Below are 72,089 nucleotides of genomic sequence, written 5' to 3'. Positions count from 1 at the left end.
AAACAAAAAAGGATCTGTCATAGGGGATTGTGGGTTTGGGGATGAGATAGAGTGGATCTGGAACTTCTAATGGAGGCGAGAATTATACCAATGGGAGATGGAATTAGTGGATCAATTGCATGAGGCTCTAAGCCTATTAAACTAGCATATGATAAGCAAGACATAGTTGTTTGGAAGTTCGACAAGGAAGGTATATTTTCAACGAACTCTTTTGTGCAGGTGATGCAGTCAGAAACTCTCCCGGAGGAAATAACCTGTTACAGCTTCACCATAATCATTTGGAAAGATTTGGTTCTACCACGAGTGGAGTTATTTATTTGGTTTACTTTGATAGGAAGAGTAAATACAAAAGAAAGACTACATAGGGTGGGCATTATTAGTCATGGTGATAACATATGTGTTTTGTGTAAAAAAGACGTTGAACATATTTACCACTTGTTTCTGGGCTGTGAGTTTACTTGGCAGGTGTGGTGTCAATGACTATCTGACTTTGGAAGATTGTGGTCTATTCCGGGTTCACTAAAAGAACACTTTAAGAGCTGGACATGTGTTGCTAACAGGAAGGGAGAGCGTAACAAGTGGCTCATATGTTTTTTTTTTCGGTTATTTGGAACGTTTGGCTAGAGAGGAACGGGCGAATTTTCAACAACAAGGAAGGGGGTGCAGAGGAGGTGTTCCAGAAATCTTTAATCAGTTATAGAGAGTGAAGTAGTTTAAACCCCTTTTGTTGTTGATAGCAATGTTGGAGATGACAGTAGAAATAATTTTCTGTTTTTGGTTTTACATGTTTGTTGGTTTTTTTGTCGCTCCACTGGGTTGTGTTGAACTCCATTATTCAAAAAAAAAATTTATTTACTATCGTAGAAGACCTAATTAGTGTTTTTTTTTTTATTCAAAGACTAATTAGTCTTAGATTGAAATTCTCGAAGATCTAATTGTCACTTTCTTCTTTACTTTATTTTAGGCAAATCCATAATTGCCCCTATTTTACATGAAATGATCTAATTGTCACTTTCTTCTTTACTTTATTTTAGGCAAATCCATAATTGCCCCTATTTTACATGAAATGATAGGGGTCCTCCTTTCCCGTCTGCATTATATTATTGGATCATCGTGTACCATTTGTTGGAAGCAAGTTTTATTTGCAGCTACAATCATACAAGTGTCATTGCAGTGGCAGTAGTAAACGGAAGGGTATGATAGTCCCAGCGAAGTATAGAGGAGAAAAGGAAGACGCATATGGTATCGTCTGGAATGGAAAATGCCCCAACAAAAGGCTTCCATACAGCGACTACCTTCATTCATCAACCGCTGATTACGGTGACTTTGATTTTGATTATTACAGTACCTATTAATCAAAGAATATGCAAAATTAGTGTACAACAATGATTTTCGCGCCCCTTCTCCAGTACAGTCCAGTCCTGTCCTTTTCTTTTCATTTCATTTCATTTTTTTTACCTCTTGAACAGACTTGTTTAATTTAATGAAGCTTGTTGCTAACGCCTCCACCGCCACGGTACCGTTGGTCTATTGAGTTGCGCTCTTTCCAATGCGCATCGGAAACCCCAACCAAATTATTTAAGATTTGCAACGCCTGCTAAAAGGCCTGATCTGGATTGTGGCTTTGACCGTGAAGTACGCAGACACCAGAAACAGCCATCATTCAGGTTCAACAAGTCACAAACTTGTAGACGGTGAAAGATTGCATGACCTCCAGCTCCAACAATTTATAAACTCAAAAATTGATAGTAAAGGAGTCAAGGCAGGCTGCTGCCCACATCTTTCTAAAACCACCAATGCCCATAGCCCCATACCCTAGTTCTAGTTGTGGCTCATTTTAGCAACTTATTTGTCAGTTAATTTACAAAATGGAAATTAAATTACAGAATGGAATCATTGAAATTTGAGTGAAGAGCTCGTCTCAAGTCGATGGACACTTAAAAAACTATAGCAAGAGACATTTCAGTAAGCAAAATGCCACAACACAATCTGCCACTTGACACTATCTTAGGCTCAAGGGCGATCCTTAGGTTCCAGAGCGGCAATTTCCTTCATAACTTGTGCTTTGTCAGCTTCAAACTGTTCGTCCTCTGCACAAAATTCCAATAAATGTGATAATGGGAACATGATTCAGTAAAAACAAGTGCTGTAAATTCCCTACTATACCTTTATCGAGTTTTAAGTCACCCAATAACCTCAGAAGCTTGCTTCTGTTTGTAACAAGTATGCCCACGATGTCAGCTGGTTTCTTTTGATTTGCAACAAATAGCTGTTACAACAATGGCACATCAATACAAAGAAGAGAAACTTGGCAAGAATATGGTTACAAATAAACATTTAAAAACGTGTGCCTTTGTATAATTATAGTACCTTGAAAACATGAAATGCTTCTGTTTGTATGCTCTTGCTTGACTCCTACAGAAAGATATATAGCAATGGCCTATTAAATGCCTGTATCAAAATATATCTAAATTCAAAACTTTCTGTTCAGCGTTCAACTGACTAGAAAATAGTAATACTAGGCAAGGATGAATCGCCACAATAATTTGAAGGCCTAAAATATTTTGGCAAAACAGATACATCTTCCCGTGCAAAAACAGCAATTGAATAGTCCTACGTCAGCACATTATATGTAATTATATATTGAGGCTTGCATAATATCTTTTTTCTTTTGTTTTTACTGGAGAATGGAAAGGACACAGGCAAGGTAGTAGGAAAGCAGGACGAAGGTCACAGTATAAAGATTTACAAAAAGGATCATACTCTTAAAAGATTCATTAAAATCCTCAGGTTGTCTCTTGAGCTGACATATCGTGTCATTACAACTGAATTTGATCGATCAAGTAGCATATCTCCTAACAACTGTGAAAGAGAAAGAAACGCACTCAACAAACATATATATGCATCAATATAACAAGGAAAAATACAAGATATACAGAAATACAGGGAATTGCAATCATTAGATACGAAAAAACAGTGATTGCACCAGAACTTTTTATCATACCTTCACAGCTTGACGCCTTGTAATATAGTTGGAAGATTCCAACAGCTTGGAGTTATATTCAGCGAAAAACTGAAAACAGATAATGCAATGGTTAGTAAAAGAACATATTCAGGAAGACAGATATAAAATAAAGCGCATCAAGATATAATAGGCAACAACAGCCACAATAAAGCATATAGAAACAAGAAAGTGTCAAGAAAACACACACAGACACACCGAAAATTTCTTCTTAATATGAGAGTGGCAGGGGAACCTACCCAACCGTAATTCTTGTTAAGGAACTCAGCTACAGTAGATTTATGTCTTGTCAAGAGTTCCTGCAGCAAAATGACATAAAATATTATTTATATTTGTTTAAAGAAGCTCATGGGAGCAAATAATAAAATTTACCTTAAAAGTTGCTGCTGCGTCTGCAGCTACGTCAAAATTTGGCAGTTGAATGTAGTCAAAGAACTTCTTCATATTTGGCGAATCCAAAACATATCTGAGATAAAACAAAGAAGAATTGTAGCAGAAGTACAAATGAAAGGATCTGTGCTGAACTATCACTACATAGATCATTTTTTATAAGTAATAATAAAAAATTAAAAACTAGATAAATCTACTTGTATTCTTCAGCTATTTATGAGCTTCCAACACAATACCCTTCTTATTTGGGACTAAACATAAAACTCTGAGATGCAATTTTATGTAAAAAAATCCAGGAACCAAAAGCACCCAGGTACTTCAAGCCATCAGACTACTCAAACATAGATTACAACCCCTAACCAAAATGATTGAGTTTCCAGTTGTCACATTTAATTACCTTAAGCTTGAAAGTTACACACACACATGCACAAATGAACCCATGGTGGGATGAAAAGAAAAAATAAATAAATAAAATTAACTCCTTTCCTTACCTTGCAACAACCTGGTGTCTTATGCACTCCCTTAACATTGCACCATAGTGTAAGGCCATGTCTGTGTTTTCATAGCTAAAAAGAAATTACTATTAGTGAATAGCACATTAATTTCACAAGAAGCACGTTAAGAAACAGAACAAGTCAAATACATATAATGGTTACAACACATGGCCAACTTTCACTTAGAACAAATAAAATATGGCAAGTATGTGATTGTTTCACCAAGTCTATTTTACCAAAACTAAATTCAATTGTTAAAATGGCAGTACAGCACACGGTATCCAACAATGTACAGCTGGTGGAGGGCCAAAATTATGCTTTCCTCTTTGAATGGAAAGAGCAGCTATTACTGTGACTATAGCTTGTGACCACCCAGTTACCAGCGGTAACCTTACCATTTATCACAGTTAGCTGTTGTTATCGTTAAGACTTAAGACTTATAAACCCATATTTCAGTTTATTTTGCCAATCTGGGCATGGGGAATCCACGCATAGACTAGAAAGAAATCTACAACAAATATTACCAAACCAAAGTATTCATCCAACAGTGCCATACCCAGATATCAGACTATCCATAAGATCCAAGTTTTTCTCCAAGTAATCAGACGCAATCAACTTAGATTGAACCTGTTGCCTCTGTAAATTTGCAACCACCTGAGTTGCATCTTTTCTAGCCTGCAAAAGCCCACAGTATGAAGATAGATCAACATTGTTACGTTAAATAACCCCAGCATAGCATCCTGATAATTGTTTGTGTCCGGATTTAACCAATCATGCAAGCATTAAAAATGGCGAACATATGAATAATGGACGGTGCTAACAATCTAAAGAATTAGTTTACCAAACTGCAAATATCAGGAATCCGGAGCCCTATCATGACATTGCGACTTTACCTCCAAGTTTAATTTTGGGAGACACTTGATAAGTACTCGCAGAGTGTCTTCATTGAAGAATTCCTGAGTCAACTGCGCACAAGCTTCTGCCACAGGTTCAGATTCGCTGTCTCCATAAAGAATCGATTTCAGCTCCCTGATATTTTTAAATAACTCCGACATCTGCCGATAGAAGCATCACACATTAGAAGCCATTAAATCATATGATCGGTGACACTGCCAGGCATATTCAGCTAAAACGATCAAATATGTTACGCATAAACTGAACCTTAGTAGTATCAGAATTGAACTTCGATTTAGCAGAAGCAGTAGCAAAGTACCGAAGTAAAAGAACGAAAGCACATTGGCGAGATCACTAACCTTGTCATCACGCTTTGGATCACGTACATCGGGAGCGCGTTCGAGGGAGCGAAGAAGATCCCTAGTGTGGCGAACGATATCGGCGGGAGTGCGAGGCTTGTTCTTGAAGAGGCTCTTCATCTTCGGTGAATCCGGAGGTAGTGGCGGCGGCGGCGGCTCCGACCGAACCACCACCTCCGGCGAAGAGCCCCTTCGGGCCCCTTTGGGTTTTGAGACGCAGAGTCCTATTTTTGTATTTTTCCTTTTCCCCTGTTTCTAAATGAGTAAGTCGATTAGGGTTTGCGATTCCCAAATTGGATTCTCCTCTGCTATGACGCTAACATGCTTTCCACATTATGGACCTCACTCTGTTAATTGTGTTTTGTGCTTCTCTCCAGTTTGCTCCCAACTACTCTGCAGAATCGAGATGATCAAAGATACTTCGTTTTAATTTACACTTTTGCCCTCACACGTGTCTAGTTTCTCTCCCTTTTCTTCTCTTTTTTCGTTCCTTGGCCTACCCAAGTAGTCAAATAACCCCACCACCAAATCTCAATTAAAAGCCGAAAGGATATTCTTCCTGACTAACTTTATTTTGTTTATTTAAAGTTTTAAACTTCGTTTCTTTTATATAGAATTCATTGGAAGGGTAACTGACTACTTATTATAAGTTTATAAATTATAACTACCTGCTAAAGGGAAGGCCAAGGTTAGTTGATCTTTAATGGTCGAATTATTTCTTAAAAAAATAAATATTTTAAATTTATTAATTAAATCAGTTTTTTAAATATTATAAATTAATTATTTTTATTTTTTATTATTAATTAATAATTTTTATCAATAATTAATAATATAAAATATTAACTCATAATATACGTTAACTAATTGAACATTAAATAAATATATTTATATAAATTTATCAATTTAATTTATTTTTTAAATATATAAATTATAATTCTAATATAATTTAATAAAATTAAATTAATAAATTTTTATAAATATATTTATTTAATATTTAATTAAATATTAAATATTTTAAATATCATGTATGATATAAGTTAATATTTTATATTATTAATTATTGACAATAATTATTAATTAAATGACTAAAACACGAAAATAATTAATTTATAATTTTAAAAAGCTAATTTGATTAATAAAATTTTTTAAAAATAAATTTAAATAACAAATTATTTTTTAAAAACCAATTTAACTATTAATCTTTGATGTTATAGATTAATTTGTATAAAACGGAAAACTTCAAGCAAGGTATAAAATTAGAAATTTATATTACGATCTTTTCTCCTGGCTCTATTTAAATAATATTATTTATAACAATTGATTTTTCTTTAATCATGATAAGCTAATGATTATGTATTAATATTATCAAAATTATTGTAAAACGTTTTTCAATAATTTTTTTACGTGCAAAATTTTTTGACAATGTTAAAACTTCTAAATAATCTTAAAAAATAGAAAAAATAAGTAAATAAATTATGTTAATATATAAAAATAATAACTAAAATAATAGATAGTATTATATCATATATTTTATTTAAATTTATTAAATTATTTTACAATTTTCTATTATTGTTTTCACATGAAAATATAACCATCAGTCAATATTTATTTGTTGCAAAATGCTAATGCGGAAGAAGCTAAATTTCCTACAAAAGCTTTTAAATTTAAAAAAAAAACGAAGTTTTATTCTCAACAAGAATTATTTATTTTGTACAGCATAAGAACAAAAAGTTCTTATTAACTTAACCGCCGGGAGCCGGCGGGCGTCATCCACTAAAACAGAAAATTTAATTAGGGATTCTTTTTTTGACTTCACAAGTGATAAAAGATGTACTTTAAAAGTGGGCGTTTATTTTGAGAAATTTTATTTTATTTATGAATATTATTTATAAAAATATTTTATTTTTAATGTTTGTTTAACATTTTAGAATCTAATTCCTATATATAATTTATTACCTAAAATATGAAATTTTATTTTCATTTAATAAAATAAATATTTGATATTATATCATGCCAATAGAAAATAAAAATTAGGTGAATTCTATTTAATTTTCTTTAAAATAATATATAATTTATTTTTTATATGTATTAATTTTTAATTAAATATTATTTTAATCTGATAATTAACTATACTTATAAGTTATAACTTGAGCTACTTTAATTTAATTAGACTTTAATATCTTAATCATAATAGAATTATTTTGTAATTAAATTATTATTTAAAATAAATGACTATATAAATTCTTAAAATATTAATAAAGATTCTGGCACTGAATTTTGACTGTATTATGATTTGATATGTCATTTTTTGAAAAAGAGAAAAAATGAATTTGCTAAAGGAATTATTATAAACTTCTGATTTAAAGGTCATGAAAAGTAATGATTTTGTTAAAGGGATCATTATAAACTTGTCATTCAAAGGTTAAAGAAAGTGTAACAATTTCGATTTTTGAGTATGCGAGATCTTTTTTGAAGATACGGATTTTTTTAGAAGATCAGTAGAGAGAATATTTCTGATGTCTCATCAAGCATCTCAATCCTTATTGTCATTATGTCATCTTTAAGGTAAAACCTCTTTTGAAGCAAGCTCAATAACGCAATCACGAAGAACTTAGTTTTTAAACAGTATCGGTTAGGAGTTTTGATTTTAATTTTCGTAAATAGTCTCTGTTTAACGAATCGGACTTGATTCATGAGAGAAGAGAGATAATAGTATAATATTATCATTATATTAGTATTAGAAGATGCTTAGCTTGAATGATATTATAAGGTTACCTGGTCGGTTTTAGTTAAAAACAGGAAATCGGTTTAACCGAGTTCACAATTTACTGGTGCAGCTTAGCACCAACACTCTTTGATGACTTTAGCAATGCTAATACCTCATCATACATGTTCTATTCTCATATTAAATTTGTTACTAGTGTCATTTATGCTAGTAGCTCAGAAAAGAATTTTTAGAGATGTTTTTACGAGTGTTTCGATACATCTAGTTTTAGTAGTTATACACCTGAGATATTTTAATATTATTTTAATCCACCTCCAAACCAACCAATCACAACTCACCTTACACCCACAAGACCTCCAAGGCTATCTCATTTCTTCATTTTGGCCGAAAATTACAAGAGAGAAAAGAGAAACTTTCATGACACTTAAATCTTCAAAGCCTGATTTCTTCTGAACTAAAACTCAAATCAAAACTTTAATTACACCAAAATGACCCTCTCTTCTTTCTCTACATAACTATGTAACTTATCAAGACTGGAAATAAGGTTAGATGGATGTCCCTTTCCCCCCTTTGAATTCGGTTTTCAAGGAATCATGCTTAAAACATGTGTTTTCTTGATGTTCTTCCTTAGATCTCTTGCTTAACTTGACTTGTGAGCCAACAATCTTCAATTCCTAGCACATTTAAGGTGAGAAATCCATTCTTAACATGTTCATTAAGGTTTGGTCAGTTGAGGTTTTATGGATTCAAAGTTGTTCTTGATGTATTTTAGGAGGAAAAAGTGCAAAAATAACAACTAAAAGCATAACTGAATTTGAGGTAGCAAATCAATGTAGGATTTGGTAAAATTAATCTTGATTAATTGTGTTTGAGTTGTGTGATTATGATATGATTTGGTTATGCTTGAAATTGATTGTTTATATGAATGATTCTTGTTGAAATTTTGGTGAAAATTTGATGATATTCAATTTTGAATTTGTGTTCTTCATGGCTGCTGGAAAAACAAAAATCTAATCCTTAAATTGGGGTTGAATTTGTGTTGTAATTAAGAAAAAAATATGGGACTTTAGTGGTTGCAATTTTATTTTGAATTATGGTAAAAATCGGTTGCTGAAAAGATTGAAAAACGGGTAAAAATAGAGAAAGAATCTGAAGAATTTACGAAGAATACGAAGAACACTTTGAGTGTGGTGAAGAACAATGAAGAACACCTTTTTGATCCATAAAAGGGCAAGGAAGTAAATATTTTGGTGTTTGGGGGGTTATTTTGTAATTTCTAAAAGTTAGGGTGGTTAAAGTAGAAATATTAAAAGTTACAGGTGGTAAAAAGTGAATTTATATCACTTTTAGGGTAAGAAAGGGTAAATTTTGAAAATTTATTAATAAAATAATAAATAATAATATCTAATTAAAAATAATATTTTAATAAAAATATTAAAATAATGCGAAAAGGGTAGTTTTTCGTAAAAGTTTTAGAAAGACAACTTTAAGCCCAGAATCTCATAAATACCTTCATAAAACACTTAGGAAGTGGTAATAGTATTTTAGTGAGGCAAAGATAAAGGAAAAATAAAAAAGTTAAAGAAGAAATGAAAATCAAAGAAAAAGTCTGTGAAGTTTTAATGACAGAAACAAACAGAGATTAGTGAACGAACTATGGCAACATAGTTAGTTCTTGAGTTGCACCTAAGGTTATGTATAATATGAAAAGTTAAACTGTTTCAGTATAGACTTAATGAACCTATACTTGGGACAGGCTAACTATTCATATCGAAATTTACATAAGTTTTAAATACATATGTTTAACAGAGTAATCATAGTAGAGTTATAAGGAAACAAAGAGAAAAGAGTAATATAACAAAGAGATTAGAGGGAAAGAGTATAAAAATAAAAAGTTAAGCTTTGTGGCATGATATTCTGTTGTATGTTCATCTGCTGCTTTTTCGTTGACTTTAGAGGTCCTGTAGGCCCAAGTTCACCTACAGTAAGTTGTTATTCCTGCAGGCCGAAGTTCACCTACAGTGATATCAATTGTGTAGCTTAGGGTGTTGCTTCTGTAGGCCGAAGTTCACCTACAGAGAGTTGTGATTCCTGTAAGCCGAAGTTCACTTACAGGGGCGCCATTTCTGTAAGCCGAAGTTCACTTACAGGGGTGTCATTTCTGTAAGCTGAAGTTCACTTACAAGGGAGTCATTTCTGTAGGCCGAAGTTCACCTACAGAAAGTTGTTGTGTTGTGTTTAGACTATTCCTGTAAGCCGAAGTTCACTTACGGAAGTGCTATTTCTGTAGGCCAAAGTTCACCTACAGAGAATAAGCCATATCTAGGACTAGTTCCTAGGTAATGTCGGGCTGCAGGGTGTAAACTGACACGTGAGCTCATAGCCTGCATAGGACAGACATGCATCATACTTGGTTGTGCATTTTTTCTGTTATGATTGTTGTATGAATGTATGCTTTTCTTGTTTGTATTTTATTCTCTATGTCTGTGTTTTATTTTCTTGTATTTTTCTATTTGTGTTCTATTTTCTGTTTTTTCTATTTTTCTCAGTTTATTTGTACCTTCTGTTAACTGTTTATTCGTATTCTGCCGAGCAACACAAAGTTAATGAATTTAACTAATAACCCCGCCCCTACTAAGAACTCCCCAGTTCTTATCCCTTCTCTCTCCCTTCCCCTTCAAATGGAAGCATGGGGTACTCTTCCATAGTTCGTTGATGACGTTCTACCTGACCTGAGTTTTGAAAACTTAGAACATACTTTCCCTCGCTTTAGTAGTTTAGAGGGACTAGGTGAGTATAGAGTCTAGGCTAATCTGGACGCCAGCTTAGGGACTTCTTGAATAAGTCAGGGCCTGAAATGTTGTGTGTATATATATATATATATATATATATATATATATATATATATATATATATATATATATATATATATATATATATAGTTATTATCTAGTTCTATCTAGGGGTGTTTTAACTAAAAGTCTATACTCTAATAAAGGTCGAATCACCAAATGCTGTCAACTGCTTGTGATATATTTATGTATGGTTGTTTATAACTGTTTTATTTGTTATAATTTGTGAATTGATTATAAATAATTCTATTTATTAATCCAAATGTTTTAAAAAAAAGTACCTCGCAAAATAACTATACTTTTAACAACAAATCAGATTCATATAATAAATAATAGATAATAATTAAGAAGACAAGTTGATAATACTCATTTTTTAGTATCATCATGACGTAATAGAAATTGGGTCATTACAAAAAGTATTGTTTGTGATAAAATATCAAATTTTAATTACTGTGATTATATTTCATGACAAATATGAGATACTTATTACTCAGAAGTAACAAGAACTCATAAATATTATTTTAAGAGAGAATAATAATTTAAAAAATAAAATTTGGTTATTAATATTTTAAAAAATTATATAATCAATCATTTTAAATAATAACTTAATTACAAAATAATTTTATTATAGTTAAGATATTAACTCTAATTAAATTAGAATAACTCAAATTATAAGTATAGTTAGTTATCAAATTAAGATAACATTCAATTAAAAATTGATACATCATAAAAGATAAACTATATTATTTTAGGGAATCAATCTTGGAGAGATAGTTGGCATGCTTGAGAGTTGAGAGAAATTGTCCCGATGAAAGACAATAAAAGCATTCATGAAGAGAGAGGTAAAAAAATGGTAGATATTATAATAAAAATTTTATAATTGTTTTTATGTGAGTTTTTTATCTTTAAATAATAAATTATAAAATTAGATTTTAATAGTTATAAAAGTATGTTTTTATTTAAAATTTGACATAATAAATAAAATGTATTTTCTTATAAAATATCTTTATACAAAAAATATTTTTAACATCTTCATTCGAATAGCTCTTACAAAAAATTTAAAATTAGTTAATCATCGTACTTAACAAAATAGGTTAGTTACATATGGAAAAAATTGGGAAGTAATTAAATTTTTTGGTTAAAAACTTAAAATTGATGGAAAAATAGAGAAATGAATGTTTCTCAACACTAGCTATTGTCGTCTGCAAAAAAAGTCGTCTAAGAACTAGGGTTTTGACAGTGCTTAGCGGGCTTTTTTTACTTAAATAAATTAAACAAGTTTTAAAATTACTCAAATCTCCTAAAACAATTTTTGAAACGTAAATACCCTAATTCTAATAATATATAAATTATGTCAGCAGAATGTGATTTATATAATATGTTAACTACTACACCTGGTAATGATTTATGTATAAATGACTTCTGAGAAATAACACATAAATCGTCTTAAGATTGTCCGTTTTACCAATTGTATGTAAATTGTCATAGGCTGATAGGATTTAGTGGTTTCAGACAAAAGCATAAGATCCTGCCACGATTTATGTGTAAGTTATAACCCCTAACACCCTGCCACAATTTATGTTCGAGTAGCACACCCTAAGACCCAACCACGAGTTACTCACAACTTTTAATATTACACACAAAAATCTCTATTTTCACCCTATCTAAGCATTCAATGATAAAATTGGAAAAAAAAAAGAGCCGAACATCTAACATACAACAGTGAAAGAAATGGCATTAAGAATAACAAATTAATAAAAATAATACTAAAAGAGAATACTAAAAAATTATAATTAAAAAATACTAAAATTTAACACATAATTTTGGTTAATAATTTAAATTCTATTTGCTTTTTACTTAAATTTATATTACTCAAAAATATATAAATTTATATTAACCAAAATTATATTTTTTTCAACATTTTTTTCTTTCAATTAAAAGAATAAATTATATGTTAAAACTTAGTATTTTTTATTTAATTTGATCTTTTAATTGAAATAAGTAATTTATATTATAAACAAATGACAATAATAAGTAAAGTACATACTAATTTAAGAATATACAATGAAAATATACAAAACTAACTAAAAAAACAATTTTTTTATAAAAAAATATGTATAAAAATAATTAAAAAAATTATATAAAAAATGAGCATTAAAAATCCCATATTAAATTTTTTTTATGAATCCTAAACCATATACTCTCTCTTAATATTTCAATATTAAAAAAATTTTGATTTTATTTAATTTCAATACTTTCTTTTAACATTATTTTTATTTAATTTAATCTTTTTAATAAAATAAGTAATTTATATTATAAACAAATAACAATAGTAAGTAAAGTACATATTAATTTAAGAATATACCGTAAAAATATATAAAGTCAAATAAAATTTAATATATATGAATAAAAAATTTAAAAAAATTATATGAATAATGAATATTAAAAATTTTATATTAATTTTTTTATAAATTCTAAATCCTAAACTTTCTCTTAATATTTTAATATTAATAAAATTTTGATTTTATTTAATTTTAGTATTCTCTTTTAATATTATTTTTATTTAATTTGATATTCTCAGATCTCCTTCCTCCACTTATGTAGACCAAATGCGGTCACTCAATACTTCTTTTGCTACTGCGGTGGACTCTCTTTCTCTCCAACTTTTGTCGCGCTGAATGCTTAGATAGGATGAAAATGGAGATTTTTGTATGCTAGGGTTATAACTTACACATAAATCGTGACATGATCTCGTGTTTTCGCCTGAAACCATGTAAATCCTCTCGACCTTAGACGATTTACATATAATTGGTAAAGTTGGCAACTTTAGAACAATTTATGTGTTATTCCTCATAAATCCTTCATTATATAAAGGTTTAATTACTCTGTTGGTTCATATAATTTTGCAAAATTTTTAATTAGGTCTTTATATTTTTTTTCTTTTTAATTGAGTTCTTACATCAATTTTTTTTAATTGGTTCCTACACTTTTTTTTCTTTTTATTTAGGTCTCTATACCAATTTTTTTTTAGTTGGGTCCCTATAAAATTAAGCCAATTACTACTAAAAGGGACTTAATTAAAAAAATTAGTATAGGGACCCAATTAAAAAAAAAAAATATAGGAATCTAATTAAAAATTTTACAAAACTATAAAGACCAATAAAATAATTAAACCTTATATAAATCACATGTTTCTAGCACAATTTATATATTATTAGAATTAGGATATCCAAGTTTCAAAAAGTGCTTTAAGAGATTTGAGTAATTTTAAAACTTGTTTAATTTATTTAAGTAAAAAAACTGTACTTGGGGAGTCGCTACTCGCTAGCGCCTACTCTTTTCGCCGCCCAATTGCAGATTAATTTCGTTCCTGGGAGTGAGTGTTTGGCATCCCCGCCACTAGAGAGGCTGGATTTACTGCGACGAGCAGCGGCACCTCAGTTATTGATGGCATGGGATTAACACTGAGTAGATCATGGATTGTTGGAAGAAGATGCTTCGACTTAGCCAAAATCATCATCGTCGTCATCATCATCCAATAGCAAGAAGAAAGGCAACACTCATCAAACACTCCAAGAGAAGATGCAAATGTTCTTCTTCTACTACTGCTCCTCCTACTACTCATGATTTTTGAGTAATGGCTGCCGTGCAATCAACATGATTGGAAACCAATAATGTCGTTGGGAGGGACGACGATGAACTCAAAAGTGTCACCGTTGATGCTGGATTTAAGACTAACGAGCTTTTGTTAGAGCTGTATCAAATTGCTCATTTGGATTTTGGCCGAATTTCTTTGTCAGATCAACATAATCGGTGAATTATTCATAGTAATTATTATTGCAATTAGGTTGTTAGTTATTTCTTTCGAGCAATGTAATAATTATTATTGGTGGCTTATCCTGGTAGGCCTATGAAGAGTGGACTGAGAGCACTAAGCAATGACAATGAGTATGACGCTGGGACGTCGTTTGTCTCACCAATATTGGCGACGTTAGCAATCTTATTATGGTGAAAATAGTCATGAATCCATTTTGATTGGCTAAGCCAATGATGAACCCTTTTACTCTCAAAGAGCCTAGAGAAAAATAAGCATACAACTTATTTCATATTCAAATCAACTTCAACTTTATTTTATAAACAAATAGTACATGAGTTATTTATATTAGTGTGAAAAGAAAAAACCTTCATGATTTAAGTATTGTGGGACTAATAGATAACACAAAGTTCACTATCCTAAGTAATATGGGACTTGTATTCCCTTATTACAAGTAACTAATATAATTAACGTATTAATTATATTTGCTCCCGCGTCATTCTTTCTGATTTGGAAAGAACTCTTACGTGAAAATACTTGTGACAACAGATGATCTCATTGGTGAATTCACACCAAAAGATTCTATTGGTGACTCCACACCAAAGACTTGTACTCACAAATTAAATAAAATTTTACAGGACCTACGACAGTAGACAATCTCATTGACGAATCCACACCAAAAGATCACATTAGCAAATCCATGCCAAAAATATGCACCCACAGATCAAATAAAATTCTACTAAAGCAAGGTGACGACCGTGAGAATTGACTTTGCTTTGATACCAAACTGACACAGGAACGTCATTTTTCTTACCAATTTTGGCGAGGTTAGCAACCCTACTATAGTGAAAATAGCCATGAACCCACCTTGGTTGGATAAGCCAAGGATGTACTCCTTTACTTTCAAAGAGCCTAGAGAAAAATAAGCACATAACTTATTTCATATTCAAAATAAACTTCAACTTCATTTTATAAACAAATGGTACATGAGTTATTTATATGAGAAAAGGAAAAATCTTCATGACTTAAGCAATGTGGGACTAATAGATAACACAAAGTTCACTATCCTAAGCAATGAAACTTTTATTCCCTTATTACAACTAACTAATATAATTAACCTACTCATTCTATCTGCTTCGGCGTCATTCTCTCTATGTTGAAAAGAACTCTTGCGTGAAAAGACTTGTGACAACATATGATCTCATTGGTGAATCCACACCAAAAGATTCTATTGGTGACTCCACACCAAAGACTTGCACTCACAAATCAAATAAAATTTTATAAGACTTGTTACAACAGACGATCTCATTGACGATTCCACATCAAAAGATCCCATTAGCGAATTCACGCCAAAATCCTGCACCCACAAATTAAATAAAATTCTACTAAAATAAGGTGAAGCGTGCAAGGACTAACCTTGCTCTGATACCAAACTGACACCGGGTCGTCGTTTGTCTCACCAATTTTGGTGAAGTTAGCAACCCTACTATGGTGAAAATAGCCATGAACCCACCTTAGTTGGGCAAAGCCAAGGATGTACCCCTTTACTCTCAAAGAGTCTAGATAAAAATAAGCACATATCTTATTTCATATTCAAATCAACTTCAACTTCATTTTATAAACAAATGGTACATGAGTTATTTATACTAGTGAGAAAAGAAAAAACCTTCCTGACTTAAGCAATGTGAGACTAATAGATAACAAAAAGTTCACTATCCTAAACAATATGAGACTGGCATTCCTTTATTACAAGTAACTAATATAATTAACCTACTAATTCAATTTGCTCCCGCATGATTCTCCCTATGTTAGAAAGAACTCTTATGTGAAACGACTTGTGATAGTAGATTATCTCATTGGTGAATCCACACTAAAATATCCTATTGGTAACTCCACACCAAAGACTTGTACTCACAAATCAAATAAAACTTATAAGACCTGTGGCAGCACATGATCTCATTGACGAATCCACACCAAAAGATTCCATTAGCAAATCCACGCCAATAACCTGCACCCACAAATCAAATAAAATTTTACTAAAGCAAGGTGAAGACCGTAAGAACTGACCTTGCTCTGATGCCAAATTGACACCGAAACGTCGTTTGTCTCACCAATTTTAGCGAGATTAGCAACCCTACTTTAGTGAAAATAGTCATGAACCCACCTTGGTTGACTAAGCCAAGGATGTACTCCTTTACTTTCAAAGAGTCTAGAGGAAAATAAGCACATAGCTTATTTCATATTCAAATCAACTTCAACTTCAACTTCATTTTATAAACAAATGGTACATGAGTTATTTATACTAGTGAGAAAAGGAAAAATCTTCATGACTTAAGCAATGTGGGACTAATAGATAACACAAAGTTTACTATCCTAAACAATGTGAGACTTGCATTCCTTTATTACAAGTAACTAAAATAATTAACCTACTAATTCAGTTTGCTCCCGCATGATTCTCCCTATGTTGGAAAGAACTCTTGTGTGAAAAGACTTGTGACAATATATGATCTCATTGGTGAATCCACACTAAAAGATCCTATTGGTGACTCCATACCAAAGACTTGCACTGACAAATCAAATAAAATTTATAAGACATGTGGCAGCACACGATCTCATTGACGAATCCACACCAAAAGATTCCATTAGCAAATCCACGCCAATAACCTGCACCCACAAATCAAATAAAATTTTACTAAATCAAGATGAAGACCATAAGAACTGACCTTGCTTTGATACCAAATTGACACCGAAACGTCGTTTGTCTCAACAATTTTAGAAAGGTTAGCAACCCTACTTTAGTGAAAATAGTCATGAACCCACCTTGGTTGGTTAAGCCAAGGATGTACTCATTTACTTTCAAAGAGCCTAGAAGAAAATAAGCACATAGCTTATTTCATATTTAAATCAACTTCAACTTCAACTTCATTTTATAAACAAATGGTACATTAGTTATTTATACTAGTGAGAAAAGAAAAAATCTTCATGACTTAAGCAATGTGGGACTAATAGATAACACAAAGTTTACTATTCTAAGCAATGAGACTTGTATTCCCTTATTACAAGTAACTAATATAATTAACCTACTCATTCTATCTGCTCCTGCGTCATTCTCCCTATGATGGAAAGAACTCTTGCGTGAAAAAACTTGTGATAGTAGATGATCTCATTGGTGAATCCACACCAAAAGATCCTATTGGTGACTCTATACCAAAGACTTGCACTCACAAATCAAATAAAATTTTACAAGACCTGTGGCAGCAGATAATCTTATTAACGAATCCACATCAAAAGATCCCATTAGCGAATCCACGCCAAAATTCTGTACCCACAAATCAAATAAAATTATACTAAAGCAAAGTGAAGGGTGCGAGGACTAACATTGCTCTGATACCAAACTGACACTGGGAGGTTGTTTGTCTCACCAATCTTGGCAAAGTTAGCAATCCTACTATGGTGAAAATAGCCATGAACCCACCTTGGTTAGTCTAAGCCAATGATGTACCCTTTTACTCTCAAAGAGCCTAGAGAAAAATAAGCACATAGCTTATTTCATATTCAAATCAACTTCAACTTCATTTTATAAATAAATGGTACATGAGTTATTTATACTAGTGAGAAAAGAAAAGACCTTCATGACTTAAGCAATGTGGGACTAATAGATAACCCAAAATTCACTATCCTAAGCAATATGAGACTTGTATTCCTTTATTACAAGTAACTAATAAAATTAACCTACTAATTTTATTCGCTCCCGCGTCATTCTGCCTGTGTTGGAAAGAACTCTTGCATGAAAAGACTTGTAACAGCAGATGATATCATTGGTGACTCCACACCAAAGACTTGCACTTACAAATTAAATAAAATTTTACAAGACCTGTGGCAGCAAACGATTTCATTGATGAATCTACACCAAAAGATTTCATTAGCGAATCCACGTAAAAAATCTGTACCCACAAATCAAATAAAATTCTACTAAAGAAATTAGCCCACACCCAAATCAGCACCCAAGCCCAAGTCTACACCCAAATCAGCACCCAAGCTCAAGTTAACACCCAAATTAGCATTCAAGCCCACATCCAAACTAACACCCAAGTCCACACCTATTTCATCTAAACCCAAAACATCTAATCCCACATTATCTAAAGCCACTTCAAGCAAATCAACTCTTACTGCAACCAAGTCTTCTATTAGATTAAAAGGCAAATTAGTGAAAGTATAGGAAATTGGACTGGATGTCAACAGTGGCAGTGACTCCCATGACTCTTATGATTCTGCAGAAGATAGCCTATATAAGTCTAAACTACAAGACAACTCTACTGAATTAGATATTGAAGGTGGTCTATCTAGGGCAAGGTTAAGGAAAATGAAGTTTAAGCATGCTCCATGTGCTACTTGGAAGAAGGACAAGGAGAAAATAGTAGAGGAACATGATGGTCTTATTGTAGAGAATTCGATGAAGAAGTAAACTAGCTACAATTATTGGACAACAAAGGAAAACCAAGGAGTTTATGATGTATATGATCCAATACATAATGATTCTAATGGAAACGACTCTTGAAAATCTGAAGAATTAAAAACCCCCTAAATTCCAATGAGGAGTGGAGTGAAGATGATACTGATGATGTGTTTTCAATCTTCTCTGAGGGTGGCCTATTTGGAAGAGAACTAAAGTTTCAAGTTGGATTGAAGTTCAATACTAAGAAGGAATTCATACATGCTGTAAGGAAATTCATCATTCAGGAAGGTAGAGAGATTAAATATAGAAGGAATGAGAGCTATAGAGTCAGAGCTATATGCAAGTAGACAACCAAAAAAGATGAAGATATGGTTCGATGTCCATGGGTTGCTTATACATCTAGAGATTATGAGAAGACATGCTGAAAGTTGAAAACTTTTAATAATAAACACATATGTCCCAGGATAAGGGAAATAGGGCTGCCAACAGGAGGTGGTTTGCTGGAAAGTTGGTTAAGAAGTTGGGGAGGTATCTAAACCTGAAGCACAGTGAAGTTAAAGCATATTTCAAGAGAATATGTGATATGGACCTAAACAAATCATCACTCATCACCGGAGCTTTAACATACGCAAGACATATTGTCTATCATAATATTTGGGGGGTCTGTTTGAGCCACGATAATTTAATTTTGTGTTCTTAGTGCAAGGTTTGATCTCGGCAGTAAAGCAGCTCATGCCCAATGCACACCATAGATTTTGCGTCTGGCATCTATGGAGGAATTTTAACAAACAGTGAAAGGAGCACGAGTATAGAGGCCTCTTATGGGAGTGTGCTAGAAAAATTGCTCGCCATGGTTTTAAGCAGAAGATGGATAGGCTAAGGAGGCTTAATGAGCAAGCTTGGGCATACTTGAATAAGTGGCCTAGAGAAGCACAGACAAGGGCATTTTTCAACCACAATCCAAAGATTGACAATATTTATGACGCGAGGATCAAGGAGTACAGAGCTGAGCCAATAATTACCCTATTAGAGGAGGTTCGAATGTTTGCAATAAGGTCAATTACAAAATAAGGTGAAGTTATCCTATCATGTTGGTAAGCTCCCACCAATATAACACAATAGATTATAGAAAATTAAGAAAGAATCTCAAATATGGACACCAGTTTGGAGTGGAGATGAACATTATTAGAGATTTGAGATTCACGGTTGGCCTACTAACATGGTTATTCAGAAATATTTTTTCTTGATGATTGAATGTGTATCACGTTTTATTCAGCACATGAATGGTGTTTGGTTCAGTGGAGTTGGTCATTTTCGTTCACTTGATTGTTAGTGTCTTGCGTTGGGTCCTTTGACATGCAGAAATATTTTTCTTGATGATTAAATATTTATCACGTATTATTAATAACATGAATGGTGTTTTATTGGTTCTGATAAATAATTTGGTTTATTTGTGATTTAACTGAGATTCATTTTGTAGATGTTTACATTGGGAACCCATAGCAAGAAGTACATTGATCCAAAGACCAACAAGGCCTACCGGATGGATGTCGATCGATATGCACACTACTGCCAGTTTCTTAACAAAAGAAAACTCGCATCGCATCCATTTGTAAGTTGTGATTTTTAAAACTTCTTTGATAATTCTCTCGTTTGCTATCGTTTCGACTGAAATATTCTATCATTTTCCCAAATTTCAACTGTTTGTGCCGATTTGCAATGGAGGACACTGGTGATTGTGGATTGCCGATGTCCGAAAAAAGGCATTCTATGTGCTTGATCCTGTAAACAAGAACAAAAATGAAATACCCGATTTGAGAATTAAACTGAACAAATTTGTTATAAGGTATTTAAATGTTTCCCTTGCTTATTGAATGTTTATCATGTTTTATTCAAATCATGGATTGCTTATCTCATTTACTAAATATAAATCCTAACTAAGAACTAGACTAACAAACAATCAAGAAAAGAGCAACTATTCACATATAAACATATTCACACTAACCAATAATTTGGCAACATCGTCAAAAACTTGGCGCGAGATAAATGTCGGTTAGGAATTTTCCAAGGAATTTTTCAATTCAATGTCGCAAAGTATAGCCTAAACTGATAAATGATCCCGGGTCAAAGTTTAAAAGAATGTCACAATACTCAAATCAATAACTGGGCGTAGAATCCTGGGTCATTTTCTCTAAGAATTGCAACATGATGCACATCATTGGTTAGGAATTTTTAGGGGTTTTTGAGTTGAATATGCGAAAAGTAAAGTGACTAGAATTTAAAGAAAGGAATAACTAACAAGTAAATTGAAGCAACTAAGACTATTAATTAACAATTAATTAACTATCAAGCATGCAATAGAAAAATAGCAATAACAGTAACATATAACTAAATGCAAGTAATCAAGCTAAGAGAACTAAGGAATCAAAGTCACAAAAGAACAGTCAATCAATCAATATAAGAAACCTTGGCTAGGAGTGGGAATTAGAATTTCTATCCTCATTGCATTCCTCAATTTTGATGGTGAATGCCCATTGCTCTCACTTAGTTATCCTCTAACAATTGAAGAAAAGTCAGGTGAGCAAGATTAACTCTAGTCCACAAGTCCTAGTCAAGTCCTAGGGAAGGACTAGATTTAGTGGAGTTCAAGCTAACAAGCAATCTTCAATTACCAATCAACACTAAATTCTTACAATTCAAGAGTCTCTAATTACTCCACCCTAAGGCCAAGAAAGGAAATTTGCTCCATAGTCATAAGTGACATTTTCTCAAACACTTGGTGAGCAATAATAACAAGCATCATCAAATTGTGAAAACAATCTAAATTCAAGAAACCCAATAGCAACAATCAACAATAATGTGTTCTTGCTCCAGCATTCCGATATGTATTTTGGTGACACGTTATGTACTCGCTCGAAGTTTAGAACGCTCAGGGAATGGCAGCACAGTATGCCCCTTGACTTGAATTGTAGGCATTGGCACTTTACCTCTCATGATACTGCGTCATAGGTGACGAAAAACTTGTGAAATATGGAGTTGGAAACTTGCTCTATGACTTCATATGTTGTGAAACCTATGGTGGAATGCATTAATCTTGTGATGCAGTTCACCTTTCCTCTGAATTGTCCTTAAACTTCCCTAAACTTCTCGTGGGTATACACGTGTTGAAACTAGGCCTCTATTGCTAATTTTGTTGCGCATGGTATCACGGTGTAAAAATATACAGCATCAAATTCTCTCTCTTTGCTCTCTGCTTGTTAGGCAATTGTCGTATTGCTTCACGAATTGACTCAAGAAACTGTTGCGTGTGACGAACTTGTTGAAAAATGCGTGTGTGCTCTCGCTCCTTTGTTTTCTTCTCATCACAGCCCAAAAGTGGTGGCCCAGGTAAACTGAAATCCATATATGCTGATCTTTGTATAGCTCTGCAGAATGAACCGAAAACATGAGCTGGGATAGACCAAAATCTGTGCACGTTTTAACTGAAAAAGTAACGGCATGAAAATAATTCGAATTAAAACCTTGGTTACCTGAGAGCCACTTGTTGCCTCCGAGGCCGTACTTTGTGAGGAAATCATTCTAGTTTCTGTCAAATGCGTCTTTTGTGAACGAGGTCCAAACGACGTGGCTCATCTCTTGTTCGATTTCTTCGTGTCACTTGTAGTCGTTTAGTTTGTTTGGGATCTTCTTCATGATGTGCCAGATGCACCATCGGTAAATTGTTGTTAGCATGCACATCTCGATGGCCCTTTGCATCGATGCGCATTGGTCAGTGAGAATGCTTTTGGTGCCTTCCCTTCCATGTAACGGATCCAACACTCGAGTAGCCATTTGAATTATTGTATATTCTTGTTTTTCATCAGGGCGCATCCGAGAAGTGTCAATTGACCGTGGTGATTCACACCCACAAAAAAAACCAAAAATCAATTTGTACCTGCATAAATGGACACTCTCACAATGTGATGAACCAAAATGTGTAGATTTGGTGAACGTAAAGACTTAATTTGGGTGAACCGAATACCTGTTTGTGTTGTACGTGGTGTCGAATGAAACCACATCTCCTAAATACTCGCATGCAGCCCTGCTTCTTGCGTCAGCCCAGAATGAATTTTTGATGGAGTGATCACCTTCGAAGTTGAGCGCGAAAAAGAAAATTTTTTTCTTCTCTTTCATTCTTAGTAGGTACTTCCCGAATTCTTTGGCATTGTCTTGTTTGGAAACATTCCGTACTTCCCTTGTAATGTAATTTCTCATGTCTTTTTCTATAAAACTTAATTCCAGTGATTGCTGGCTGCTGCTATGAATGATTGGTAAGTTTTGCTCGGTCTGATTCTGGCTTTCTCATTAATTTTGATGGTGCACCGCATGAGCATGCTTAGCTCCCTGTGTTGTTTGAGCATCTCTGCTCGGTCTGGACAGCAGGGGTGTGAATGATTCAGAATGACTTTGGAAATTGTCCAGAGACCAACGTCCTTTAATATGTGTACGTAGATCTTAGCTAGGTAGTTTATGCCGGCTGAGGGATTTGTCTTTAGAGTAGGAGATATCTTGGATTTCCACTCCCTTCTCTGCTGCATACAATTAGTTGATTCTTAACCTCGTCTCCCTTCCGATCCATGTTCCTTATTTTGGTAGAAAAATCGACAAGTTTGGAATAATTTTTGTAGAATTTTTTAGCTTCTTCTAGTGTCTTAAAAATTATCCCAACCTTTGGGACAAATTGTTCATCCACAACACACCTAGTCTGCATAATGAACTGAACATATTATTATGGTGAAACAATTGTATAGTACTAAATGAATGGAACATTATCCATTATATAAATTCAAATTCGAACAGCTTTCTGCATAATGAACCGAACACGTCATTATGGTGAAACAATTGTATAGTACTAAATGAATGGAACATTATCTATTATATAAAATCAAATTCAAACAGCTTTCTGCATAATGAACTGAACATGTCATCATGGTAAAACATTTGTATAGTATAAAATAAACGGAACATTATCCATTATATAAAATCAAATTCAAAACAGCTTTCTGTATAATGAACCAAATAAGTTATTAAGGTAAAACAATTGTATAATACTAAATGAACGGAACATCATCCATTATATAAAATCAAATTCAAAACACTTGTGTCTACAATTTAGAGATTATCAATTCAATTCAGAACACTTGCATCCATTCAATTCAATTTAATTCAAATTATTAGCAATTGCATTCCATTCAATTTGATTCAAAATTGAATAATCCAAGCCTCGTCCACTTGATTCGTTTAAGAAGAATAATCCAAATTACTCTCATTCAAATGATTTGAAGTTGAATCATTCATTATTTCGATTGAGAAGTACATATCGAAGAAGAAAACGAAAAAGATAAATGCAACGTAAGCATATCGAAAAAAGAAAATGAAGAAGATGAGAAGAACGACGAAGCTTATTACGTTGAAGGCAATGCAGATCAATAAAGAAGAACGCGTGCAAAGAAAGAACTAAGAGAGCATAAGGTTTATGTTACAGCAGAAGGTTTACGTTGAGCAAAGGTTTAGGTTGCAGCAAAAAAGGTTTACATTATATGCAGCGCGTGTATCACAAACGAGTGGGAGGGGTGTTAGACGCGCTTCTAGCTTAATATGCTTGGATAACTTAGATGTATTTTTTACATGGATGTGGAACATTATTGTTAAAAATTATTAAATACATACGCACCCATGAGTCCGTGACTTTTCAAAAAAAAGCCAAATATTCAATCAGCTGGATCTATATTCTCACTCAATCAATGCAATTAAGTATTCATTTTAAAGAAATACTATGCCAGAAAAAAGCTCTGCTAGGGTTTCCATGCAGAAGGATGACCTAGTGCAAAGAAGCACTAAAAAGTCAAAACTTGGGAGGAAGTGGATCTCAATCAACCATCGAAAAAGATGGATATTATCCAAGATGATGAAAACATGCCTGGCCCTATGAAGGGAACCTATAGGGATACATTGTTGGCTAGTCATGGATTTGAGGAAGACCATAGCGCCTCATTAGACATGGATGACGATGATCCCAACCTTGAAGATAAGTGGTATAGAAACGATGATGATCACAAAAATGAGGAGAAACCCTTCAACCCTTGTCCCACAATTCCTGTATCTAAGGAGGAATTTGAAGAGTGGTGTAAACCATGGAAGAATGCCTTCATGGTCAAAGTGCTGGGTAAACGTATCACGTTTGCGTTTATGGAACAACGACTCCATAGAGACTGGAAAAAGAAAGGTAAGATTCATGTTATTGATATGAATCGTGACTACTTCATGGTTCATTTTGCAGATGAGGAGGACTATGCGCACGCGCTTATGGAAGGTCCCTGGATGATTGCTGGTCACTACCTCATAGTGCAGAGATGGAGGCCTTTTTTCCTAACCAGATCCACCGAGGTCAGAAAGATTGCCGCCTGGATTCGCACCCCAAATCTGCCGATTGAGCTTTATAACCATCGATTTCTTTGGAGGGTTGGCTCGGCCATTGGACATATGCTTAAGGTTGATCGCACTACCTCTATCCATTCGAGGAGAAAGTTCGCCCGGATATGTGTTGAGATCGACTTATCAAAACAACTAGTGCCACGTATTTCTGTTCTTGGCTGCGAGCTAAACCTAGAATATGAAGGTTTATACCAAATTTGTTTCTCCCGTGGCAAGTATGGCCATAGATCGGAGCAATGCATGGAAGGCAGTGCTAACAGCGGTGCCCATACGGAAGAAAATCGTGCTGCCGACACTCCGCAAGGTGGGACCCCATCTAACATTGATGCTGATGAAAATGGAAGGCCCGCAAACCAATAAAATCACTGTAACCATAGCAACGGGAATCCCAACCCTGATTTTGGGCCTTGGATGTTGGTGAAAAAATATAATAATAGAAAGAAATCCCAATTTGGACAGAAAAAATCCCACACCGACCAAGAAGCGACTAATTATATTAGCACTGATGAAGGAATCTCTCCAAAGGGGATTACTTCCAATTTGGGATCCAAATTTGGAATCCTACAGGAGGAGAATCTGGAAATGGTCCAGGGAAGTGAGATTGCTGTGGTAGTGGACCAGGACACAATAGGTAAGATTGGGCCTCAATTAACCCAAGCACAAAGAGTAACCGAGGAAATCCATCTGCAGAGACTGGTCATAAAGCCGGGGGCTGGGAAAAACCCGCAAGCCCAAAAGAAGTCTGCTCCCCCCCCCAAAATAAACGATAGAACTGGGTAGGAAAAAGATCAATGGAAAGAACAAAGCCAGAACCCCAGGGATCTCCACAACGAACCCTAAAGGGCCAGAAATCGCCATGAAGACAGCAAAAGGGAAGGAAAAAAACGCAGAGCTTGAAGGTATGGAGATGGTTGTTACCGAATACATGAGGAGGATGGAGCAGGACAGATGGGAAGCATTCAAGATTTCGAAAGGTAATCGAACAAACCTGGATGGGCATATGATAAGAGAGAACTTGCTCTTCAACCCAGATAAGCAGCAGCTCCCTCCGAATACAAGTGTGGGAACTACAGAGCACAGGGGCAATCAAGTGAAACTGCCAGACGTGACCATGTCCGATGCAGGTGGTGGAAGATTGGATGCCTCGTCCTCTCAGGACCATGGGGTCCGCAGGTGATCTTAGCCTTCAGGCTTCTCCTTCTTATCAAGTTCTGATGATGAGCATCATTAGCTGGAACTGCAGGGGAGTAGGCAGTAAAGCCTTTCCTTCTCTTATCCGTGATCTGAGACATGAATATGGAGCCAATATGTTCTTCCTCTTAGAAACCCATGTGAGTGGTGTCCGTGGTAACCAAATCAGAGACAAGATAGGGTTTGATACGTCATTTGTAGTGGATGCAGTGGGTCATGCTGGGGGAATTAGGTGTCTCTGGGATTCTTCTGTTTGGAGCGTGGATGTGCTGGAGCATGACAAGCAGTTTGTGCACCTAAACGTCTCTGGTAATAACTCCACGCCATAGCTCATCACTGCTGTTTATGGAAGCCCCCAATGGGTGACGAGAAGAACACTCTAGCAAGCCCTTAAATCATATGCTGCTAGGGTTAACCTTCCCTGGTGTCTGCTGGGAGACTTTAATGCTATGCTACACAACCATGAGAAGAGTGGTGGGTCGCTGAGTAACAGTCAGTGTGCCTGCAAGGAGTTTCAGGAGTGTATCTCAACTTGTGGCTTGATTGATTTGGGCTTTACTGGCTGGCCATACACTTGGAAGAGGGGCAATCTTGCAGAAAGGTTAGACAGGGGTTTAAGCAACCTGGACTGGCAGCTTGCTTTCCCAGAGGCTCTTGTTAAACATATGCCCATGTTGAAATCAGACTATTCTCCTATCTGCCTACAGCTGTCTCCCGCTAGCGTGCAGAATAGAGGCAAGCGACCGTTTCGATTCCTTGCGGCATGGATTACTCACTCTGATTTTGGGAATGCTGTTGATGCATCTTGGAATGTTCATGACTCCTGAGCTGAGGGCATTCTGAACTTCAAAAAAAAGGATAAAGGAGTGGAATAATTCAATTTTTGGAGATATCTTTAGACGAAAGCACAGAATCCTTAGAAGACTTCAAGGAATTAACTCTAGTCTGGGGCACTCCCATAACTACTTCCTTGATAAACTCCAAAAAGAGCTGTGGGTGGAATATGAACAGATTCTCCTCCAAAAAGAACTTCTTTGGTTCCAAAAAACAAGGAGTTATTGGATCAATTTCGGGGATTGTAACACCAAATTCTTCCATGGGTCCACTATGATCAGAAGACGAAGAAATAAAATTGATTCCCTCCAGAATGATATCGGTGACTGGATAACTAATAAGGCTATTCTTGAACATATGGCCACCTCCTTTTTTTCAAATCTTTATACAGATAACCAAAACCACACTCCCTTTATTCTGACAAACATGTTTCCTACTATGAGTAGCTCAGACATTAATACCATGGACAGGAACGTGTCAGATGAAGAGATCAAGGATGTGATGTTCAGCATTGGTAGTTGGAAGGCCCTCGGTAGAGACGGTCTTCAAGCTATTTTCTACCAGAGTCAGTGGAACAAAATTGGCAACGACGTATGCAACCTGACTAAAAATATCTTCCAGAATCCAGATAAGGTAAAAGAGGTAAATGAGACTCTTATCACTCTTATTCCAAAAATAGAACCTGTGTCACACCTTAAGCAGCTAAGACCCATCAGCCTCTGTAATGTTTCGTATAAGGTGATTACCAAAATCCTGGCTAACAGGTTGAAAAGTGTTATGAACAAATTGGTTATGCCTAATCAATGCAGCTTTGTACCTGGTAGACAGAGCTCTGATAACATCATCATCACGCAAGAAGTCATTCACTCCATGAGGAAAAAAAAGGGGGAAAAAGGTTGGATGGCCATTAAGATTGACCTGGAAAAAGCCTACGACAGGCTCAAATAGAGCTTTATCAAGGAGACCCTTATGGACATTGGGCTTCCTCAGAGCTTCATTAACCTGACCCTCTCATGTATCTCAACTGCCACAATGAGAGTGTTGTGGAATGGAGAGGAGCTGGAAGAATTCTCACCCACCAGAGGAATCAGAGAAAGAGACCCCATCTCTCCGTATATTTTTGTTCTCTGCATAGAAAAGCTCTCACAACTTATTAGTGTGGCAGTGGAGCACGATTTTTGGAAGCCTATTCGCCTAAAGAAAGAGGGGCCACCTATCTCTCACTTGTGCTTTGTGGACGATATTATTCTCTTTGCAGAAGCAAGCGTGGACCAGGCCAACATCATTAACAAGTGTCTTGATGCTTTCTGTAAGAGCTCTGGCCAGAATGTAAGCAAAGAGAAAACTAGAATCTTTTTCTCCAAAATGTGGGTCACACGGTGAGAACAGAGATTAGTAATGTCATGCAATTTACCATAACAGATGACTTGGGAAAGTACTTAGGTGTCCCTATCCTTCACTCTAAAGTAACAAAGCACACTTTTGAGGGTATCATCAACAGACTCTATGCCAGACTTAACTCTTGAAAAGCCTCCTCTCTCTCCTTGGCCGGAAGAACAACTCTGGTGAAATCTGTCCTTTCTTCTATGCCTTTATATAATATGCAGTCTGCCTTATTACCTACTGCTACCTGTAATTCTATTGATCGCATTTGCAGGAATTTTATTTGGGGTGACACAGACCAAAATAAAAAGGTCCACCTGCTCAATTGGAAGAAGATTTGTGAGCCAAAACAATCTGGAGGATTGGGCATTAGACATGCAGGACACATGAATCAAGCTTTTATGATGAAGGCCGGTTGGGAGCTTATAGCAAGAAAGGATGCCTTGTGGGCCAGAATCCTCCGATCAAAATATGGATGCGGAAACGACATTATGCCTAAAGTGACCAAAAGGCGAAGCAATTCCAATCTTTGGAAGGGTATTTGTGCCTCTTGGGATAAGGTGGAACGCAATTGCATTTGGAGAATTGGCGATGGTTCCCAAATCTATTTCTGGGATCACAACTGGGTTCCCGGAGTAGGCCGGCTAAGTGAATCAGCAACCCAGGTAAGCAATAATATTAATTTTTCTGAGATGCTGATGGACTTCCTTGATATTTCAGGGCAGTGGGATGTGGGAAAGCTTTAAAAGACACTGCCAGAGGAGATCATTAAGAAGATTGTTGCTATTTTCCCCCGTCCCCTTGGAAGGACACAGACCATCTTGCCTGGTGGCCTTCCTCGGACGGAGCATTCAGTACGAAGTCAGCCTACCAATTAACCATGGAGGACCAACATGCCCCCAAACAAGAACTTCCAGTTGGTGTGGAATTGGCAGGGCCCGGAGCGCATCAGGACCTTTCTTTGTTTGGTAACCCACAACATTATTCTTACGAACTCAGAGAAAAGACGAAGACACTTAACCAACGATGATGCTTGCCCAAGGTGCCGGTGCCATGAAGAATCAACCATTCATGTTCTTAGGGACTGCCCTATGCTGAAAGCATCTGGAAAAGCCTTATCCCCCCTAACGGAAGGAGCTCCTTTTTTAGAACCAAGCTCAATGATTGGTTGTATCAAAACCTGTCGGATAAGAAAAACTGGAATTGCCTATTTGGTGTTGCGATGTCGTCTATTTGGTACTTTTGGAATAAGCTTGTCTTCAATGGAGAATCAGTTCATGTGACCACAGCCGTTAACCAGATTAGAGTGAGATCGGAGGAGTTCCTTAGATTCACTAGAAGTACTTTAAAACCTCATAACATCCAAGCTGCAGGTGATTCCCTTATAAGCTGGTCTCGCCCTGAGGAAGGATGCGTGAAGGTAAATGTTGACGGTTCCTGGTTTGGTCATACAAATAATGCAGCTTGTGGCGGTGTCTTGAGAGATTCGGATGGGAGATTCTTAAAGGGATTCTCATGTAACCTGGGAAGCTGCTCTATTATGCATGCAGAATTATGGGCAGTGATCCATGGGCTGAATATTACAACTGCTAATGGCTACCAGTATCTTGTTGTTGAATCCGACTCCGCCGAGGCTATTAACTTCATCAATCGCGGATGCTGCCCCACTCACCCCTGTGCTCCACTGGTCCAGGATATCCGTGTCTTGGCAGCTAGAATCCAGAAAGTCACTTGGCTGCATTCCCTCTGTGAAGCAAATTCTGTGGCGGACCTCCTTGCTAAGAAGGGACAAGAACTCCCTATGGGCCTGCACCTCTTCGATCAACCCCTCCCCCCCCCCCTTTTATCAGTTACACTCTTCTTTGTGATGGCTTGGAGATCCTCAGGTTAAGGGGTCTTGAGTTTTTCTTTTCTTTTCTATTTTGTTGTTTGTTTCGTTCGTTTCTCTGGGTTCTTGACCCCCTAGTTCACCAAAAAAAGTATTCATTTTAATTAATTTGGGAGATTGTGTGTGAAACACTAAATTAATTACGAAATAATTAATAAATATTAAATAAAATAAATTTTGACTATTTTTTATTAATTTTTTTGAATTTTGTTAATTTGTCTTAAAAAAATAAATTAAGCATATTATAAATAATACTTTATAAAAGTTATTGTAAAAATTTTTTTTTATGTTTTTAAAACATTGAATACATTAAAAGTATTAAAAAAATTTATTATTATATTTTTAAAATATAACTTTAAGACATAAGTTAGTTAATTTTTTTTATTAAACATTTTCTTGATAAATTAAAAGAAAGCATAATCATAATCATATTATGAAATTTTAGTATATTGTCTTCTATTTATTTGTTCCCATACAGAAAGTATATATAAACTTTACATAACGAGAATATGATTATAGAATAGTAATAGTAGCAGATACCAAATCCATGATAGATGCATGCGTTAAGCATGAGCAGGGTTGAAGGAAGTAAGACTCCTGAAGTTCTGCCAAGGCTTCTCCCACACAATGGCCTCGTAGTTACTAGTGGCGAAACCGGAGGATGCCGAGAGGATGAGGCGGTAGTTTGTACCGGACACCACTTGAGTGTCACCCTTAATGATCTTCTCCAGCTTGAGAGAGGCACCAGATTGCTTGTTAAACTTTGTTATAGTGAATTGAGTAATGTCAAACATACACGTGAGGGTCGTTAACATTGCTAATTGGGGTCCAACCACCTATGAGTCCTCCTGAAGCTTCCTTCCGCGAAGCCACGGTGGTGATAATAACAAACAGAGCAAGGATGAGAGAGGAAACATGGCATTCAAGCCTCATCATGTTGATGCCTTGAAACCGGTAAAATATAACCATCTACTTTTTTTTTTTCTTCCTCAAAAGATATATCCAACTCGTGACTCGGGAACTTATTGTGACTTGTATACTAATAGAAACAATACCAACTTCCAATATATAGCAGAAGGAATACAAAGAATTACGCAGTAATGGAAGATTTGGGTTGTCAAATTTAGGTAATGTAGTGCATAAAAAATAAGATAGGTTTAGACCCCATGTGTAGCCAGGACATAAGATAAAATTATGTTTAGTTATTTTGTTGATTTTTATTATTTTATTAAATTTGTAATTAATTTTTTTTAATTGAGATTTTATATTATTTTTAATTTTATAATTATATTTTTTGTGTTAAAATATTAAAATTAAAAGAATATTTTTTAAAAAATATATGTAATTAAATATTTAATTAAATTTTTAATTATAAATATTTTTAATTTATAAAAAAATATTCTATTAATTCGAATATATTTTATACTAACAAATATATAATTGTATATTTAGTAAAATTATATAGACTAATCGAGTAAAAATTATTATTAATAAAAAATTTAAATATTTTATTTTAATAAATGCACAATAATTGTTGGATCTCCTTGAGAGGAGTTTCTGTGTGAACAGTAGATTGGATTCTCACATTCTTATCATCTATGATTTTAATTTCGCAAGGTTCCTTACAAATAGCGGCAATGTTTAGAAGTACTTTTACTCTTTCCAGTTTAAGAACACCCCCACCATTGAATGTTCGTACTTTTTGTTGAGGTTACGACTTACGAGCAAGGTTTTGAAAACCAATTTGAACCGACCAATTAGACCTATGAAACCGAAAATCACTAATTGCATCGGTTCGAATAATAGAAAAAATTGCCTATTTCAAAAATCGATCAAAAACCGTCAAACTAGTAAAAAACCGGTCGGCCAGTTTGACCGATTCCGGTCGGTTTTTGAAAATCATCCAAACATATTGTTTCATCAATTATTAAAAAAAACCCTAATGATTTTCCTTCATCTCTCTCTGGCTTTTGAACTCAATGCATGAACGCAGAGAAGAGAAGCGAGACATCAAAAATTGGAGGAAGCAGCCATCTATCTCGTCGCCATTTTCCAACGTCCAGTCATCGTCGCCCTCCATTCATCACTGTTCTTCAACGTCCAGTCATCGCCACCATCCTCACTTCTACAAAATCGTTGCAAGAAATTTGTTCCGCCCTTGCTCACCATGCTTTCGCCTCCTTTTCGGCCGAGCTTCCGCCTCTATTTCACCGTGATTCTGCAACTGTTTCGTCGAGGTTTTGTCGCTCTTCAGCCTTTGTTCCGCCAGGCTCCAGCTCTTGTCTCCAATTAGAGCTGCTTATCCCTCTGTTTCGCCATCTCTCCATTGCGTGTTGGAGCCTTTGTTCAGCCTCAGTTCCGCCGCTGTTCAACCCACGTTTAGCCTTCTCTGTCGCGTTTCAAAGCTTCAATTCCCTTTCACTGTTCTGTTCAAATCTCAGAACGTGCACCAACCTAAGGTGATTTCGTTTTCTTCTTCTTGTTCTTTTTTGTATTAATTATTCAGTTATTATTTTATTTGATTGTTGTTTTAACTTTTAATGATTTATTACAGTTTTTGTTTTTTTGTTGGTTTGCTGTATTTTAAAGTTGTTATTTGATTGTTGGTTTATTGTATTTTGAAGTTTCAATTGCTGTTTTAATTATTAGTATGTTCTTACAGTTCTTGTTTTCAATTGTTCTTGTTTCAATTGTTGTTTCTCACTGTTACAGCGTCGTCCCATTGTTGGTTCTTATACCACAATAATCATGGAACAAAGTTGAACACTGAACGAAGTAGCTGAAAGTTTTTGAACATTAGTTCTTTGTTCTTTGGTTTAGTATTCTGCTGCTGCTAGTACTACTCAGATTGAATTGTTAAATGATTAATTCAACTCACAGCTGATGTGTTGTATTCTGTTTTGTTGCTTTTTTATGCTATGCTGAAAAAAATTGTTAATCTTTGTTAGTCTCTAAAAAAATTTGTTAATTTTTGTTAAAATTATGCTGAAATCTTGTTAAAATTGTGATCAGTATACTGTGTGCTGAAAATATTGCTAATCTTTGTTAAAATTATGCTGAAGCATAAGCTAGATGATCTAATATTTATGATTGATTTGGTTAATTCAGTGAATTTTTTCTATTTCTTGTAATGATCTTAATGAGTTTAATAGTGATATAATGACTAATAAGTGACAAATTGTTAATAATTAATGAGATCAAAGGTTATATTAGATTTTAGTTGATGTAGTGTTTTGAATTTAAAAAATATTTTAAAATTCATATTAGGCTATAATTATGTTTTAGGGAGTTTATTAATAATTTATTTATTATTTTATTATAAAACAGTTTTTTCAATTAAACTAATGTTAAACCAGTTAGATCAATAAATCAATGAATCAATAATCAAAAGGATTCAATGAGTGATTCGATTTTTAGACCTTAGTTACGAGCTTGTGAGATCAGGAAATCTATCAGAGATCCTATTCATTACCTGCTGACTTTTTCTTTTTCCTTTTATTACATCTCTCCAATATAACTATTATTAGACATTTACTATTTTTAATGTATGTGTTTAATGTCATGATTTGATAGTTTTGTGAGTTAATAATTTTATTAGTCTTAATTGGTTAGCCGTTAGCTAATAACTGTCGTTTTTTTATTTATTCGTATTCATAGTACACTATTTTTTATCCAAAACAACTTTTAATTTATTTATGTACTCTCACATCCATAGCATAAACTTTATTGGAAGAGGATAAGTACTACTATAGCTAGAACGATTATGCTATGTGTATACTAAAATCAGTCATCAGTATAAAATACATATTAAAATATAAATATACATTAAAAATAAATTATATTAATAACTAATTTTAGTGACTAATTTTAATGTCTGAATAATATTTTTATCATATTAACAATAGGTAACACATATCAAATCCATGAGGCATGCATCAAGCATTAAGCATGAATAAGTCTTAAGGAAGTGAGACTCATGAACCTAGCTTTGCTAAGGTTTCTCCTATACAATGGCCTCGTAGACATGAGTGATGGAGGAGTAACCGTTGACTCCCTTAAGAAGGTAGGAGAAAAAATGCAATAACAACAATAACGATACGAAGTGAAACTCCTTAATATATCTATTTATCTTTTTCTCTTTCTAATGGAGCTTCTCAGTCTGTCATTATACTTCACGAAGTAGAAATAATAACAATTCTCATCTCTTTAAAATTTTTGGAATTTGTTGATAATTAAAATAGATTCGTAAACTAAGAGTACTGATCTATTTTAAATTCAAATGCGTTTTAGATGATCCTTTTCTATTTCTTCTATATAGTAGAGTTAAAACTAAAAAAATATTTCTCTCTTCCCTATATTTTCTCACGTTTTCAATAAAATTCTATCATAAAAGCATTTTAGCAATGTTTTCAGTAATGTTAGTATATGATATTAGAACTGTTCCTCTTCCATTCATGTCAGCATTTCGTATAGAGGTTATTATGTCGGCGATGGTGTCCTTACCCACAGGAAAATAAATGTTACCCTTTGCTTGGAGAAATAGAGAGAACATGTATCACACGTGCAAAATTTGAGAAAATACCACATGAATATTCGACCATAATAGGTATTCAAGAATCAGTACATGAAATTTTAATGAATTTGAAAGAAATAGTATTAAGAAGTAATCTGTATAGGACTCGAGACGCATCTATTTGTATCAAAGGTCCCGAATATGTAACAGCTCAAGACATCATTTTACCACCATCTCTCTCTAAACCGCATTAGATCATTGTGTATAAAAAAATAATAAACTAAATATTATTATACTAATAAATCATATTATTTCATCATAAATTAATCTCAATCTAATTAATCTTAAAAATTCATCTAATAAAAAACAAAAAAAGACAAGACTAATTAAAATTTATTAAATGTATTCACTAGGAGTGCACATGGACTGGGTGAAGCCGAGTTTGATGGGATTCAGGCCCGACCCGAAATATACACCGGGTCTATTTATTAGACCCGAACCCGACCCTAGATCCGATGAAACCAATACACTTTCGAGCTACAATTATACCGGGTGAAAATCGGGCCGTTAACATTACATTACGTTGATACCTTCTTGTAAGCTAGTATGTAAAAATATCCAAATTTTCAAAACTCCAGCCATTATTTAACATGGTAAAATTTACTTAGAAAAATATAACAAGAACCAACCATTCTTTAAAATTAAAGCATAATCAAAATCAATACTAAAGCAAAACCACAATCAATACTAATATTGTCTAATAATACCAAATATTTAAATCAATACAAATAACACAATATTATGCATTAGTCTAAAGTCTTATGCATTCTAAACATAAACATTAACTTATTGTCTTATAATGACTAATAACACAAAATATTAAGGTTTACAATACTTAAATTTCACATAAAAATAGTCATGATCCATCACTAATAACACAAAATATTAATTGTGTATGATGACCGGGCTACCGGGCCGACTTCGGGAGACTCGAGTTATGGCCCGGACCCGACCCGAAATAATGACCGGGTCTATTTTTAAGACCCTTACCCGACCCTAAACCCAATGAAATCACACCAAATTAGTCTCTAAAGTGTTTGGGACCGGGCCAGATCTTTGAGCCGGACCGGGTCTGTGCACCACTAGTATTCACACATCCATCCACTATTTTTTTAAAAAAAAAAAAACTAAATATACAACCGATAGAATCAATTTTTTCACTCAAGGCTATTAAGTTTTCACTTCTAATTTATAGAGGACAGTGTGTGAATCACTGAATCATTAACATGATATAATAACGATAATATATGGAAAGAAAGCATAATCGTAATCATAATCATAGTATGAAATTTCAGTATATAACTATATATTATCTTCGATTTATTTACTCCCATAAAAAAGCATGAACTTTACATAACGAGGATATGATTATATAGAATAATAATATAGTAGGAAATACATGCATCAAGCATCAATCATGAAGAGGGTGGAAGGAAATGAGCTTCCTCGAGTTCTGAGAATTATTCTCAAACACAATGGCCTCGTACCTATTATCAGGGAGGCCACCGAATGTCAACAGGAGGAGGTTGTAGTTTACGCCGCCAGACACCACCTGTGTATAGCCGTTGTTGATCTTCACCAACTTGAGATGGGCAGCAGATTGCTTATTATAGTCTGTCACAGCAAATTGAGCAATATCTACCACGTGAGGGTCGTTGAGATTTTTTATTGGGTTCAAACCATTGGCGATTAGTCCTCCTGAAGCTTCCTTATGGGAAGCCATGGTGGCGGTAATGCAGAGAGCAAAGAGGATGCAAAAAACATAGCATTCACGTCTCATTGTATTGAAATTGGTAGAATGTAACCGTCCACTTTTTCTTTTTTTCCTTATCAAAAGTTTTCAGACTGTGACTCGTAAACTGGTGAATTGTATATATTATTGCAATATCAACTTCCATTTTATAGCTAAAAAATTACAGAGATTTATAACGATATACGTGGAAGATTTGGCGGTCAAATTTTGGTCAAATTTAAGTAAGGTAGTACATTATAAATAATTAATTATTTAATGAGAAATTAAATGTGACCATCAGTTTTTTATAATTTTAGTCGAGGTAAGCTCCACTTTGGTATTTAAGATTGACGAGTTGCATTGATTTGATTTCTGATTTTTCAATTGTTATAATTTAATCTTTTATATTCAAAAAAGTGTATTAATATAGTCTCTCCTCAATATTGTTAGTAATATAATTTAAGTATTGTCAAGTTGGATATATTAAAACGATGTTTTACACGTTTTAATGCTAAAAAAGCACTAAATGATGTCATTTCAAGATTTGAACAATATTAAAAAAGAGGGGTACAATATAATATTTTAGTATTATTCAAATCCTCAAACAACGTCATTTAGTGCCTTCTTTAGTGGCAAAATGCATACCACGTCGTTTTAATATATATAGCGTGACAAGGTTTGAACTATGCAACTAGCAATGTTGAGTTCCATCGATGGAAGATATACGAAGGACTATATTAGTGTATTTTCTTGAATTTGGAAAATTAAATTATGCCAATTAAAAAGGCAAAGATTAAATAAGTGCAACTCGCTAATTTCAAAAACTAAAATGGATTTTAACTCAATTTTAGTCCCTATTTGACTATTATAAATATTAATTATCATTTATGTGTATTAATTATCATTTAAGTAAGGTAGTGCATTATAAATATTAATTAGGGTTAAAAACAGAAATAAGTCTAGGAAAGCTCCATTTTACGTGAATCAGCCAATAAGAAAATCGTTTCATCAATCAACCAAAGGGCATTTATATATAATTTGAACTAGGTTAGTTCGATTTAATTTTGTACATAATTCGAACCAATTTGGTTCGAACTCTAAGTTTATAATTCGAACTAAGGGAGTTCGAATTACACTTCTCAAGTAATTCTAATCAGGTAGGTTAATTGGTTCGAATTACACAAACTATATTTCAAACCAGGGTGGTTCGAATTACTGAGGACCATAGCTGTATATATATGGTGTGAACGTGAGTTGCTCTCATTAGAGGAGGTAAGATAGCTAGTGAGGAGAGTTTCGTAGTGTTGGTTTACCACAGAGGATCCATTAAGAGGAAAACTCGTTCCGGTGTAAAGTTCACTAATAAGGATTCTCTGTATATGATCGTCAGGCCTACGACGAGGTATGAGGACCTTGTTAGCTCTGTACTGCTGAAACTTGGTCTCGAAAGTGTGAAACGGGTTAAGAATTTTTTCTATCACATTCCAATCACGGTGCTCCAGGAAACCGTTAAGTATGATTATTTCACGATCGGGAGTGATGAGGACTTGCAGGTCATGTTTCATTGTCGCCGGCAGTTTCCAGAGGTGAGGACACCAGAACTGTTGGCAAAGTTGGTTGACGTGGTATCCAGCTCGGGGGTTCGAACCGGAATACCACCACTTTAGCCACGGTAGCCGGTTCTAGCTCTAGACCTGCCGTTGCTTCTTCCTCCGTCCCTGCGTACCAGCCACCCGTCCAACCTGTTGGCCAAGCAGAAGGCTGTTGCCCTCATCTATGGTGACTGGGATGAGTCGTACAACGAGCTCCCAAGGTGGGTGTTAGTAGTCCAGTTGACAATGCCTGGTACTGTTGCAGTCCATAGGACGAGTCCTGGTCATATCGGTGCACAGTTGGACGAGTCTCAAGCTTATTTTCACAGACTATTCTGGACGTTTCCACCGTGTATCAAGGCATTCCGTCATTGCAAGCCCCTAGTTAGTATTGACGGCACCCATCTCTATGGCAAGTATGGGGGAACGTTGCTTGTCGCGATTGTACAGAACGGGAACTCTAACATACTCCCTGTGGCATTCGCATTAGTCGAGGGTGAGAATGCTGAGTCATGGACTTTCTTTCTCTCCCACCTGCGTCAGCATGTGACACCGCAGCCGGGTCTGCTGGTTATATCGGACATGCATAATGGCATTAAGGCCGCGCTTGAGGCTCCTGACGGTGGATGGTTACCTCCGTCTGCATACCGGACATTCTGCATTCTACATGTAGCGGCAAATTTCGCCCTAACCTTTAAGGGCAAAGACGCAATGAGGATACTTGTGAATGCGGCGTACGCTAAGACCGAGGTTGAGTTCCATTACTGGTTTGATATTCTGATGTTTGAAGACCCGGCGATGTGTGACTGGGCGAACCGGATTGAGTATTCATTGTGGACACAGCATTATGATGAGGGGCGTAGATTCGGACACATGACGACGAATATCTTTGAGTATGTGAACTCAATCCTCAAGGGTGTCAGAAACCTTCCTGTGTGTTCGCTAGTGAAGGCAACATACGGAAGGTTGGCCGAATTATTTGTTTGCAAATGGAAAGAGGCTGAGGCGCAGCAGGGAACCGGACAACAATTTAGTTAGCACTTGGAAAGTGTATAAAAGCCAACTTGAAGACGGCTAGGTGCTTCACGCTGACTTTGTATGACAGGGATAACTCCGAGTTCACTGTCGCAGAGACAACTCTTACTGGTTCTTTCTCATTGGGTAGCTACAGAGTCTCGTTTGCATCTCAGACATGTGACTGCAGATACTTCCAGGCACTTCATTTTTCGTGTCCCCGTGCACTGGCATGTTGCTCCTACTCACGGCTTACATGGGAGCCTTACGTCCACCAGGTGTATCGTCTTAGTTCGGTCTTCAGTGTGTATCGGATGGGTTTCACACCTCCCATTCCGGAGGGTTTCTGACCACCATATGACGGGCCGACTGTCATCCTAGACCCGAATAAGAGGCGTGCGAGAGAGGGTCGTCTGAGGTCCCCTCGGATATGGACCAAAAAGGACGAGGCAGACCCGAACCGGCCAAAGAGATGTGGGCTTTGTCGGCAGCCCGGCCACACACGTCGGAGTTGCCCACAGCTCCGAGGAGCAGAGCACACACGGGGGCATGATTAGGTGTATTGCTAGCTTTGGTACTTTTGTTATTTCAATTTCGCGTTTAGATTCCACTATTATCGGTTTTCTTAATTGTAGTTGGTAAGTGATAAAATTTGTTAATGTTAGTGTGATGTATTGTGAATGGGATCATAATTGATGAATATGTTTTGTTTCCGGAGTTTTAAATGAAATGTATGTTGAATGCACACCGGAACAACAAACTCTACGAGTTAAATTAAGACATGACGCAGAAACTATACTAGTAACAGAAATTAGTGTTTCGAACGAATTGTGAGTAATTCGAACCAACCTGGTTCGAATTACTATTTGATGCAATTTGAAAGTAATTCGAACCAACTCGGTTCGAATTACCTGGGGAGTTGTTCACGTGTGTAATTCGAACCATGCTAGTTCGATGTATGCTGGTTGCAATTCGAACCAAGTCGGTTCGATTTATATGTTAACGTAGTTCGAACCAAGCTAGTTCGAATTACATAGTAATGTGCTTTGGCTGATTCGTTAAACAATTTTCAGCTTGGCTTATTCAGGTAAATTTTTGGCTCCCTTAGTTTATTTCTGTTTTTTCCCTATTAATTATCGTTATAATAATGACTTGTTGACCGAAAACGGTTATTGGTTAGTAATGAATGCCGCTATGGTCCGTTTTTTTTTTATAATAAACCCTACTTTGATGTAATTGTTCATGAATCGGATTTGACTTACATATCCGCGATATTTATTCGAATCCAATTCAAAAATTGTGGATATAGATTTGATCTACAAAATTTTTGGATCGGATTAGATCCGCACACTAATCGAATTGGATTGTGAATTTTGTGTTGGTATCCGTATATCCGATTCGCATATCTGCATATCCGTAAAAATAAAGAAATAAATAAGTAAATATTCTTTTTTATGTTTTATTTTAACTAATAATTATTATATATGTTGTATTATTTTAATTTATTATTTAAAAAAGTATGTTTAATATTATTTTAAGAGTAAATATATTTAAAAGAATAGAAAAAATAAATTTTATTGATTTTTTAATGAAAATAAACTTTTTAAAAATATTTTTGTGTTTTACAAATATATCCGATCCAATTAGATCCGCAAATGTGCGGATCGGATCGAAATTTTGGTCATATTCAATCCGATCCGCGTTTACTCCTAGATGTGACTTTTTTTTAACAATTATATACGAATTTTTTTTATTTTATTAATTAAAAAATAATTTAAATACACAATTAATTTGTAATAACGGTATTTTTATATAAGTATTAAGATAAGAATATTTAGTATATAAATAGTAATTTTTATTAGTAATTACTTCGCATTTAAAATTATTATCTTTGAAAATTACAAAATTTTGTATTGTATTTGATAAATTAAAAAAAATTATATATTTGTTTGTAATTGCAATTCTTAGAATTGATTTATACTTATCAAAATTGAAATATCTAACATAATCTTACACTAATAAATATCAAACTTTACTTTTATATTTATATTCATTTATGTTTTTTTATTTTAAAAACTATTTTTAATTTAATTTATAAAACCTAGATGCTATAATTTTTATAAAATCATCTTTAAAAATTAACTTTAAAAAATACCCTCGAAAAATATTTTTTATTTTTTAAACATAAACAATAAAATAATTGTTACTATAAAATTTTACAAAATAATAGTTAAATCTAAAGTGTAACGGTTTTTAATATTAAAACATATAAAATAATGAGTAAAATTATATGTATCTTTAAAATAGAATAATTACTCATTAATAATATTATATAGTTTAAATTTTAAATAAAATATTTAAATTATACTTAAAAAATTTAACTTCGTCAATGAATATACACTGTTTTAACTATTTATAATAAAATTTTGACATGATTACATCTTCATGAAAAGTAGACTTTATAAAAAAAATTAAATAAAAATTATTAACAATAAATGATGAGATTACTATAAATCATATATGTATTAACTTTTATAAAGATAAGACTTATAACTCCAAAGTGTAATTTATAATATTTTTTATTTTAAGATAAATAATAAAAATTTTACTAAGAGAAGATAGGACAGGGAGTTTTCTATAAGGGGATCGTCGGAGGTGACGCCGTCCGCCGCCTTGTTGTCCTGCCACACCGCACCACCACCACCTCCTTTTTCTTCTTTTTTTTCTTCTTCTTCTCTCCTCGCCGCCGTCACCGGTCTTCATTACCGCCATCGCTCTTCACTGCCGACGCTACTCTGCTCCTCGGGGAAAGGGGGAAGGGAACGCAAAGGGAGAAGAGGGGGGAGGGGATTTCGGGAAGAAGAGGGGGAAGGGGAAGGGTTCTCGCCGCTGCCACCGGTCTTCATGGACGCTGCCGATCTTCGCTGCCGCCGCCACCGCTGCACCGCCGTCCCGCAGCCTGTGATCCGTCACTCTTCTTTGAACTAAATTTTTGTTGTAGAATTTTTGAATTTTTTGTGAATTGTTGCTGAGTTTTGATTATTGCTTATTGCTGAGTTTTGCTGAGTTTTTATTATTGTTGTTGCTGAATTTGTGAATTGTTGCTGAGTTTTGATTATTGTTGTTGCTGAATTTTTGCTGAATTTGGTTACGGGAAGGTGAGGGGGTGGGGAAGTGAGGGAGTGAAGGGAATCGGGAATGGAGTGATGGGTGAGGGATGAGGAATGGGGGGGGGGGGGAGGGATGAGGGAGTGGGTTGAAGGGGTTACGGGAGGGTGAGTGAGGGAGTTACGAGAGGGGGAGGGGTGAGGGTTGTGGGGTGGGGGGCGAAGGAGTGGGTTGAGGGAGTTACGAGAGAGTGAGGGAGGAGGGAGGGTTGAGGGGTGGGAGGGGAGGGGGGTCGGGTGGGGTGGGGTTTGTTTTAATTTTTTAATATTATTTTTAATTATTTTTATTAATAATGAAGGGTAATATGGTAAAAAAATAAATTGAAGCGGAAAAGGACAATTTTATAACGTTTTGTAACGTTGTAGATAATTTTAATAACAAAAAAAAGTCGGGGACGATTTTTATTTTGACCCAAGACGTTAGGGACGATTTTAGTACTTAAATTAACTTGTATGAGATAAAAAAGATAAAATTTATAATAAAAATTATAAAAATTTAAATACGAACAAAATAAAAAGAATAAAAGAGATCGAGTACAATAATAAATAATAATATTTTATAGTTTATAATAAAATCAAAAGAATAAAAATAATGCATCATAGAAGAAAAAAATATTACCGGATGAAAGAGTAATAGGTAAAAAACTGATATTCTCTTCTGGTATATGTGATTTTTTACTATAAATAAACTATGAAATATAAAAATAGGTAAAATAAAAAGGAAAGAACAAAATTGTATTTTTTTAATAAATTAAAAAAATATTCATAATCATATAATTAAAAGTAGACATATATAACTATTGAATAATAAATTGCAAGAAAATATTAATAGAAAGGTAAAATATTATTTTGGTCTTTAATGTTTGGGTCAAATTCTAATTTGATCCCTAACATTTTAAACGTTCTATTTCTGTCTCAAAAAATTTCAAATAAGTTTAATGTGGTCCTACCATTAAATTTAAGGTGGCCACTCTGATAAACACATCAAAAACGTCTTTTTTTAAAGACGGTATACGTGTCACATTGTTATTGGACAAAATATTAAGCCGGTTAATAAAATATTTTGATTAAACTAAAATAAAATCGGTTGATTATAACGATTTGATCCAATCGGTTTACATAATTTAAACCAAATCATATTTAAATTTTTCATCAAAATGACAAATATATCCTTAATTTTATTTTACAGACATTTAAATCTATAAAAATATAAAATTACAATTAAGTCCTTTTTTGTTAAAAAAAACCCTAACTCTTGGTAGCCCAAGCCCAAGCCAAGACAAACTCAATCTCAATGGCTCACCAATTTTTCAATCTAACCCCAAAAAACCCCTAGCCCCAGCAATCAGCATCTCCTTCGTCTCCTTCGTCTCATCTCTCTGCTCACTATCGCGATCTCAAGCTTTCTCCCTCTCTCGTCTCGGGTCTCGCACTCAACTCAAGGTTTTCGTCGCTCTCCGTGTCGCCAGTCGTCACCATCTGGCACTCAGTCGCACTCGCACGCCTTCCCTGAGCTCGTTGTCGCCGGCGGCAGAAGCACCCAGACCCGGAACTGGTCGTCGTCGTCGTCGCTGTCGTCGCTCCACATGGCTCCTCACCGTCTCGGACTTAGTCGTGCGCCTTCTCGCGCTTGTCGTTTCCGGCGGCAGAAGTAGCCGGTCCCGAGGTTGGTCGTCGTTGTCGTCTTCATACTTTGAATCTCGCCATCAGCTTCCTCCCCGCCCTCAGATAAATTTCTCTGGTCTTTTTTTTTTTCAGTTTTGTTGCCCTAATTCATCACTGCATTTGAATTTGTTGCTGAAAATATAACTGAACTAGTTTTTATTTTTGCTGAAAATCATCATTGTTAGCTTGCGTCCCTTGAGAAGCCATAGGGTCTTTGGGAAGCTCCTGTGACAAAAGAAGGCATAAACTCAAACTTGCTATCAAGTATAACTACGACATAAAATTTAACAGGTTATTTTAATTCAAGTAATGCATAATGCCATTTTGAATTTGACTGACCTCTTCTACACCAAAGCTAGCCTGTGTGCCACCACTAATCTTATCACCCAAATTGTCACCCTCATTCTTCACAGGACAATTCTTCTTTACATGACCAGCATTGTTGCATTTAGTGCACCTCCGTTTTCTACTCTCTTTTTTTCCCTTTGGTGCACCTTTTGTCTTGACAACTGAAGGGTCACCAACAAAGTTCGGCATGGGAGAATCTCTTGTTCCTCTTTTCAAGCACGACTTTTGCTCTAGTATTTTGGTCAAACGAGAAACTTCATTCATAGTGTCATGGAAAGAAGGACCATCTTGAGCTCCTAAGAATACCATCCACGTAGCTGCCACTGACAATGCGCCATAGCGCATTAAAAAATCTCTTTCTCCATCTTGCACAGTGCTTCCAGCTGAACTTTCATCCGGATACTTTTTGGCATCCTTGGACCATCTTCTCAAAAGAAGACTTTCTGGCAACTTCTGTAAACCTAGCCTTTTCATGGCACAAAACATGTGGCTACAGGGAATGCCTTCACTACTCCACCTACTACATTCACACTCCATATTCTCGGTGTTGCGCTCATAAAGTACGGTGTATATATGTTGCCCTCTGTCATACTCCTTAACTTTTAAAACAACAGTAGTTGATATATTTTCCTCATTTATAACATCTAATGCAGCCACTCCTTCAATTTCTGTTTTTACTTTGCCAAACATCTCCCGTGTGTAAAAATTTGCAGCACAAAGCTCCAATGCAGCTAAGCGAGTTGTTAACACAGGCTCTCCGTACACCGTCTTAAATTGAGAAACTAATTCGTTATGTCTATAATCCCTGAGAGCATGTTCAAGATTCTGGACTAGCTCTAAAAGACTTTGACGAATGCCAATAAACCTCTTGATGAAGTTGTTTATCCCTTCACACCTTGATGTTGTTCTAAATCCAGCACAGAATTTATCTCGCAAGTAGGCGCTTGCCCAGCTTTTCCTCTTTTGATACTCATCTAGTACCCATTCATTTTCCTCCAACCCATATTTTTTTATCATATTCTCCCAATATCCTTCAAATTCATTCGGATGCCATGGAGCATACAAACATCTTCTGAAGTCGTCGGAAAAACCTTTGCTTTTTATGTTTGCTGTTACATTTCTCTGAATGTGCCAACCACATAATCGGTGAGTTGCATTTGGAAAGATTTCTTGAATTGCTGCCTTCATTGCCTCATCACCATCTGTGACCACAACACTAGGAGACTTGTTCAGCATGACATCTAAGAAGTTTTGCAACAACCACGTATATGTTGCTGTTTGTTCGTTCTCTATCAAGGCAAAGCCAAATATGCATGTTTGACGGTGATGGTTACAACCCGAGAAGATAACCAACGGTCTTCTGTACTTATTTTTCCGATAGGTTGTATCAAATGCAAGCACATCTCCAAAGCACTGATAATCTGCCCTACAAATGCCATCTGCCCAAAATAGATTCGCCAGCCGACTTTCATCAGTAGCACTGTACCTTGCAATGGCCATGGGGTCAACATCGGCTTTTCCAAGTAGATAGCTAATTGTTGCATTAGAATCCCCACCAATGAGCTTTGCACGACGAGTTCTTTCAATGTGGTTATTCAGATCCTTCTTTGTGAACCCGACATTAGCATAACCCCCAGCTTGGCCTACCATTAGTCCCATTATCTTAGAGCTTGGAAGACCATTATAGTGCATGGTGTTTGCCTGAGCTTTTTGAGCCTCATTCATCCCACGGTGGTTTGGAATTAAGTGTACCAAGCATTGGGGGACAAGATCGTGGTTGTGCTTTTCAACTAATTTTTTAACTCTCCAAGCTGAAGTTTTGGCGTCAAAGTACACCGCAAGCATGGCTTCACAACCCGTACGAGTCAGTGCTTTATGCTCCCTTTTCCTGTTCAAATTAGAGATGTATTTATCGGCTCTCTTTCCTTCCTTGTTGCAAAAAAATCGCCTTCTGCGTTGTGTTCCATCTTTTCCACGTGCTATATCACCCTTGCGAACTCCGAACCCGACACACCTTGCATAACGCACATACAAGTTATAAGCTGCATCTGATGTTTCAAATGTCTGGTTTATAATATCATCGGCCGTCACAACAACACACTTGCTACTGCTGCCACCGCAATCACAGGTGCAATTTACATTCTCTTCCACACCGGTCATCAAGCAATCTTCAACGTTCTCTTGTGAATTGAGTGGCTCCGAATCAACATCCATTGCACCCAGACTCGTTTTCTTTCTAATTCTATATATGTAAAAAAGTGAAAATTTTTTGCATAAACAAAAACAGGTAGAAGTAGGAGATAGCTTCATAAGACATCTTAACCTAAACTAAAAAAATAGACTAAAATGGAAGTTAACAAGAGCTCTGTATGCAACTCAAACTTTAAATCAAAAATTGATAAATTAAAACCAAGTTAATGAGAGAAAACACAACATACAAAGAGGAATTGTTAACTGTTACACCACAAATATTATGAAGTTAGTGTGATTTAATATAATCTTTTTCTTGCATAGGTAATTTGCGATTCCTACACACCACAGGGTGAGCCTATCCCTACAAACAAGAGACATAAAGCTGTCGAAATTTTCAGTAACCCAAAGGTCCAAGCTGAAGTTCCATGGTATATATTATGCTCTTAAAAGAAAGATAACCAAAAACCAAATATTTCCTTCTTATGTTCAAAATGATTTGGTATCTACCTATATATATATAGTTTCATTGCATTTGCATGAAGCAACTACTATCATCATTCTATTGGTAGGTGTTGTTAGCATATCATCATCAACGATGGGAAGAGCTCCATGCTGTGAGAAAGTAGGGTTGAAGAGAGGAAGATGGACAGCTGAAGAAGATAGGATATTGACTTAATACATAGAAGAACATGGGGAGGGTTCATGGAGGTCGTTGCCCAAGAATGCTGGACTCTTAAGGTGTGGTAAGAGTTGCAGACTCAGATGGATAAACTAACTCAGATCAGATGTCAAGAGAGGCAACATCACTCCCCAAGAGGAAGAGATCATTGTCAAGTTGCATGCTATTCTTGGTAATATATATATATATATATGCTGCCTCTCTCTAATCACAAGTTGATATGTTTAATTAAATTGTTATTTAATACATAAAGATAACTTTTTCTGAATTTTCGCCCTTTAATTACAATACTACTTCTACTAGTTTTCTATTCCCTTTCCTTAATTATTTTATATTATCATTGCTGTTCAAAACATGCATGAAAAATTACTATCATAACAGTTTATTGTAACAGTTTAGTCTGATGATACACGAATATAATAGTGATATGCTTAATTAGCTAGCTTTGAGTGAATCTATAGAAGCTAGCACTACACATATAGAAGGAATCTGATATAATGAAAAAGAAACATCAATTATATTCCTAACTAAGACTAATATGAAACATTAAATTAATCAAAACTGAAAATAAAATGATAATTTTTCCAAAGTTAAATTTTTCTCAGTTGTAAGTTAATAACTTAATAATAACCAACCAGCATAAGCTAATGTTAATGCAAGAGGATATGCAAATTAGCATGTGTTTACAGTTTTAAAGAAATGAATAAATCATAATTTACCAAAGTAGTTTCTTGTATCTGAGTGGGAAATAGTTAATTCTATTTTGATGATGTTTTGTTTGGTATGTAATAAATGTAGGTGGTCAGTGATAGCAGGGCATTTACCAGGAAGAACATATAATGAGATAAAGAACTAGTGGAACTCACATTGGATCAGGAGGAAAATTTATTGCTTCATGAAATCTTTGAATGATTATTCCTCCTTCCCTCCCACCATTGACAATTGCTGCATTAAAAGCTTCCAAGAGAAGAGCACCTACTCGATCTACTGCACCTAATATGAACTTAGAATTAAGGGACACAAAAGAGGTGATAATGCTTCAACAACCAAGCATTCAAAAGAATAATGCTGATCATGACAAGAGTGATAGTGATTGGAACACTACTAGTGCTACTACACCTCCAAGTTCTTCTTGTTCTTCTTCTTCTGTGAGTTCTGGGTATGATTGGCATCTTTCTAACACTTTAAATTCGCTACTTTTTATTTCAAAATCCATTTTAATTTTAGTTACCAGTTTTTTGCATAACCCGTTTAATTCTGTTTGATCCCAATTATACAATTATTAATAAAATAGTAAAAATCCCAATTTTGGCTTCAATCATTCATACAGTTCATCTTTTTATGAATACCCATGTGCCGATATTGGTGATCTTCACTCAATGTGATTATTTTTGACAAAAAAAATCAAACACAACAACCAAACACAAAACAGACGAAGAAGAAAATTTGTTGAAAACTCACCTGATTGGGACCAGGTTGTGCGAAGGAGGTCGACGAGTTGCTGAAGGCGAGGAGGAAGTCGGGGACCTGCTGCTTCTGTCTCGACGTCGACGGGCGCAATGACGGCACGAAACTGATTGCGAGGCAGCGACAAGAGACGGAGCAGCGACGACGTCCAGGTCAGGGAGCTGCTGCTACTGCCGCCAGTGACGACGAGGGCGAGGAAGGCACGCGAGATAGGAGACTGGAGGAGACCGACGACGAGCTTGTCGGATGATGCTGATAGAAGGAGAAAACTTGGGTCAATGAGATATGAGAGATGAGAGAACTTCTATGAAAGTGAGGTTAAGGGAGGAGAAGGGATTATGAAACGACATCCTTTGGGAGATCGAAGAAAAGGGCAAAAAAGGAAAAGACTCGGATCGGTTTATTCAAACCAGCTGGGTTGAACCGGATTTTAAGCATCTGGTTTAAAAATAAATTTTATTAACCGGTTTTATAAAATACCAATCATAGAATGACACATCAGCAACTTTAAAAAAAGTTATTTTGGCCGTCTTTATGTGAGTCTCCCCCTAAATTTAATACTAATAATTAAAGAAATCAATGACATAAGCGTTAATAACGTTACTAGTTAAGTTATATCTTTTTTTTATGTGTTAAAAAAAATATAATCAAAATCTTTTTGTAACACTTCTTTTCTTCAATTTTCTTTTTATACAAAATTCTAAATCCTATCAATCAATCATCAACACTTCAAAATTCAAAGAAAAAATTTTTATATTAGTGATCGTTGGCAGATCGATTTTACTTACATACTGAAATTGAATATTATTGGCTCTTTAATATGTGAATTGTTTGTATCAAATTTAATAGTAGGACAATATTGAACCCATTTAAAACTTTTTTGGAATTGAAATAACATGTTTGAAAATTTTTAGGATTAAAACAGTAGGTTTGAAATGTTGGAGACCAAATTAGAATTTAGTCCAAATATTAGGGACAAAAATAATATTTTACTTTTAATAGAAATATTAAATTTTATATTAAAATTAAAAAGTAAATAAGTCACCAAAAATTAAAAAGTAAATAATGAATAAAAATCTAAAATTTAAAATAAAAATATTTAAGATTAAGGAAGAAATGAAAAAAAATTTTAGTGAACAGTGACTCAGGAGTGGAGCTAGATGAAATATTAGAGGAGGTTAAAAATATTATACAATAAAATAATATTAAAATAAAATTCTGAGGAGAACTAAACTGAAATTTACATAATTTATATGTAAAAAATTAAAATTAAAAATTAAATAATTGATATAATAAATTAATTATAATTATTTAATTTGGATCAATAAATTAAGTTAAATAAATAAATAATATATTATAAATATGTAAGACAAAAAAATTAATACAAATTAAAAGAAAATTAGTTTATTTATCTTAGTGAAATTAAATAATTAATATAATTAATTAGTTATAGTTAATGTAGTAAAATAAAATATTAAATATTAAATATTAAATATTTATCTTAATTAAATTGAATAGATGATTAATTATAATATTTTTAAAAATCATTAGTCGAAATACATTAGACGAAAAAATTAATGCAAATTTAAATAAAATTAGTTCATTTATTTGAGTCAAATTAAAAATTAATGTAATTAAATAGTTATAGTTAATATGGTCAAAATAAACATTAAATAATTTAATATTTCTTTCACTCAAATCAAATAAATAAATAATATATTTAAATAAATCAAATAAAATAAATAAAAAACAATTTTAAAAATATGCCACATTAACTATAATATTAATTGAAAAACCTAATTTTAATAATAGATAATAAATTTTATATTTTATATGAGTAGTTGATTTGATGATTGATTATTAAAATTTTAAAAATCAAATCGATCATCAAATTACTTTACTAGTTGAACTAAAATAACTATTTTATAATAAAATAATAAATAAAATTATAAATAAGTACACAAAAACATAAATATATTCTAATACAAATTTTAAAATATACAAACTAAAGTACAACACGGAATCAAAATTTAAAATAAACATGTTAATGGAAGTATGGAACTAATCTACCGAAGATTCCAGTCAACTTCACCAATTTGTTCAAGATGCCAAGTTGCTGAGGAAACCATATTGCACTGTCTCTTCTTCTATCCCGAATCGGCACCAGCATAATACTGTCCCCCTATAAACTTAGATGTTGGAGAGCTGGTCCAACCGAATTTTACTGACTGGTGGAGTAGAAGATTTGAAGCTGCTAGAACAGAGAATGACAGAAGGGAGAAGATAGAGTATATCGCTCTTTTATGTTGAAAATTATATAAGGGAAGAATAAATTTATATTTGATCAGAGAGAGAGAGAGAAGTTGGTCCTAGAAATTGTGAAAGCCACCAAGAAAATGCATCAAGAAATTTTAAGAGTTCGAATTTTTTTACTATAACCTAATGTTGTTGTTTCACTTCTACGTTTCTATCAAGTGTTTTATTTTATCACTGAAATGTGATGTATGTATGAGAGAATCTGTTTTTGATTTATTTAATTCTTTAATGAACATTTGTATTCCTTATATTATTAAGTAATGCAAATTTACTTTTTGAAAAAAAAAAACACGTTAATTAAATTAAATTAAACATGTGAATCTAATAATAGAAAAAATCCATACTAAGTTTACAATAAAATGCAATCAACTCAAGGTCCAACGTGTTAAAATGCAATCAAAGTTTAATTATGTATAAAATTTATAATATTATACATTATAAAATGACAAAGAATAACCACACACAAAAAATTATTTATCAATGTAATTGTATTTTAATTCCTAAATTTTTTATTTTTATCGTTTTAAATTAAATTTATTATACTAGTATTTTAAAAATAAAAATAATTACAACAAATAAATAAATAAGTAAATAAGTAAATAAATAAATAATAGAAAAATCTTATTTTGGACGTTAGTAAATTTATGAATGACAAAAATAAAGAACAAAAATAGCAGCAGCATCATATGCGGCTACTCTTCTCCAGCTCTTCTTCCCTCTCTTTGATTCACTCTCTGTTCTACTCTACTGAAGCACTCGCCATTGTGCTCGTCGTTCACGGCTTTGCCACTCCCTCCCACACCTTGTTACAACCTTTGTCGTAGCATCGTCATTCCATAAGAACCATCGCCGAATAACGCCGTTCAGGAACTGCCATCACCACGCCACGCAATCCTGCAACTGTACGTCCAGTTGTCACGCTGTTTCGAAACTATGCCGTTCAAAGCCACCACTGCCACACCGTTCCAGATGGATCCGCCGTCGCAGCCTCCCTTTTTGTTCTACTCCGCTTTTTCTCTCTTGTTTCACTTTTCTTTTCTTTTTTTTTCCACTGTGATTTCTATATAACTGAGTTCTGAGTCCTGAAGGTGAGGACTGAGGCGAGGAAGGCTTGAGAGGCTGCTTCTGTTTTGTCAATTTTTGTTTAAAAAAAAAAAACCAATACGATGTCTTTTTCCGAGCAGGATAGAAAAAACTAGTTGGATCGAGTTTGATCCGAAGAACTTATTCATGGTTTTCAGGATGTCGTTTTTCAATAACTTAGCAGCGTTTGGTGGAGAGATAGAAATAGAAAGATCGAGATTGAGTATTCTGTTTGGTACAAAATGAGAGACAGAAATTTAAATAAATCTCAATATTCTGTTTAGTATAAAAAGACAGAAATTGAAACAAGAATGAAACTCTAATTTAATTTGTACATTAGAATTAATTAATTGAAATGAGGATATTTTTAAGTATAAAATATTATTAAAGTTTCAGTCTCCATTTCTAAAAATTTTAGTCTCCTGTGTTCCTAATTTTTGGATGTACTAAAATACTAAAATTTTAGAAACAGTAACAGAAATTTTAGTACCCATTTCTGAACTAACAAACATGATATTGAATCTCAGCTTCTTAATCTCTGTCTCAATACCTCAAAACAAACATTACCTTAGCGTTTAGTACAAGATAGTTTAGTATGAGGTATTAGGATTAGGATTGCAAGGGGAGGACTAAGACTTATTATTGTGTGGTGGCTATAAAGATTGAGATCAGAGGACTCAAGACTTAAGATTTATTTGGACGTTATTTTTAGAAAAGATTTTTTTAACGATTTTTTTAATTTTTTATAAAAATAAATGTGATTTTATGTTTAGATATCTTATGTAAAAAGCTATTTTTATCTATCAAATACCTTTTTTATTTTTATGCCTTTTTATTATTTATGACATCATTCAAAAGTCTAACCCATGTATTGTTATCACTGGGTCCACTAGAATGCGACGAGACATGGAAAAACTGAGGATATTATATAATTCCGACAATAGAAGGATATTGGTTGAAGTACGCCATGCCATTTAGAACAGAATGAAAAGAAATAGAAAGGACTCCACTATAAGGTTGATAAGGATGGACTACTGGATAATGATGCATAGGATATTGTGGCAATCCTAGTTTTTTAGTTGTAGCTGCATCTTGAACTTCGGCCACTTCTATTTTTGATATGTTGGTCTTATCTTTTAATGTCTCTTGAGTTAGATTGATTTCTTCTATCTAAACATAAATCATAATTTTTAAATAATTACGATACGAAATTTAAAAAAATAAATAAAGAAATTAGTCAGACGAGATAGAGTCGAGTAAGACTTTTCTCAAAGTGTTGACCTCACTCACCTTTAATCTCTCAAGTTGCACTTATGGTATCGGATTAAAATAATTTAAATTTAAATTAAGACTTTAATTTTCTTTTTTGAATTATCTAATATAAATTATTAGATATGTAAAATATTACTTTCTGTCAACTTTTTTTTGCCATTTATTCTAATCTTCGGTATCTCTGTCAATTTAGATACAAATTTTTTGCTTCTATCGCTCTTAAATTTTTTATAACAAAATCATAAGAAATAATATAAGTACTACGAGAATAATATATTATAAATCTAAATTAAAATGATAATAAATTTAATAAATGGTATAACATAAATAAGTGTTTACTTTAAAATTATTGTTATTGTGCCCGAGTGTATTTTATACTGATTTTGTGATAATAACAAACAGAGCAAGGAGAAGAGAGTAAACATGACATTCAAGCCTCATCATGTTGATGCCTTAAAACCGGTAAAATATAACCATTTATTTGTTTTGGTGAATGTTATAGTGTTTTTGATATTATGTCTAACTTACTAAAAAAGATAAATAAATAATATTTAATAAATTTTAAATATTTTACTTTTTATTTTAAATATTTTATTTTTTATTTTTAAAAAAAAATAAACAATTTAAGCACCATAATAAAAGGCATCATAAAACTCATCCATTTGTTTTTCTTCGTCAAAAGATATATCCAACGCGTGACTCGGGAACTTGTGACTTCTATACTAGTAGGAAACAAAACCAATTTCCAATATATAGGGGAAGGAATACAAAGAATTACGCAGTAATTGACACGTGGAAAATTTGGGTGGTCAAATTTAGGTTATGTAGTGCATAAAAAATAAGATAGGTTTAGTCGACATGTGTAGTAAGGACATAAATTAAAATTATGTTTGATTATTTTGTTCATTTTTATTGTTTATTAAATTTATAATTATATTTTTTATTTTTTTAATTAAATTTTTATATTATTTTTAAAATTTTATAATTAATTTTTTATATTAAAAATATTAAAATTAAAAGAATATTATTTCTAAAAAATATATAATTAAATATCTAATTAAATTTTTAATTATAAATATTTTTAATTTATAAAAAATATTTTATTAACTTTAATATTTTTTATACTGACAAATATCTAATTATAAATTTAATAAAGTTATATAGATTAATCGAATAAAAATTATTATTAATAAAAATTTTTAAATATTTTATTTTAATAAATGCACAACAATTATATAAAAAATTAAATTTTATATAATTTTTGATAATAATTTTTTTATTAATTAGTAAATTTAACATATGCTATTAAGATAGATAAGTTAGCTAAACTTATATTTAATTTTAAAAAATAATTGAGAGAATTTGTTGAAAAATTTATTCATCTTCTAAATTCTATTTTTTTTGGTGTCTCTTCTAAATTCTATTGATCCTTTTAAAATTGATCATTTATTTTTTAAGATATTATCGAATTCACAAATATGTATTAGTCTCTTTTTATCACCGCGTACCATGTTTCATTTTTTATTTGGTATTTGTTACGGTACGATAATAAATTCATACGTACCGATACGTTTAAAATATGGACAAATAGTAATAAGTTATATGAAATTTATTTTTCACATCAGCATTTAATTTTTTTAAATATATATTATATCACCACTTTTACTAATATACCTCTTTAATTAAATAAAAATAAAAATAAAAATATATTTTTTATTTAATTTTATAAAAAATGTTAAACATCCTTACTTTATTTGATTAGACAAAATTACCCTTTTAAATTAATCAAATTTTAGAATTCAATTAATCCTAATTTTATAAATTCAAATAATTTAAACAGTAAAACAAAAACATAAAAAAAACCAAAAATCAATCTTTTTTCATCTTCTCCAATTTCCTTAATCATTAGTGTCCTCCTCTGAAGTAAAGCAAAACACATCAAAAAAATAAAAAATCAATATGTTCTTTATCTTCTCCTAATATCATTTGTGTCCCCTCCCTTCTGAAGCACCCCAAAATGGCAAAACTCTAGCAATAATTGATTTCGGTAGTTACACCACCCACGGAATTTAAGGAACCTAAAGGAGAAGGAAGGCTAAACCACTCAACTGGGCAAGCGCTGCGTCTTTCTCCTCTATGAAAATTCTTTGAATGCCTCTTTCTCAAAGGTCTACGAGAACTATTAGAATAAATCTTTCCGGTATATTGATTGAGCATGGTAGTTGGCTGCTCTGTCTGACTTCTTTATTTTTCTCAGTATGCCACTTCCCTCCCTACTCCGAAACAACTGACCAGCCAGTTCTTTGCTGCGGCGTTCCCAGGCTCAGCGCTTCCACTTCTTCCTCTTCCCTCTGTCCGGAACCCAGGTAGCTCGGCACGTCGTCCCCATCCTCGTTGGCTTCTCTGTCCGTGGCCAGGGAAAAAGTTAATATCTTCCCCCTCCTTCTCTGGTTTCCTAGTTTCCAAGGTTTAAAATCTACTTTGCGACTTGAGCTAGAATTTGCAGTTATTTATGTTCTTCTCTCGCTTTTGCAGGGCGGAATCGAAGGTCAATCGCAAGTTAGATAAAAAGGTTCAATTTTACTCTAGTAAGTTTCAAATCAATTTTTCTGTTTCTTTCAAATATTGAATTATTACATACCAAAACTGTCCATATAATTTAACTGCATCCAATCCTTGGTGTTACTGCAGAGGTGAAAGATGTTGTGACTTGCTTGAGTGCTCAAAAGTCTATTACTAAGGTAATTATCTTATTTCAAATGGCATTGTTCTTAAGATGGATTATGGAAATACTTTATTGGTCGATGTCTTAGTGCCAATAGCTGTCTTGTTATGGTAATATGTTAATAATAGTAATGAAAAATTTTTTAAGGACTAATTTGTGAATAAGGAATGAAGATACAGCAAAGTGTTTGAACTTTGTTTTGGATATGTGGTATTAGCACCTAGTACTGATATTACATAAGATGCTAGGCTAATATGTGTTGGAAATATTATCAATTATTGGAGGTTGTGGTTTTTATGAATGTCTTGATGATCACCTATTCGCCTTCAATGAAGATTTAGGGACTGGAATTTCATGCAGTAGGAGTTATGATCATTTTGATAGTTAAACTATCATGGAAGATGCACATATCTTATTTTGGCTTACTTCTGTTTCTCTCTTTTTCATGTGGATTTATGCTTAGGTTTTGTTTATTAATTCTTTTCCTTAATGCCTTTGAACTTAGTTTTTGCTTCTGCGAGTTTCCTTATTCATTAATTTTCACTGAATAAGCTTTGGTTGCTTTTATCACCCATAAGAGTAAATTTCTGTTTTATTGATTTGGAATTGCAATTTTATTGAGATTAGATTCTTGATTATCTGGAATATGTTAATGTAATGATCAATTAATTAATAGGCTTCTAGTATGTGCTCAATTAATTGGAATAAATAAATAGAGTGTCTAGTATGAGAATGTCCTCTGTTAACAAATCATCTTGGAAAAAGTTGTACACCTCCTCTACCTGGAGAGTAACGTAAAAGGTAGATTTAGAAGAAAAACAAAACCTAAAGTTACAGAGTACTGCTGACTAGTTTCTTAGCAAGAGTGTGAAAGTTTACATAATGTGGTGATCACAAAGTCACCTAAAACTTTCCTGGTGCATCGACATTGCATAAGAATATACAAAATAAAAATGGTCAGCTTATTTGAATATTATTAAATAAATATGGAGTTTCATAATTATATGGAGAAGTACTTATATGATGATACCTCTATTAAAAGAAAAACTAAACAAATGTGGTTCTCTGATAATGTCATTGTTAACTTTTTTGTTGGTGTAACTCTGTTTTCTTCTAAAAGCAAACCAGAAAGCTGAGCTTTCTGTTCCTTCTTTAGCATGCTTTAAAGCAACTCCAGGCTGGATATGGATGCGTCAGTGTAACAGATTAAGAAATAAGGTATGTTGTAACAATGACTATTACTAAATGCTTCACTTATTATTATCTCATATAGATTTATCTAATATCTAACATTATTGTTATCCTTACCTTATCAAATAGAACACTTTTCACGAGGGTAAGTTACCAGAGAAGCATGTGACTAAAATTGTGATCTTAGAATAGGGTAGTTGAAATAAAATAGGTGCATTGAGTGAATTTTATCACTAGAAAAAGTGCAAAAAGAATAAAAAGAAAATTACAGTGGATCATACTCAATTTTCTTTCTTTATGCTCCTAGATAATAAGTCATTTCATATTAATTTAAATTCGTTGTATTCTTGTTTTCAAAAGAAAGACCATAGAAAGTTAATAAGTAAGAAAAAATTTTTTCGTAACTCTTGGTTGTCATATAAATAACATTCTTATGCACTAATAGCTCTTAGGTTTCATAGAATTTGATTAACAAATAATTTTAATCATAAAAAATTGAGTTCATTTTGCCTATTCCATTCTCCTAGCATTTATTTAGTACCTAACATGTTAAAATTTAAAGTTCAGTCATGGAGAATGATGGCAAAGAGTCGTATAAAGATGGTGATCAATCTGAGGATTTAAGTGTTGAGTATGAGTACAGTTCTTATGAAAGTGATGATATGGTGGATGTAACTGTAGATGAAGCAGAGGCAGATATAATTAATGCTGATGGTTTTGAAAAGTTGATAACTGATTTGACCATCGAAGACATATGGGGACTGGTGTTTGATACAGAATCTCAAGTTTGTGAATTTTACGCCAAATATGCCAAGTGCTATGGATTTGTGTCCCGAAAAGATTTGAAGACAGTGGATACTAATGACAACATTAATACAAGACAGTTGGTTTGCAATAAAGCAGGAGAAAGATATTGGAAGCACCTTAAAGGGACAATCGGCAAAAGGAGCATAGGGCAATTACTCGTGTCAACTGTAGGGAGAGGATTCGGTTCATTCGTCACTATAGAACGGGTAAGTGAAAAGTTAGTGTCTTTGAGAGTGAACACAATCATCAACTGTGTCCACCTAAGTACAGACATCTTATTGTCGTGAATCGTGGGTTTAATGAGGCCGATAAAACACAATCAGACAGCTTGCGAGCATGTGGTGTTAAAACTTGCCACATAATGGGTTACATGGTTTCCCAAAAAGGTGGATACGATAAAGTGGGTTTTACCAGCAAAGACTTACATAACCACATTAGTAAGACTAGGCGTGGCAAAGTGAAAGACGGTGATGCATTTGCTGCGTTGGCCTATCTGTTGTCCAAGGCAAACAGTGACCCGTTATTTCTAGGAAAGTTCACCTTAAAGGATGGTAGGTTGGATATTTTGGTGTGGGCTGATGGAGCAAGCGTTGTTGATTACGAATGTTTTGGCAATGTACTCGCTTTTGACACCACTTACAAGAAAAATGTCTACAACAAGCTCTTAGTCATATTTTCAGGGACCAACCACCATGGGCAAACAACTATCTTTGAATGCGCCCTGCTCTCAGATGAAAGGTCTGAAACTTTCAAGTAGGCACTGAAGAAATTTTTGAAAATCATGTCAGAAAAACTACCCGGAGGCGTTGTGATAGACGGAGACCGTGCTATGAGAGAGGCTATCTTAGAAGTATTTCCTAGTATACCACACTACCTTTGTGCATGCATCTCCATCGTAATGCAGTACAGAATATAAAAAACAAGAATTTTTGGAACGATTTTAATGTATTATTGTATGGACAGTTTACCATATAAATATTTGAAGAGAGATGGAGCGAGATCATATCCAAATACGGACTTACCGAGAATAAATGGGTCCAGGGCATTTATAATGACAAAATGAAGTGGGTTACCGCATATTTGAGGGAGCACTTCTTTGGCCGCATAAGAACTACATCACAGTGTGAGGGAATTCATTCATTATTGAAGAACTATGTTGACAGTAAAATTAGTCTCTTTGAATTCATGCATAAATTTAGTGAAGTACTAAGGCATTACCGAAACAACCATCTTACTGCTGACTTTGAAACCTTTTATAAATTTCCTGTTTTGACTATGTGCTTGGAAAGTTTTGAGAAACAAACTACTGAACTTTATACTAGAAATATTTTTAAACTTGTGAAAGATGAGATAGAAGCAACAGGTGCCTTAAATATGACTGAATGCCCAAACAGTGGAGACATTGTTGAGTACAACACGAGTGAGTATTTTAATCAGAAATGACAACAATTTCAAAACAAGGAAGAAGTCATGTTGGCAGTTAAGAGGTACAACATCAGGAGGGCTGTGGAGTATAAAATACTAGAGAGTGACCAGTTGAGGTATGGTGTACAATGTATCCAGTTCTGGCCCGGTTGTTCTCAGAGCATACGCATATCATATCGTCGAAAATAAGAAAAATGGGAGGTTAGGAGATACAATGGTCCTCATACTTGCATACAAACATCCATGGGCCAAGACCATCATAGGTTGGATTCAAAGGTGATTGCTTAACACATTTTCACAATGGTCAAAGCAGTAGATCCAACAATCAGCATCAGGGTTCTGTAAGGTGTGGAGAATCACTTCAATTACAAGGCGTCCTACAGAAAGATTTGGCTTGCAAAGCAGAGAGTCATTGCTAGAATATATGGCGATTGGGAAGAGTCATACAACGAGTTTTCTCGTTGGTTATTTACTATGCAGATGTACTTGCCCGATAAGATTCATTTCATTGTCCTTAGTTATGTATAAAATCACCATCTATATGTGCTAACTATTGATGGATTTTTAGGTACTTGGGTGCAACTTGTGACACAGCCTTGACCTGATTCAGTTGACACGGTTATGTTTCATTGGATTTTTTTTGGACATTTTCACTGTGCATTGAGGCTTTTAAGCATTGCAAGCCACTTATTTTCATCAATATCACTCACTTATATGGTAAATACGGAGAAACATTACTGATGGCCATTGCTCAAGATGACAATGCAAACATCTTACCTATTGCATTTGCCGTTGTTAAGGGTGAGATGAAGGAGGCTTGGTCATTCTTTCTTGTGTATCTGTGGCAGCATGTCAAACCACAACCAGGCATCTTAGTGATTTCAGACAGACACAAATCAATTGATGATGCGTTGAATGTCGAGGGAAGATTATGGAAACCACCTCATGCCTTTCAGGCATTTTGTACAAGACACATTGCTACCAACTTCATGACTCACTTCAAAAATAAGGACTTGAAGAAGGTTTGGGTTAATGCAGTGTATTCGAAGTCGCAGCGGGAGTTCGCTCATTATTTTGGCCATCTGAGGGGCAAAAATGCAGCCATAAAAAACTGTCTTGAAGAAATGCCTTGGTCACACTGGGCATAGTATGCGGATGAGGGTCATCAGTTTGGTCACATGATGACAAACATATCAGAGTGCATTAACAGTGTCATGAAGGGTTCTCGGAATTTTTCCATCACGGCTCTTGTTAAGTCAAGTTATTTCCGTTTGGGTGAACTTTTTGCTAGGAATGATTCAGAGGCCCTTGCCCAACTTCAAGTCGGTGCTGAATTCTCACAAACGTTGATGAAGGTCATAGAATTCAACTCAAAACACGTAAACACTATGAATGTTTACCAGTTTGATCGGTCGAGGACTACCTTTACAGTTGAAGAGTTAGCGGTAGTGTCTGGGTCCAGGCAACAGAATTACCAAGTGCTACTTGATGAGGGTAAGTGTGATTGTAGGTATTTTCAAGCTCCTCATATTCTTCACCATTGTGTTCTTGCAGCTTGCTCTCATGCACGACTTGATTGGTATAAATTTGGTAGCGTTGGTTGAAAATCGGTCGCTAAAATTAGTCGCTAAAAATTGGCAACTAACACTGGTCGCTATTTTAAATTTAGCGATAAAGATTTATCGACTACCAAAATCGGTCCCTAAGTTTTTAGCGACAGATTTTTTAAAAAATATCGGTCGCTATAGTAATAATTTCTTGTAGTATATATATATGGTCTTTTTTAATTTTAAATATTATTTTACTAAATACAATTGTTATTGAAAATAATTTTATATTTAATTTATCACATATAAATACTATAATTTTTAAAATATTATCTTCTAAAAAAAATTTTGATAAACTATTATAGAAAAGGTTTTACAAGAGAATTGGGAAGATATGATTTTCTCCACTATTAGAACGTTATAGTGGATATATATGAAGAATTTTTATTTTTACGTTTTTTTTTGGATTAGTGGATGCATTAATTAGATATATTATTTTACTTTTATTATGTTATTTTTGATTGGCCGTTTTTGTTTTATAAGTTGAATTGTTACTTTATCATTTCTTTATACATATGAGATGAGTTTTGAACAAAGTTACGAGAATTGAACCGATCATCGAATTGTTTTAGTCATTGATTTACTAGTTTAATTAGTCTAATTGTGATTTAATCGAGAAAATTGTTTTAAAATAAAATAATAAATAAATTATAAATAAACATCCTAAAATATAGAAACAACTTGTGAGTGACTATTGAAAGAAATGTCAATTTAAATAATACAAAGTGTGAAGATATCAGATAATACCATGATATATTGAAAGAAACCCAATAAACAATACTATAATCGTTGTTTCAAGAAGTTCTGTGAGAGTACAAAGCTAAATTAAAACAGTAAATACTGAAAGTAACATTTCAAAGAGAGATAACAAGTATAACAATACTCAATACTCTTAATTGTTATTATCCTATTCCGCAACATATGTAAGCTATAATGTACAAACACTTTGTTTCTACTTAAATATCTGTACCATAGGCATATCTGCATCATATACTATTAAATTAAATTTCCTAATTGTGACTATAATTTTGATAAAATGACAGTAGTTACTTATTTTTATTTGTACAAAACGGAAGGTCAGACTAGCTACCTTTAATTCTCTTAGAAGAAATTAGTATAACTTGAAAAACAACAATGATAAAGCCATGAAGAGATTCTATTAGTTCCTACTAAACAAAACAATTAGATCAAAATTAAAGGTGAATTTTCAATATTAAGAAATCAACTGTCTTCTGAATCTCCAATTCAATTATGCCAGTAATCCAAATAATTGACTTACTATATAATGAACGAGTGCAGACATAAAAGAAAAAATGAAGAGGTATCAGAGGGCAGAAAAAGAGTTCATTTTCTTGTTCCTGCAAGTGTGAGCACGCGCTGACGCTGCGAAATTCTTTTGCTGGTTCATATTGCCATTTTTCTTCTCAATTCTGAAAAAGAACATTGACAATTGAGAAAGATGATAAACACAATGCAAGTAAAGAGTGAATATTGACAATTGAAAAAGATGATCAACACAGCAGAGTCACAAAACATACAACAGCACACCAGAATCCAGAACCCACAGCAGCAGCACAGCCAAAAAATTAATAGCAGCACAAAATTAATACTACCAACAGCATTCAGCATTCAACAACAAAAATAATCATTCAACAACAAACATTTGATTTGATTTCCATTTCTAGCATTCAACAACAAACATTACAAAATAGCAATAAGTAATCCATAATCACACTAAACCTGAAATCAATAAAACTAAACAAAAATTTCAATAATGATTTGATTTTCATTTTTAGCAGCATCAAAAAAATTTTCAACAAAAATTTCAAGAATTAAAAAAAGAGCAACAACACAAAATCAATTATTTGATTTTCAATTAATCCATTCACAATTTTCACATTCAAAAACCAACTAACAGAGCATAAAAGGAAGAGAAGAACTGAAGAAGTTCAAGCAGTGCCACTAACCTTCGACGGAAACACGGACGGCGACCAGCGAGACGACCGTGAGCGACGACACTACGGCGAGCTACTCCAAGTTTGAGAGAAGCCAGGGAGGATGGGGATATAGGGAAGGAGGACGCTGAGCTACAAGAGAGGATGCGGATGCGCCGACAGCACGGACGATAGCGGCACTGCGGCCTAGGATTTTAATTGGGTGATTTTAAACTTTGCTTCAGAGTTCAGATAGTGATTCATGATTTGGGACGGGGGTGGTGTAGGAGGAAGGGATGAGTGAGTGAGTGAGGGCTGAATGTTGGTTTTTTTTAAAAAAATTAAAAAAACGACGCCGTTCACAAGAACTGGTAGGTTTCTGGTCCAGTCCAACCAGTCAGTTATCAGCCAGTTCAACGATTTTTGAACGGTTTGAAGATTGGCGGTTTTAGAAGAAAAACCGGACCATTTTTTATGTCGATTCCCGATTAAATTGGTTCGATTGACCGGTCCGGTCCGATTTTCAGAATCTAATAATATAAAAATAATGAATATTATTTTTTATAATATTTTATTATAATTGATGATTTATTTAAGAATATTATAATTGACTTTTTTATGAACAAAATAGAAATAAAAAATTGATGATAGAAAGAGAGAAATACATATTAATAAACTGGATAAATTTTTAATGTTCTAATTTTATAGAGTTAGCGGAATAATTATGTTTATTGTCCTTCCAATTATTTCTCTTTAATTTAATAAATAAATGAATTATTTTTCCAATTAGTTGGACAACAAAGATTGAAAGAGCATCTACATGATTTCCGATCTAATGATGCCTTGACGCCTAGTTGATAATTAAATAAGGTTTCACATTTAAAACTAATAAAACGAATAAAATATACTAAGGTCTTAACTCTGGCTTGGTAAGCTTTTTGAAAAAAAATGTTTATACATTTTTAAAGTATAATTACTTCAATTTGAATTTAGTAAATAAAAAATTATGTATTTATATTTGTAGATTTTAAAAATTATGGGTGGTTATAAAATATTTAAAAAAGAGTTTTTTAAAATTAACTTATGCTTAATAAAATAAAAAAATCTAGCATAACTTCATATATTAATAACTATTTAAATTTATTTTTATATTTATATCTAATATGGTCTTTTTAAATTTTAGATTATTTCATTAAATATAATTATTGTTGTTTTTATTAATAAAAAATTATATTTGATTTAATTTATTAAAAATAGATGTTACTATTTTAAAAATTATCTTTTAAAAAGTTATTAGTTTTAATAAATTATTTTCACACACTAAAATTTTTACCAAACATAAGTCTTAGCCATACTCCTATAAGGTTCAATGTGTCTCCGGAATGTTTTGGAATTGGACCGAAACTACGATTCCCTTGAACGGGTGCCATGCCTTACAACTCAAAACTTATGAACAATTCAGTTCATCTTAAAGTATAAGTTACTCCATGATCTAAACAACAAATCTTATTTTTATATATGCAGTTCCAAATTTATAAATCAGTACAATCCCCTTTCATTAAATTGTGGAGAAAAGGATTACAACAGAGTAGTGATAAAATGTTTTCCTCCGTGATGGAGTTTGTATTTGTCATCATCTTAATATTGTAAATTAATTTGTTCTAAAAACCGTAGCTCCTGCAACACAAAATGTTAGACATCAGAATCCTTTATATCAATAATGAGACTGAAATTACCAAAAAAGATATGTACCTAGTGTTGGCATCAAAATTGAGAGAACAGCTATCCCAGCAAATTTAAGTGGTAGACCAACTTTGAGCATGTCTATGATGTCAATGTGGCCAGTGGCAAATCCAACTACATTTGAAGGAGTTGATGTTGGAAGCAAGAAAGCAAACTCAGTTGCCAGTGCGCCAGGGACCATAAGAATAAGGGGATGCACATGCATGGTTCTGGCCACGTGATACATAAGTGGTAGAAGGAGCGTGGCAGTGGCATCATTGGAGGCTATGAACTCTGTAATAATGCTACTGATTAGGGTAACTGCAGGAACAATGGCTAAGTATGGCGTGTTCTCCAAGAAATCTAAGGCTCTAGATAGCACATCTGCTAGGCCACTAGATTGGACTCCATCAGCTATGGCAAACCCAGCTCCTAGAAGCAAAATCAGGTTCCATGGTAACTTCTTGCATTCGTTCCAATCCATTAGCTTTTCTCCCTTTTGTTTCATGTTTGGGATTATGAACAATAATACAGCCGCCACAACCTACATTATATTGTTATGTATAAAAAGTAAAAAAAATTAATCCATTCTGTTTTCTATACGATATTTATGAATTATCTGTCCCAAAAGTTTTAAATAGAAATATTCAATCTAGTAATAACATTAAAGTTTTGAAGTACATATATAATATAACATTAAAATTGAAAAGCTGTAAGGGATAAAGAATACATACACTGACACTTCCATCACCAACACGACCATTGAAGAGCTCTCCCCAACCGGGAATGTCATCTGTGATTCTTCTTGTCATCCATAATATTACCAGCAACTGCATTATTCACAAGAAAGCTTATTAATGGTTCCAATAATAATGAAACCGAAAGTTTCTCATGCTCGATAATATTTGAAAAATTTAAAATTGTGTCTAGGCATGCATACACACCCCAAACACAGACAACACCATCTTCTCAGCAAAAGACATCGGACCTGTAAATACCAAGTTGGAATTAGAACTGCATACCTTATTAGTACTGTATTGGATCTAATGGTTAAATTAAAATCGATATTTTCAGGAGGGGGGGGGGGGGGGGGAATTATCCAAGTGATTCGGCTTTTTTTTTTCTTGGTAATATGATAAAATAGTGTTAAGATATTATTTTAGGCCCAAGCATCGTATAACTCAAAACAATTGTACACACTCGGTTGCCAATTTCAAAGGGACAGGCTATTCCGTATAAGTCCATTCCGAATTATCGTTTTCAACCGCTTCTTATTTAATTACTTATTTTTCCTTTATTAATCTCATCATGCAATGCTATTTAAAAAGATACCTTATTTTGAGTTTATTTGGGTGAGTTTTAAAAAAAAATTTATTTTTTTAATTAGTTTTTTATATATTCTTTAAAAAAGATAAACAAATTTTGTTTTGATAAAAAATAATTATATTTAAGTACAATAATATAAAAATATTTTTTTTATTTGTTACGTAAAAAATACTTTTTAAAAAAATATAAATTGTAAACTTTAAAAAAATAATTTTATTTTTTTAGTATTTTATTTTTATTATTAAAAATTTGTCAAATATATTAAAAATTTAAAAAAATTATTAAAAAATCTTTATTTTATTAATTTAATATACTCAAACAAGCATAATTTAACCAAGATTATCTTTAATATAATCTCTTATATTATACACGATTTTAAAAATTTATAAAAACATCAGATTAAATTCTAGTAAAAATTAGATGAATAGGATTATATTACTTTACACTGGTAAATACATTTATAACAAAATCATAAGGTGTTAGCAGTTTGTATAAGAAAATACAAAGTTCTGCAATTTCGTAAAATGTCACTATTGAGGTTGACAGTGGACAACACAAGGACCCAATTTGTTCCATGCGGCAATATAAAAGGGAACTACCTACCCTGAATGAGCTTCTGCGGTATAACACAAACAAAACGACACAATCCATAACAAGCACAAAAACTCAAAAAGTGAACAAATATTAGCCAAACTTTTCCTCTGCCTGCTTCCATTTTGCCCGTATTTTTCTAAGAGAAATATTGAAGTCATTAGAATTTATTTTGCCCGTTTAACTTTCGGAAATGTTTGGTAACTAAAGAAAATTAGGCAAAAACAGTCATGATTTGTCTTGTTTAGCATTCATTAATTATTATCATAATTAATGAATACTAAATAAAAGAGGTTCTGATTGTTTTTTTTGTCTCCATAGAATTATCGTTTAACTATTAATTTAATTTTTTTAATTTTGTAATTCAACAATAAATTTTAACTTATACTTTATATATTAACCACAAATTGATGACTAAAAACAAACAAATTTTTTGATAATATTAAAAAAATAAAAAATAAATAACCAAAATTTATCTTATTTATTAAATAAAATAAGTTTTAATTATTTTTTAGTAATTTATTTTGATTATCGTAAATTTCTCATGTTTCTAAAAAAAAAAAGAAAGATTAGGGAACATTACCGAGGGCTTGTAGGTCACGCTTCAAGTGAGCTTTGTCGAGATAAGAAGACAAAGCCTGAGGTGAAGATTTTCGGACATAGAGGAAAGTGATGAGGCACCAGAAGAAGATGAGGATGACAATGGCCACAGGGAAGCCAAAGAAGAACCACGTGTTGAAGCTTATTGGCTTCGAACCAGGGACGAGGCTCTTCCACATCCCAACCAGAATGAGATTCACTCCTGTCCCCGTCAGAGTGCTCATCCCTCCTATCGGCGTCGCGTACACCACCGTCAGCACCACCGCCCTGCTGAACTTGTTCACCACCTCTCCCTGTTCCTCAGGTCCCGGCAGCCTCTGCAGTATCCCCGTTGCCACCGGCATCATCATCACCGCTGCCGCCACGTTGTGCATCCACATACTCACGAAGAATGACGTCCCACATAGACCAAATAGCAGCATCGCCGGATTCAGTGGCTCTCCACAGAACACCGATGTCACCTGTATATATATGTGTGCCCCAATTTCTTCATCATTATTCCATTTTACCATAACAAGTTAAAACTATATATACTCTAGCCTGTACTAGAACAATCAAAACACACAACACACACGATGAGGAAATAAAAACTGACTTTCAAGGCCAATCTTCGGTGGACATTGTAGCGTTCAACAGCGAGAGCAAGGATGAAACTGCCCAAGACGAGGGTAATGACGTCATCCATGTAAGAGTGTGCAACAGCATCAGCAGAAGCAATCCCAAAGAGCGGGAAGAGGAAGAGGGGGCACATGGACGTCACCGGAAGAGGCACCGCGGTGGTCACCCACCATGCGAACACCCAAGCAATCACTGCAAGCATGTTCCTGCTTGTGGCGGGAGCACCATCCAGCTTCACGAAGAGGCATATAAGCAGAGACAACATGGGTCCAAGTAACACGTAGAAATTGTTGAGACTCAGAATGGATTTCAGGCAAGCGTGTCCATGTGTTCGTTGTTCGATTGGAAGAAGTGGGGCCTTTAGATTATTATACATGCCACCACTGCCGGAAGTGGATGTGGGGGTGTGTTCTCCGCTCATTTCTTCAGAGCAGATATGGCTGTACATTGCAAGCAGGGGGATTTATATACTGAAGTAGTTGAACACGCATGGGGATTTATATTTCTGATTGAGAAACTAGCGTTACTTTTATTAAAATCTAACTAGTATAATTTCTCATTAAATATAATATCGTATCATTAAAAATATTAATAATAATAATAATTAATAGCTATAAATTACTAAATATAACACTATTATTTCTATTTTTTTCATATAGTACCTAGTTTCTTGGTTAGGAGAAGGTGTGCCCAAATTTGCTTTCCCTGTTTAAGAGTCACTTGTTATATACAAATATATTTTCATGGAAAGATTAATTGAAAATTGTTAAATATATATTTAACTAAAATTTTATATTTTAATTGGCCTATTAGACTTTTTCCTTTATATATAATCTCATATATATATAATTACTGAACCAAAATACTTGACGGGTATTTTTCTTAATAAAAATCAAATTAAATTAAAATTTATATGTAGTTATTTTTAAATAATATTGATAATTAAAAATTATTAAATAATTTAATATATTTGATTAAAAAATATTAGAAAATTATTAAAATTTATTTTTTTGTCATTATTTTTAGATATTAATTTAATTTTTTTAGTTTAATAATCTAACAACATACTTTAGTTTATATTTTTAAATATTAATAATAACTAATTAATAATAAAAAATAATAAATTTTAATCATTTTTTTTTACTAAATTATTATCTAAACATTACACGTGATTTGTCACCGTGAAAAACTAAATTAATTTCTTCTAACGAAAACCTATAGTCATCTTTGTATCTTTAAAATTATAATATGTCTATATCCACTACTTTATAAAAACACTTGAGCTTAACGCTTCTGTAACGTTTCTTTCAAGTTAGGGTTAAAATAAGCTATACTTATTTTAAGATGACACTTTATAGTGGAATTCTAAAATTAAATTTGATCACATAACATGAATAGCCGAATAGAAATTTATTAAATAAGCTATCTCACATCATCTTACACTTTCCCAGTTTCCTATTGAGAGATTTTTTTTTACAGGAAATAAATTTTATAAAAATTAAGGAAAAATCTATTTGTATCATTTTTTAATATACTATTAAGTGTACATCAAATCGTAATTTTTTTTCTTATTTCTTACCAAATATTTTTAATATTAAAAATAATGTGTAAAATACACAAAAGTAATGCATGCCATTCACAAAAATCGAAGTCAAGAAATAAATTTTATAAGGATTAAGATTAGAAAATATTTATTTACAATAACAATATTTATTTAAGCCGAATTTAGATTATGGATTTTTTATAAATACATAAATTACAAAAATACGTAAAATATAAATTAATTACATAAATGCGTAATGCACTACAAAAAAAAATCTGTGGTTACAGTGAAAAATTGTGATAAAAAATTGATGGTCACGGTTTTTGACCTATTGTCACGATTTTTTCACTGTGGTCTATTTTATCGTGGCCATAGACTTATGGTCACAATTTTTTTTATCTATGGTCACTGTTGTAATATTCAAATTCTGGCACTTTAGACCACATTTTTTTACCGTGACCAATAGTCACCCTTTCATTAAAACCGTGACCATAGCCTAATCTATGGTCACGTAACTTCTTTGGTCACCCCACTTAAAACCGTGACCATAGCCTTTATGGTTACCTCACATTAAAACCGTGACCATAGTATTATCTCACCGTGACCATAACCTCTATGGTCACCCCACTTAAAACAGTGACCATAACCCTATCTATAGTAAAATCGTGATCATAGCCTCTATTGTCATCTCTTCTAAAAACCGTGACCATATATTCGCCGTGACCATAGCCTTATCTATAACTTATTTTGTTTTATGAGATTTAAATTTTTTAAAGAATAATCACATCCCAATATGATTATAATCACAAAATAAATCTAAAAATAAAAAATGATAATCAACAATTAAGATAAGTTGTGATTAAAGTAACCAACTAACATATCAATATAGTTGAGTGAATACACTTGTCTCAATCTCAGTTTTATACAGTGATATATACACTAACACTAAGTAGGCACTATTAACAGAATTGTTCCACAGGCGTGAGAGCAATACAATTCAGACTCTGCCAGGATAGATTGTTTTTGGTATTGCTATTTTTTCTTCTCAACGCTTGAGAACTTTTGTCTCAGCCACTTTACCATTTGAAAGCTCAGCACCTACTTCATTAACATGCAAAGTAAAATCACATTAGATATAAACACCTACAATTATTCTTCTTCAACTTAGGAAAAAAAATATATCATTAAAACATATATACATCACACATACAATAGCTAGTACACACTATATAACACACATCCACATCATAGTATATGACACATCATAAAATAATATAAAGTACTTGAAGAGATACAATATATATTACGAAAGTACTTGAAATCCTCTAAATAGCTTCTTTTTGTTTTTAACACTTCATTTTTGACAGACTTCGATGCAACTCTCAATTCCTATAAAACACCAAATAATATAAATATAGCACAAGTAAAAGAAATGGAAATAAAAAATGATGCAACATAAATAACAAAGTAAACTAAAAAGATCTAGATTGGCAATCGACAAAACTTAGGTAAGTGTGCTCCTTATTCTTCGAATTCCAGATTTAAATTTTGAAAAAAATCCTAATTTTCAAGTTTCTTCTTCTCCTCAAATATACTTTGTTCAAGTTGCAAAGAAATTATTAAAGCATGTTTTGTAATTTTAAATGCTAAAACATTTCAATATTAATCAAATCATCATTTACTTTTCAAAATTATTAAAGATAGTCCTTTTACAATTATAGGAACTTTATTATATACGAAAATAACAATGCTGCATAGTTTCAAATTAAACATTGCAACATAAGAACTATCCATGGTTGAATAATGAGGAGAAAAGTGAAAAATGAGTATATCTCGGCGGCTGAGATCCCTTGCTGTGACGGTACAACGCCGTGACATATTTTGAGTGTACCCGAAATATGTGTTATGTGAGAGATCGGATACTGAGCATCCGAGTTACGCTTGGATTTGAAAATGGATCTCAGCATCCAAGATACTTGTAGAACTTATAATTCTGGTCTCATCATCCAAGATATGGTCAAGCGTGTGATTCGAGTCATAGCACCCGACATATATGTATTATGATTTTGGTGTCTCTGCACATTGATGAGCGGATATTTTATACGCTTTTTGGGGTAATTTCA

General features: G+C 33.6%; 6 protein-coding genes and 1 long non-coding RNA gene across 7 annotated transcripts; 3 read left to right on the top strand and 4 right to left on the bottom strand.

Moving 5' to 3' along the window:
- Positions 1-1,685: 1,685 nt before the first annotated feature.
- On the bottom strand, positions 1,686-5,703 carry LOC112706269 (putative MO25-like protein At5g47540). Its single transcript, XM_025757478.3, has 11 exons — positions 5,160-5,703; positions 4,800-4,961; positions 4,463-4,581; positions 3,904-3,978; positions 3,395-3,488; positions 3,262-3,321; positions 3,005-3,073; positions 2,764-2,862; positions 2,371-2,415; positions 2,167-2,269; positions 1,686-2,090 (listed from the first exon to the last, which is right to left on the bottom strand). Exons 1-11 carry the CDS (start codon positions 5,277-5,279, stop codon positions 2,014-2,016), a joined length of 1,023 nt encoding a protein of 340 aa, XP_025613263.1. The 5' UTR covers positions 5,280-5,703; the 3' UTR covers positions 1,686-2,013.
- Positions 5,704-24,934: 19,231 nt separating this feature from the next.
- LOC112764993 (uncharacterized) lies at positions 24,935-25,840 on the top strand. The gene has a single exon (XM_025810876.1). It carries the CDS (start codon positions 24,935-24,937, stop codon positions 25,838-25,840), a length of 906 nt encoding a protein of 301 aa, XP_025666661.1.
- A 6,874-nt stretch (positions 25,841-32,714) lies between these two features.
- LOC112706262 (uncharacterized) lies at positions 32,715-33,788 on the top strand. The gene is made up of 2 exons (XR_011868913.1): positions 32,715-33,235; positions 33,489-33,788. It is a non-coding gene; the product is annotated as an uncharacterized lncRNA (long non-coding RNA).
- A 2,972-nt stretch (positions 33,789-36,760) lies between these two features.
- LOC140183807 (cysteine proteinase inhibitor 1-like) lies at positions 36,761-37,072 on the bottom strand. The gene has a single exon (XM_072233079.1). The coding sequence runs from the start codon at positions 37,070-37,072 to the stop codon at positions 36,761-36,763; it is 312 nt and encodes a 103-aa protein (XP_072089180.1).
- Positions 37,073-44,522: 7,450 nt separating this feature from the next.
- LOC112706237 (protein FAR1-RELATED SEQUENCE 5) lies at positions 44,523-52,399 on the bottom strand. Its single transcript, XM_025757428.3, has 5 exons — positions 52,367-52,399; positions 49,201-49,510; positions 48,606-48,732; positions 44,859-47,109; positions 44,523-44,744 (listed from the first exon to the last, which is right to left on the bottom strand). Exons 1-5 carry the CDS (start codon positions 52,397-52,399, stop codon positions 44,676-44,678), a joined length of 2,790 nt encoding a protein of 929 aa, XP_025613213.2. The 3' UTR covers positions 44,523-44,675.
- Positions 52,400-58,362: 5,963 nt separating this feature from the next.
- On the top strand, positions 58,363-59,357 carry LOC112764835 (protein FAR1-RELATED SEQUENCE 5-like). The gene is made up of 2 exons (XM_025810666.1): positions 58,363-58,806; positions 58,905-59,357. The coding sequence occupies exons 1-2, from the start codon at positions 58,363-58,365 to the stop codon at positions 59,355-59,357; spliced, it is 897 nt and encodes a 298-aa protein (XP_025666451.1).
- A 5,702-nt stretch (positions 59,358-65,059) lies between these two features.
- On the bottom strand, positions 65,060-69,121 carry LOC112706228 (tonoplast dicarboxylate transporter). The gene is made up of 6 exons (XM_025757416.3): positions 68,401-69,121; positions 67,789-68,266; positions 66,233-66,276; positions 66,023-66,118; positions 65,319-65,832; positions 65,060-65,243 (listed from the first exon to the last, which is right to left on the bottom strand). The coding sequence occupies exons 1-6, from the start codon at positions 68,869-68,871 to the stop codon at positions 65,218-65,220; spliced, it is 1,629 nt and encodes a 542-aa protein (XP_025613201.1). The 5' UTR covers positions 68,872-69,121; the 3' UTR covers positions 65,060-65,217.
- Between the last annotated feature and the right edge of the window lie 2,968 nt (positions 69,122-72,089).

The sequence above is a fragment of the Arachis hypogaea genome, chromosome 1 (assembly GCF_003086295.3).
Source record: "Arachis hypogaea cultivar Tifrunner chromosome 1, arahy.Tifrunner.gnm2.J5K5, whole genome shotgun sequence".
Classification (NCBI taxonomy): domain Eukaryota; kingdom Viridiplantae; phylum Streptophyta; class Magnoliopsida; order Fabales; family Fabaceae; genus Arachis; species Arachis hypogaea.
This window is presented reverse-complemented; position numbering and strand designations above follow the sequence as displayed.

Bases quoted from the DNA above. Each gene is read 5' to 3' on its own strand.
- LOC112706269 (XM_025757478.3), bottom strand. From the start codon at position 5,279: ATGAAGAGCCTCTTCAAGAACAAGCCTCGCACTCCCGCCGATATCGTT. The intron at 3,489-3,903 runs GTAAGGAAAGGA...GTTTTATCTCAG, and splicing joins AGACACCAGGTTGTTGCAAG to ATATGTTTTGGATTCGCCAA. The intron at 3,074-3,261 runs GTAGGTTCCCCT...ATCTGTTTTCAG, and splicing joins TTAACAAGAATTACGGTTGG to TTTTTCGCTGAATATAACTC.
- LOC112764993 (XM_025810876.1), top strand. From the start codon at position 24,935: ATGGATATTATCCAAGATGATGAAAACATGCCTGGCCCTATGAAGGGA.
- LOC140183807 (XM_072233079.1), bottom strand. From the start codon at position 37,072: ATGGCTTCCCATAAGGAAGCTTCAGGAGGACTAATCGCCAATGGTTTG.
- LOC112706237 (XM_025757428.3), bottom strand. From the start codon at position 52,399: ATGGCAGTTCCTGAACGGCGTTATTCGGCGATG. The intron at 49,511-52,366 runs GTTCTTATGGAA...TCACTTTCATAG, and splicing joins AACGGCGTTATTCGGCGATG to AAGTTCTCTCATCTCTCATA. The intron at 48,733-49,200 runs GTGAGTTTTCAA...AGTTCATATTAG, and splicing joins CACAACCTGGTCCCAATCAG to GTGCAGTAGATCGAGTAGGT.
- LOC112764835 (XM_025810666.1), top strand. From the start codon at position 58,363: ATGGAGAATGATGGCAAAGAGTCGTATAAAGATGGTGATCAATCTGAG. The intron at 58,807-58,904 runs GTAAGTGAAAAG...GGGTTTAATGAG, and splicing joins CATTCGTCACTATAGAACGG to GCCGATAAAACACAATCAGA.
- LOC112706228 (XM_025757416.3), bottom strand. From the start codon at position 68,871: ATGTACAGCCATATCTGCTCTGAAGAAATGAGCGGAGAACACACCCCC. The intron at 68,267-68,400 runs GTCAGTTTTTAT...ATATATATACAG, and splicing joins ACCGAAGATTGGCCTTGAAA to GTGACATCGGTGTTCTGTGG. The intron at 65,244-65,318 runs GTACATATCTTT...TTTGTGTTGCAG, and splicing joins AATTTTGATGCCAACACTAG to GAGCTACGGTTTTTAGAACA.